The sequence below is a fragment of the Phragmites australis genome, chromosome 13 (genome assembly GCF_958298935.1).
Source record: "Phragmites australis chromosome 13, lpPhrAust1.1, whole genome shotgun sequence".
Taxonomy (NCBI): Eukaryota; Viridiplantae; Streptophyta; class Magnoliopsida; order Poales; family Poaceae; genus Phragmites; species Phragmites australis.
The window spans coordinates 22,861,314-22,916,113 of record NC_084933.1 but is presented as its reverse complement, the minus strand read 5'-3'; the positions used below and the strand labels follow the sequence as shown (position 1 = coordinate 22,916,113).

The 54,800-nt window shown below is 46.2% G+C and overlaps 4 protein-coding genes and 1 pseudogene across 4 annotated transcripts; 3 read left to right on the top strand and 2 right to left on the bottom strand.

Moving 5' to 3' along the window:
* The first annotated feature begins 19,390 nt into the window (after positions 1-19,390).
* On the top strand, positions 19,391-20,537 carry LOC133888646 (putative GEM-like protein 8). The gene is made up of 2 exons (XM_062328961.1): positions 19,391-19,701; positions 19,817-20,537. The coding sequence occupies exons 1-2, from the start codon at positions 19,512-19,514 to the stop codon at positions 20,266-20,268; spliced, it is 642 nt and encodes a 213-aa protein (XP_062184945.1). The 5' UTR covers positions 19,391-19,511; the 3' UTR covers positions 20,269-20,537.
* Positions 20,538-26,467: 5,930 nt separating this feature from the next.
* LOC133888744 (putative GEM-like protein 8) lies at positions 26,468-27,940 on the top strand. Its single transcript, XM_062329090.1, has 3 exons — positions 26,468-26,915; positions 27,038-27,106; positions 27,217-27,940. The coding sequence occupies exons 1-3, from the start codon at positions 26,750-26,752 to the stop codon at positions 27,666-27,668; spliced, it is 687 nt and encodes a 228-aa protein (XP_062185074.1). The 5' UTR covers positions 26,468-26,749; the 3' UTR covers positions 27,669-27,940.
* An 8,058-nt stretch (positions 27,941-35,998) lies between these two features.
* On the top strand, positions 35,999-36,919 carry LOC133889061 (alpha-amylase/subtilisin inhibitor-like). Its single transcript, XM_062329503.1, has one exon. The coding sequence runs from the start codon at positions 36,100-36,102 to the stop codon at positions 36,697-36,699; it is 600 nt and encodes a 199-aa protein (XP_062185487.1). The 5' UTR covers positions 35,999-36,099; the 3' UTR covers positions 36,700-36,919.
* A 697-nt stretch (positions 36,920-37,616) lies between these two features.
* LOC133889539 (cytosolic sulfotransferase 17-like) lies at positions 37,617-38,569 on the bottom strand (annotated as a pseudogene).
* A 3,191-nt stretch (positions 38,570-41,760) lies between these two features.
* Positions 41,761-43,170, bottom strand: LOC133887716 (cytosolic sulfotransferase 16-like). The gene has a single exon (XM_062327684.1). The coding sequence runs from the start codon at positions 42,955-42,957 to the stop codon at positions 41,938-41,940; it is 1,020 nt and encodes a 339-aa protein (XP_062183668.1). The 5' UTR covers positions 42,958-43,170; the 3' UTR covers positions 41,761-41,937.
* Between the last annotated feature and the right edge of the window lie 11,630 nt (positions 43,171-54,800).

The following is a 54,800-nucleotide window of genomic DNA, read 5'->3' as shown; positions in this document are numbered from 1 at the left end:
CCATCGTCTCCATCTCCACCCGTGTCCCTATAGCCACCCCTAGCACCCTAAATGGTGCCGCACACTAGTAAAAAGCCAGATTTTCCCAAGTCCATGTGCACTATGGCAAGGCTGAAGCAGATGTACAACAACCGTCTGCTCCCTCGCTGCCTCTCTTCGGGGTACCACCCAAGGAGGAGGTGCCTGCTTCCCGTGAGGGGGAGATCTTGATGTTTGCCTCTTTCTTTTTGGCCGGCCTCGTGCTGTCCGTTTTTAATTCTTCACCACCGTTATTTTCTTCTATGATATCTACCAGCTCCACCTCAATCCTAATTCCATCATCATGTTGAGCATCTTTGCTCATATGTGCGATAACTTCATTAGGGGCGAGCTATGCCTCGATCTCTTCAGGTATTTTTACACCGCCAGGTTGCTGACTAGGCCGGCCACCGGGAGCTGCGAATTTTGCCTTCACGATGGCATCACGAGCTCATACCTTGAGATGGGCCTTAAGTTGTCGTGGTTAGGCTGGAGGGAAGAATGGTTCTACCTCAGGATGGATGATTCCTTAGACAACATCCGTGTGCTGAATAGACCAACACAGGTCTTCGAGAGCTAGGGGAACTCCCCCGCAACCACTCTGGAGCTGTTGAGTCTCGCAACCCGTGTCAAGAACCTTGCAAACACTGAGCTGACGGGATCAGATGTTGCTCATGACTTCATCAAGTGTCGGTTGTGCCCTTTGCGGAAAAGAGCACATCTGACTATATGTACACCGGCAATGAATATTTCTATGATTGCCTCAGTCAAGCTTTTACTCCTTTCGACTCACTTCTGTGGTCCGCCGGTGTTCAGGTTCGCCTAACGTCTAGAGAAACCATGACTGATCACATCAACTGGTTTTTAGCAGTCTTCGAGGATGTGAGTGGCCTTGAGGATAGGCTATGCGTGACGGAGGGCGACCACTTGCTGGATGTCGGAGCCACCAGCGCTTGCCTTGCCCTGGCTTGTGTCCACAAGCACCTTCCGGATACAGACCTTATCCCAATAGTCTTTGAAGGCTTTGCCGGCACCACGAAGACCATCGAGCTGCTCCATGAACTCGCAGACTCATATCTGCCCGTTGTCCGCTCCCTTCTTTGGTCTGTCCGATTCAATACACTACCATATGTTTTTGGGTCTCGTGTGTATTGAATAGACTATTTAGAATCAACCCCTGGGAGCGGCCCGAGTCGTCGCTTTGTAATGAAAGGATCAGTCTTCATGTAAATTTTTCCTGTGTTCGAGTGGCGAATAGGTTCGGGGGTTCTCGTTAGCAAGGTTTCTAATGCTTATGATGGCCCTTGGCATGACATGCCCTTCGAGGGTGACCAGCACTTGACCTGGTCTAGGATTTATGGCCTCGTGGTCGTCATCCCTCAGACACCCATATCAACATTGCACGAGCCGCAATGTTCCTGTGCTCGAGTGGCGAGTAGGTTCGAGGTGCTCGCTAAAATAGGTTTCTGATGCTTAGGATGGCCCTTAGCATGATGAGCCCTTCGGGGGCGACCAACGCTTGAGTCGATCTATGACTTGTTGCCTCGTGATCATCATCCCTCGGACACCCATAACTTCGACAATGTGTGAGCAACAATTTTGACTCCTACCCCAACAATATGGTCGATCAGGTAGAACAAACTTGTACGTTGCCAAAAAAAAAAACAGATCCTAAAAGTTCTAGCCTCTGATAGTCTGGTCGGCCAAAAAACTGCCGACCAGGTGGTCAAGCCTAAGAATCATGAAAACTTACTATTTGGTGAGACCATACATACCCAAGTTATCCTGCAAAATAGAGTTTGTTTTTTGAATTTTTTTAAAAAACTTACAAGCCATGTTCCACGGTCGTCCGAAAGATCCTGCAAAATAGAAAAACATGCTCATCTTTGAGTAGCCTTACACATAGAACTTGTGTTTCACAAGTTTTTGTAATTTGTGGTTGACCTCTGGCCAAGTCGAGCGTGCTGGGTCATGAAAGGCAAATCACTTTGTAGAACCCCTCTCTCTTGGGGAGGAGCCTGTCGCGACCTGCCCTATTCTGAGACTCGTCCAAGGTCAAGGTCACCTACGACCAGTGCCAGCTTCGGCACCCTATGGTCACGGTAGCGCCTGAGGCTCTGCTGGTACCGGGCTGTCCGAATTTTGAGCACATTCATCAAACTCTTCGCTCATGTTTGTATTGTCCTCACGCCGCGCCTCTTGGTCGTCTCGCGAGTAGTTGGTCATACAAGGAGATGTGTGTCCTCTGATTGGCGAATTGAGTCCCATTTGTTTGTAATTATGCAGTTTGGATGACCAAATCGTACTACCACTGCTTGTGTGAACTTAATCACTGATGTGGTGGCGAATTTCCTAACAGGCTTGGCCTCAATCACCTTAGCGGATTTGCCGATTGCCACGAACAGGAATTCAAGACCGCTCGAGACTTTTAGAAAATGGTCACATGATAACGAGCCCCCAGTCAGTGAAAGGATAAGAGAGTGGTACATTTTGCTATGTTTGGACTAGTAGTTTGGTATGTCGGCCATGGTTGTGTCATGACTTGAACCGTTTCACCGACTTGTAAGCATCCTGGAGGGTCGTAGGCCAATAGAATTCTTACTGAAATGCTTTCCCAACCAGAGTGCGATATAAAGCGTGGCCACCATATATATACCTTCGAGGATGTCGTGGAATGCTATGCTCCCCTTTCCGGGTGATGTATTTCAGTAAAAGGTTGTTGCTCCTTTGGTGGTAGAGACGTCCCTGTACTCAAAAGTATTTGTGGTCCTACCACATGACCTTTTCTACTGACCCATCATCGTCAAGGGTTGCTTGATTCTAAAGGTAGTCTAAGATTTGATCCATACATGTCATACCCGAATAAAGCAGGGCAACCACATGATGGCCACCCGAGATCAATGGCACCGAAGGAGGCATTTCCTCCAAAGGCATTGCCTCTGGTGTTCTGTTTCTAAGCGGAGCATCCCTTTCACGGTGGATGGTCGTGTGAATCTTTTCTCAAAGACTCCGACCGGGACAAGTGCGTAAGAAGAGGCTAGATGGGCAAGCTCATTGGCTAAGAAGTTGTCCTTGCGAGGGATGTGCTATACTTCAAAACCAAAGGAGCATCGCTCTAGCTTTCTCACTTTGGAGAGATATGTCGCCGTCATCTGGTCTAAGCATAGGAAACCCTCCGTACCCGGCTTATAGCTAGTAGCGAGTCCCTCATCGTAAGTGGGCATTTTACCCCACGTAAGGATGTTGCTCGTATTCTAGATAAGAGACCCTCATACTCCGTAACACTGTTTGGTGATATGAAAATATTATGGAAAAGTGTACCTGAAGGTGTCGCTTGCTTGTGGGGTTGAGATTTCTACAACCGCTAGTCCATTCAATGTGCACAGCTTATCGACATGTGCGGTCTTGCGCTTTTTTGTCTCTGGTCACAAAACTGTCACCGCTCGACGACCAGCACCGCTCTCGCGACCTATAGGGGTAGCTGCAAAATAGAGCAACGACTCCTCGTCTGGTCGATGAGTGGTCAGTAGAGGAGGAGAAAAGGGGTTACTTGTTAAGATCCTGGAAGGCTGCCTCCGTTCCTGATATCCACCGGAAGTGGTTGTTCTTTCTATTAGAAACTTAAAGAGCGAAAGATCTTTTTCCTGTCCTCGACATGACCATGCCCAAAAGGCCCTACACCCTATTAGTTTTAAGGTACCCTCTTACCTGTTTGGGGATTTTGCGTGGTTGATGACTCTGCTTGAGGTCACGTACTACTACCGGTGGGTGGCTAAGAAGTATTTACACGATTGGCAGATTTTGTGCATGCGTCATGGTCTCATAGTTGAGCTACCGAGCACGAAGCGACGACATATTGTGAGGGGTGGGGGGGGGGATCCCTCGGCATTTGTGTGGCGTGACAGCCTTGGTGACAGTGCCACCAAGGACGTGTCCTCTGTGGTAGCTCCTCCAGGCAATGCTATGGTGGTTGGGGCTGTGCCAGAGCGTTCCCGTATGCAACGTCGGTCTGGTTCCCTTTTGGGCGCGTGTCCTGGGGATCATCGCCAGCACCCATAACACGGTAGCCTCTGTTGCCCCCATTGCATGAACTGTCACACAAACTTCCCGTTTAGCCTCAGAGCCTTTGGACTCCGATTCGATGTCTCATACCTAGAGCACATCGAGCTCATCTGGGTCGTATCCTATGACGAACACCTCACGGTTATCGGAGTCCTCGAAATAGGACTCAGTGGTTGCCATGGATTCGATCGTGGGTAGTCCAATCTAATATCCAATACTTATCGAAACGTAGAAACGTGCCCTCTACCTAGCGCACCAACTGTCGAGGGTTAGTCTCTGACAATGGTTCTAGGGTGTACGGGTCAATGGACGCGTGAACAACGTCTGTGGTGTGCATGTGTTTGTGACGAACTCAAAAACACAAGGGTTTTCCCGGTTCAAGCCTCCTGAAGGATAATAACCCTATATCATATGTATTTTGTTATTAGTATTTGTGAACTAGTTCTAGATCCTCCCTCCGTGCTAGACCCATTCTCCTCTTCATATCAAGAGAGGAAGAACTTACAAATAGACCGACAAGTAGTCGACCCATCCACTTAAAAACCTTCCACCCTTAGGCTATTACAATAGACGATGCACGTGCCCCTTTTGCGATGATGAAGCTACCGAGCTCATCCCGTCTGTTGCACACCTCCATGCTTACCTCACCCCGATCAGCTAGTTTGCCCCGTCCCATCATTGGTCTTGCACGCACGCCTGTGAAACAGCCTGACATGCTTGCGCACCCATCCCTTAGCGTTTAATACTACAGGACAGGGCATGGGCACCTCTGAGCCGGCCACGATATGTCTCCTGGGGAGGATTACATAGGGAAGGAAAAATATTTGAGTGAAAAGCATTTAATAAGAATGGACTGATGTGGTGGATATCTGTTCTGTGACCAGCGAAGGCTGGTTGCGGGATCTCCTTATGTGGTAAGGATTTTGATCGTGAATGAGCGGACTGGTCACGCGGTGGGACCCTAGTCTCAAAAAAATCTTCTGCCAACTGGTATTACCTGGTATGGGTCCTTAGAATAGGTACCCTCATATTTTATATATCAATAAAGAGTGATACAAAAATTCTATACATTTTTATGAGCAAAATAGAGCTCATTATCAACTTGTTTTAATTGGTTTGATCGAAAAAGCCCGAGCAAACATTTAATTAAAATTCTCCAAAGAAGCCTACTTTTATAAATTCTACCAATTTTCATGTATTAAATAAATTTTAAAATTTTTGAAAAAATTTACTAATATTCTTCTCATGTAATGTACTAATTTATATAAAATATATTTAACCCTATGTTATTTGGTGAAAAAATGAGTCACTTTATAATACTCTATTTATATGTATTTTTATTATTTCATGTAATATTCTCTGAATTCAAACAAATTTAAACATGCACAAATTTGTCTAATGCTTCACAATTAAAGAGTCAGATCATCATAATCAACTCAGCTTATCAAATTTATTCAACCAAACAGAAAACTAACTTATTTTATCCACTTTAATTCTATAAAAAAAACTAACTCATTCCATCCATCCCAACCAAACAGATAAATAGATAATCTAATCTAGAAAAACATAAATGATGCTATCCTATTCAACCTCACCTTAGAAGCCTAACACACCCTCCGTTCCCGACCGTGCTGTCCTGCAGCAGCGCCTTGTGAGGCCCAAACACGGAAATAGCGCACGAGCAAGAATAGTCGGCCATGGAGTACCTGAGAAGTGGGAGCCCTTATGGAGGAGGTATACGGCTGCACTCACGGGCACCCTTCGTCTTCCCGGGCGAGCCCATTCAGCCTGCGAAGATGGAGAAGTACGACAGTGCCGCGCAGCCTGACCGAGCTGCTGGCTCGGCCGGGCGTCAGACCTAACCGCGTGTTTCCCGTGTGGCTCAGGTTTTGGGAAACACTGGGCTGTTACGCTGGTTGCGTCCGGCAAAAGCAACACGACGCTGGGAGCTTGCAGTTACTCGCAGAACATGCTCGGCCTGCCACTGTCCTGAACATGAATGTGCCTCGGCTGGTAGCCGTGCCGAGTGGCCACTCGATGTCTCGATCGGATCAGAAGCGTGTGTAAACTTGGATAAAGTTCAACGGTGCAAAGCCAGGACACCATGAATCTTATCTAATCTTTTTTTATTTCCTGTTCCGAAGATTTATTCAGTCCGTACTTAGTACAGTTGAGAGGTCGATGTTGTTGATCGCATCGATCTCACGGCCGGCCGGCCTAGCAGATGCCCTTGGTCTTCCCACCTGCAAGCGACACGCTTCTTTGCACCGGCACCACGGCTCCCTCTTCATGACCCTGGCCGACGTCTCCTCGCCAGCGCTCTGGTGATTAGAGATGTCTATTTATTCTGATTATTTATTTACCAATCGGTAAATATATGAATATAGTAAGATATAATTAGCATTTAGTATCTACAGGTACTTTTATGGATAGAAAATACTACCCATCTTAAATACAAATAAGGTATACTTATACCTATAAAACTCATATACCAATATAAATACTAAATGCATTCTCAGAATCCAAACTCTAATCTTTAATCCTCCAAACTCTAATATCTTTTCCTCGTCTTATCCATTCTCAGTCTAGTCGTCACACACACACGCCCTTCTCCCCACCACCCCTAGCTCCCCTCTTGATCCCTTTTCCTCGAAGCCCCTACCCACCACCCCCTCCCAATCCCTTCTCCCCGCCGCACCACCCCCAGCCCCCTCCCGATCTCCTCTCCCCACTTCTCCCGCATCGAGGCGGAGGCCCGCGACAAACTCCTGCCCTAGCCCCCATCAGTAGCGCCGAACTTCCCCGCCGAAGATGACTATTGCCCCGACAAGGAGGCGCCGATGTCAGTGCCACAGCCGCCCACCAAGCGCATGTGTGGCCCCCCGGGTTCCCCTGCCTCATCGGCGTGCCTGAGCCATCTTGCCCGCCCCCAACCCTAGCTCATGGCATGCGTGCACGATGGGGCTGGTGGTGAGGTAGGCATGGGTAGTGGAGGCGTAGCTGGTGGCAGTACCCTTGGACGCGTAGCTAACAACAGCATGGGGGCATGACTGGTGAAGGTGCTGGCGGAACAGGAGCGAGTGGAACACTGGTGACTTCGCCACGTGTTGCTCGGACACCGTCGTTGGCCTCTTTTAGGTAGTTATATCGCTCTTAAATCTCAAATCTGCGGCCGCTACCTGCAGGTATTCCTGTGCCCGATGGGTTTGGTCTCGCCTGTTCGCCGTTAGTGCTCATGGGTATACACGCGAGCACGATAAATTTGATGAGTTTGAGTTGGCCCTATCCATACTCGCTGCACCCGATTGTCATCTCTACTGGTGACCCTTATCTTCGGCACGGCTCCACCCTTCGCCTGGTCATCGAGCTCACCCAACACCATCCAAATGTGGGACTGGAACCTCTCGGCCAACGGCCAGGCATGTGCTCCAGGTTCGCCGGCATGATCCACCGGAACTGGCGTAACCCCACCGATAGCTCGAACGCCGCATCAAGTAGGAAGACACAACACGCAAGCAAAAGCAAACTTATTTTGATTTTTGTTAGGCTACCTATACTCGACATGATTTTAACAATTGATCAGAACATATACTAATCAAATCAATACATATATACGATTCGGTTACAAATTTAGAGTATAAATAATTCTCTCTTTTGCTAGCATAATTTTTATCTCTTAAATTTATACGCTTTGTAACTAGATGACACTTTAAAAAACTAAAGAGACTATTTTTAATCAAATATCATCGTGCAAATATTGCAATGAGATTAGCCACACTATTAGCATGAACTACTATACCAGTTAAATAAATGATCGTGTATCATATGTAACGGATCTTGTGTCCATCCTGCTTCTCTAAGAGTGTGTTTGGTTATCCGTGTGAGTTTATTAGAGTTGTAGTATATATCTTGGAAGAGTATAAATAGACTGAGCGGATATAATGACTCTTTAAAAAAAAGTATTTAGTTATCTGTATGGGTGGATGTAAAGATCATATGAAAGTGTTTTGTTGCTTGCATGAGTGAATAAAATTACCATGTAACTGAGACTAACGAGTAAGCTCGTTGTAGCATCGTAGCAGATACTGTATATCTACCGGATTAAGGTCTGTAGAGAAGCTCAATTTAGCTGTATCCATCGGCTAGACATCAACCATATAATTATGTCTACAATACAGGAACAAACAATACATATAAACAGTCAAACAACTATACACACGGGAAGACCCAGGATGTCCATGATACGGACAACACCGAACACGCCCTAATGGGCTGCGGCATGCGGGCCTGTGCCCATAGAATGTTGCCACGAGTAAGAGCGCTGGCCCATCCTACTCCATATCTGATGGTTATCTTTCCATTTTCCTCGCCCAACCTTCCTACTGTAACTTTAGGCCCAAGGAGAAGGGATCGTCTATCGATTGACGTTATGGGCCATGTGATGTTTCCCGACTTCAAATCTTTGTCTCACTCGGATCCCCCTACCTCCAGCGGCCCAACCCTCCATGAGAAACTCCTGGCCATGTATTCCTACTTCCAAGCCTATTTCTCTATCACGTCAGGTGAAAAAAAAAAATGAAGAGGAATATGAAACTGCCAGTCACTCTGCTTCAACGTAAACACTGACTTCATGAGTCGCCTGCAGTTTCACGATTTCTTCCCCAGGGAAGAACCATCACAAAAGCAAAACCGAAGTGACGAAACATCCATCCAAATTCTGCGCGATAGTAGGACTACATGACTTTGTTAGCCGACCCTGGAACGAACTCGGCAGATTCCTGCTAATGGAGCGAAGATTTCCACACTACAGGCGATCCAGCTTTTGTTCTTCCTCCTACTCCCAGCTTCGTGAAGCAAAGCCGGAGGACGTCATAAGTGTCGCCATGCCAGTGCACCCCGAGGCCCATGACCCCCGGCCGAAACAAATTAGATTCATATTATAAATATTGTGGTTTTTAAATATATTATTACAAATTTTATATTTAATTATGTTATTATAAATATTTTAAAATTAGATCTGTACCATTACAAATCTTCTGAAAATTAGATTCATGTCATTATGGATCCTAAAATTTGAATTCATACAATTACAAATCTCTAGAAATCGGATATATTCCTTTACGAGATGTGTCTGATTCGGTAATGACATGGATATAATTTTATAAGGTTTTGTCAGTGTATAGACTAGGATGTTCCCTGTTCTATTGTCCGATGGCGATTCTAGGTGGCAAAAGATTATTTCACGGATCAGGGTCCTATCGCGCGACCGGTCTGTGCTCACGCGACTAGTTTGTGCCTTCACGACCAGGATCCTTAACATAAAAGGAAATTCCACTACCAACTTTTGCTGGTCGCGGGGCAAGTACTCACCAAATCAGTCTATTCTCATTAAGTGCTTTCCACTAAAGTGTCTTTCCTTCTCTAGGCACTCCTCCCTATCGGACAGTTTGTGACCAGAGGTATCATGTCCTATCACGTAGCATTAAATGCTATATGACAGACTCGCAAGCATAGCAGGCTGCTCCATAGGCGCGCGTGCGAGACCACTGATAGGACAGGACAGATCGGCTGACCAGGGTGAGGTGAGTACAGAGGTATCCGACGGATGGGATGGACTCAACAATATCTTTAGGGTAAAAAAGGTCCACTTATAAGTTCTCTCTTTGGTATATAAAGATAAGAACACTCGGTTTGCAAGGGGAGGAAAAAACAGTTTTGAAACACTAATAACCAAATACACGTGACGTAAGGCTATTACACTTTTAGAGGAATAAACTTGGATAACCCTAGTATTCTTGAGTTTATAGTATACACGTTCCGCAAGTATTGTTCACGTGTCCCTCGACCGATATATCCCAGAATCATTATCAAAGATTAACTCTTGACAGATTTGTAATGGTATTTTTACAAATATCGAATTTGTAATGAGATATTTTAATATTATGATATTTATAATAGCATGAATCTAATCAATCCAACAAACTAAGGGAAATACGACTTAGTTGGGAGCTTTCTGATCCCCACTAGCAATTGTATATGTTTTTAACACACGTAAAATCAATTTATTATATAATAATATATGGAAGTTAAATATTAGATGTATAGTATAAAAGATAAATAATAAGGGATTGAATGTATTTTTAGAATATATAAAAATAAATATTAAACATATAGATATGGAAGACAATTAATATCAAATTAAATATATTTTTTAAATAAATATAGAAGATAATTAATATGAGATTAAATTATTTTTAAAAGAAGGAATGAGAAAAATCTTTATACAGTGATTATTTAATCAACTTAGATATATAATAAAGATTATTCAGCTCTATTACACTAGTGTATTTTATACGCGTACGCATTACGCATATATCGTCATTCTAGTCCGTGCACGGATGGTCTTTATGGATTTTAGAACATCTATGAACAGCTCGGCGGACCAATTGGTCTTAATTTTGTTTTTGTGTGGTCCAGTACTCGTTTCTTTGTACTCCAGAGTGTAAGGTCAGCTTTAACGGATATTTTAAAATTTTATTTTTTATAATATTATTATAATATCTCTAACACTATTATAACATTATCTATTTTTTTTTTATCTCTAACAGCTACTCTATTTCTCACATTCTATTACTCTACTCTAATCTCTTTTCTTAGGCTCACGTGTATACTATGTGAATAGTGATATGTATGCTATGGGTACCAATAAATTTGAAGTAGTATATTCTCACTCCGTAACACTATTTTGATACCGTAGTTGTTGGAGGTAAAATTCCAGCGCAATAGTATTTTGCTCTTTTCCTATGGCACTGAAAACCTCTACTGTTGTAGATAGCTAAGGAAGGATATTTTTAGTTGGAGTTTTGCTGTCATGCACTCATGCTGGGTCTTTATTATCCTCGCCCATACTATCTAAGAAGAAAATTGATAAAAGGAAAGGGAAATACTTGCATCTTGAAATTTGTGTTACTGTACTCTAAGTACGAGCTTTGCAATAGACCTCAAGTAATGACGACACTGCAGATTTGAACTTCAAAAGAAAAACAAGAATTGTCGACAAGAAGTTGTTGGCTCATGCTTTCAGCAGAAACTCAAAATTTGCTCTTGACCAGTGCACCAAAGCAACCAGACGTATGAGATTCGTTATGGGCACACATATCAGTAGGAGTATAATATGATCAAATACGAACGGATATTGCTGATTCTGTATCATATCTCATATCTCATATTTTTTGTTAGAATTGAAACAAACACGGATGGTGTGAGAAAAAGATACGAATGCAATAGTCTCAGTCACAATACAGACCGATATAGATTGAATATGTGACAATATGTGATGAGTTGGATGTATATAATATCGATTACGAATATTTATCCGGATATTAAGTAAACGCAATAACTATATATATCACATATGTTATAATTGTTCAACTATTTCACATATTCAAAACTCAACTACATTAGAGATAAAAAGAAATCAGTTATATACTTCAATGAAAGGAGTTATGATAGAGCGAAACTGAAGAAGTTACGAGTGCCCAATATATTGGTTAAAGTTTTGATTAATTATTTGGACATATTAATTACTTTAAATAAAAAATTATCAACTAGATACTTGTAGATCTCATCAGAAGCTACAATTTTTATATAAAAATTATCTCCATCAAACTACATAAGAAAAAGTTATAAATTCTAGAAAACAAGCTGAGATAGTTGTCAGATAGTCATCGGATATATCCGCTTTTAATATTGGATATTCGATATGCAACGGATACTGGCTCATTATATCTAAATCCTATATGGATACAACTATTCAAGATCCCATCTTAGATTTTTTTATATTCTATTAGCATTTATAATGATTTAGATAATTGACTGGGCGAAAAAAATCTAACCCGTTTTCACCTCTACATGTCAGAATCTTTCGATTTGGAAAGTGCATACGAGAAAGTTCTATTGCCATCATATTGCAAGCCACATAAAACAATATCACATACTATATTTTTTTTTGATAAAAGAAGTTTTATTACTTTATCGTTACATCAAGATGATTCACACCTAAGAGTTCATTTTCAACTTTCACATATCACATATGCACACTGCCAAAAAAAAAAAGAGAAAAAACAAAAAAAAAAGAACACAAATGATCCGACTAGTGTCTATGACCGAGCATCAATCCGAAATCTAGATTGCCATCAAAATTAGATAAAAATCTCCTTAACCGTCCACTCAATAAAAGTACATATTGATACCATCATATGTTGATGTTCCTACCGTTGCAATATAGTCCATGCACAGAGCAATTGCGCACATGAATAAATAACCTGAAAAAATTTAATTTTTCTCTTAATAACCTCGCTATTTCTACATAACGACAACAACTTAAAAAAAGCTATTGTCGCTACCATTAATTTTGCTTTCCATTACTTACTAATCTCACCGAATCAGTTTCCAAACATACCGCATGCCAGACACAAGCGTAGATGATCTACCCTCAACAGAAGATCCTACATGGCCACAACTGTCACAGCGTGCACTGCATCTGGAGTCTGGAGACTCTGGACAAGCCAAGAGCAAATCATAGAGTTGGTTAGCTGATTTATCTGTGACACAAACTGCAACAGGGAAACCAAATAAGGTGGGACCTAAACCACCAGCCACAAGGCCGCGTCGACTACGCGCCCTTTGTTTACTTCAATTTGATCTATTATACTATTATTTTAAGAAAAAATAGTTATCATACCCGCTCTTAAAATCACAAACCACATTAATTAGAAAAAATAATCTAAATCACTCATTATTATAAACATCTAACTATCATAACAAAGATCCCATTTCAAATACAATTAATAAATAGCTAAATTTGAAAACCGAAGAATCCATATCAAATACGATTAATAATTAATTAATTTAGAATTAAAAATTATGGAAAATTAGCATTTCAATTTTTGTAAGGTTTAAGAAACAAAATATCTAAAAATGAGTCCAAATAAAATAAAATAAATAATAATTTAAATTAGTGTTAGAATAGAAAAAACAAAGATCCATATCAAATATAGTCTTATAAAAAAATTTATTATGAAAATCTAACACCTAAACAAAAAGTCCTGTAAAATACAATTAATCAATAGCTAAAATTCATAATAAAAGATAATAATTTTCTTTTTCAAAATTCTTAGTAAGATAGCTTAAGATCGTCATATCAAACAGACAACAGTTAAGATAAATCTATTCTAATTTTGATTAGGATGCTTATATTTGGCGTACGATTTTTATAGTTGATCAAAACATGAATTGAACTGATATGTGTATACGATTAGAATATAAGTTTGGAGCATAAATATTTTTTCCACTAACATAATTTTTATTTCTTATTTAATTTTAAGTATTTTGTAACTAAATGATATTAATCTAATTTTTAATCAAAGATTATCTAACAAAATATTACAGCGATGCTAACTACACCATTAGCATAAGCCATTTAGTTTGTTTTAGGCCATAAGCCCCATGCAATCAAGCTTTTGATTGGGAAACGCATAGCATATAAACTTAACAAAAAGCTTTAGCCCCGTAATGCGCGCAAGCCTTTTGAATGATGTGTGCATTTGCCCATCCTCATCTTCCACATGGTAGAGGCCTATCCTTGATTCCGGTCATGTCGTAATCTATACTACCTCTCTGTTCCGTTGCTTTCTGATTGTAAATTTGCAATCTGACGAACCAATGCACAGCACCTTTAGCCCATTACACTGCCCCCTTTCTTTTTTGCCATGCGCCCCGTGAAGCAAAGACACTCCACTATTCAAAACTGGTTTGCCTGATTGCTCCAGAGCCTACCTGAGCTCACTGATTAGGGAAAGAACAGTAGAAGAGCTTGTCGACGTTTAAATCACGAATGGATCGTGTATGTCCTATCCACAATTCCTTATGCATGGTAATATCCAACTGGTAGTAGATGCTTTTATTTGCCCAACTCATCGAGGGATAGTGGATCTTATACAGCGTTTTTATATGCAGAGCACTAGCAGTTACAACCTGAATGATGCATGTGGCGTGTGCAGCCATATTTATCATCGGATAAGCCACACTAACAGTGAAAGCATGTCCATACCTCGATCCGAATCTCCCAAGGAGTACAGTATAATCTGATGCAGTTTTGTGTTCATTTGGGACACTAATAAACTAACACTACGGCACTTTGTGCATTCACGTTTTTCTATATCTGAATCCTTATCTGTTCGACTGTGTACAGAGATAATAATCCGTAGTACGATAGAAACTCCCTCGTCCCTCCCATCTCGTCGCCACCCTTCTCCCTCCTCTCTCCCACCTCGTCGCCGTCACCCTTCTCCCTCCTCCCTTTGATCTTACGTCGCCTGAGCAGGCCACTCGAATCACGTGTGGTTACAAGGACGACGGCAACGGAGCTAAATCGCAGTGTCTGCTGCTTCCTCTGTAGGACCGAAAATAACGACTAGAGAGTGGGTTTATAGGCGTCTCACAATTTTTTTTTTGAAAGTGACGATCTTCTCTTATTTTGTTCACCCAACACATCTCAAAACTAAAAGCGAAGTAAGAATCAGAGAGAAATAAGTTGCTATAGAAACTTCTAAGGAAGACCATGGCTCTCATGGATATACATGAACCTTATATTCTATTGATACTCATTTTATGGATCATCGCCATAAAAGATAGCAACTTGAAGTAAGAAACCTTTGATCCAACAAAAATATTACCTAAAGAAGAGATTCTTCAGGTTAATGATTTAGAGGTAAGAGAATTTAAGATCCACTTGTATATATTTATATGTGAATTTTATACCTCTATCAACAAGAAGAATAACTTCTCAAAATAAGAAAATTTTAGCTCAACAACAAAACAAAAATCATAATCAAAAAGAGAAAAACTCGCAACAAAGTAAGGGAGCCAATAGACAGAAACACAAACATCGAAAGAAATAAACACTTCATTTCTTGCAAAGGGTAACACTCTTTTCAGCAGATTATAAGGTAATTTCTCACAAAAAAGCTCTCATATATTACAAAGGCTAAACTCTCTTCGTTTTCTTTCTTTAAAACCCTAGCATACAAACTCAAGTGGCTAGCTTAACCTACCCTCGCAGCCCTACCCATCTATTTATAGGCCTAGGAAGGTAGCTTAGCCCTTAATTTTTCTTATTCCCAAAATACCCCTCTCCTAATGGCATCATACCTACCACTGAGGTATTTTGATCTATTTTCTCTCCATTCATCGAACAAACATGTCTTCTTCATGAATTAGATTCGCATCGACGCAAGCTTCGTGATGATACCACGTGCACTCCATCCTTCCAAAATTTTAAGACTAAACCGTGGAACCGCTTTGCATACTTCTCAAAGCATGACTCACCACTATTTGCTTACACCTTAAGCAAGCGCTCCAACGTTGATGCGTGTACTCCGTCTTGCGATCTTTACCGCCGGTAAGTCTCTCCCGCTCCTGATCCCTCAGGCCGTCTTGTCACTTGCACTGGCATCCCCTTCGCTTGACTTTATCAATAAGCTGTCTTTATCAACCTTCACACACTTTGCTTGAATTCCATGTACACAGCTAAGATCAACCTCAACTCCGCTCGGCCTCCTCGATCGTTCGGCATCAAACACCCCGCATAGCTCTGATCATCCCGTCGTCGGTCGTCAAGTTACATCCATCACCTGCACAACATAGGACAAGCAAACATGCATCTCCAACACTATTATAGATTAGCTAAAATCAAAATCCTCAATGAATGTTCTGGTGTTTAATGCTACTGAGCGTCGGACCATCCGACATGTTCAACTCCCCAGTTCAACCATTTTGCATCTTCTCTAAAAATATTAGTTTGGCAAGCCTATCATCTCATCGCCAGACCATCCGATGTATGCATCTCCACTAGACAATCTCTTTGTAAAAAATAGTTCGGCGTGTTCTCCGACGTTCACATCCTTCATCACCAGGCCATCCGACTTGTAGTATTCACCTCATACAAGTTCTGCATGCTCTCTAAAAAAATTAGTCTAACGTGTACTGTTGCCCATCGCCGGACCATCCAGCATATACATCAACTTTTGCTTTTGAGTTGAAATGCTCCGGCATGAAGTCCTCCTAAGCGCCAGATCATCTAACACTGTACTTGGTCCACGGGATCTCCCCCGAGTCCTACCAGAGCAGAGGCTCCGGTGCCATTGGCGTGCTGTCTATTGGGGGACATTTTCTGTTGGATGAAGCGTACTTTTAGGTTCTTGTGCTTGTCACCGTTGGCTGTGGCTTCACGGGGCTAGCGCCCTGGTGCTGCTCTACGGTGGCCAGGTGCTGCTCGGTTGCTTTACGGCGGCATGGTGCCGAGCCGTGGTCGGCGTTCTCTGGCTTCCCTCTGGCGGTATGGTTATGCAACAGCACGACCTTGGCGGTCTTTGCATCGCCGACCATTGCGTAGAGGGATGCAACCCTTCGAGATCCACACGGTCATCAGGATGCACGTGGTTTCCTTCTTGACTGTGGCTGGGTTCCTTGTTGCGGCTGCGGGATCTGCGTGGTGTGTTGTGGTTGTGCTGCTCATGGCGGGTGCCCTTTCGACCTCACGATGTTCGCCCTGTCTCGGTCTCTCGGTCGATTGGGCTCCTCCCTTTGTTGATCTGTCCTATATTCCCTCCAGTTCCGGCTCGTAGGGAGTCCAGTTTCCAGTAGTGGCCTTACGAACGGCGTGTGCTCGTTGTGTCAGGCTGCAGCTGTGTGGGTGCTTGCCTCGATGATTGCTGGGTTGTGTGGGCGGTTTGTGGATGCGTGGGGGTCACGGGCTAAAGCCTAGCCTGGCTGGTGGTCTGGTGCCGACAACGACGACAACTTTGGACGTCATTCTCCTCCCTGGAGGCATTGTCGTGGTGACTCTCTCTCTTCATCCTTACAGGAGTCTCTGGATGAAAAACCTGCTCGGGCTTTCGGATGGACGACAGTGGCGTTCTTGTATGTCACGTCCTTCTTGGAGGCGTCGTCTTGGTGGTCCATCTCCGAACCGAGGTGCTCGCTGCTCCGATTGTAGCATTGGTCATGTCGACGACGGCTTTCGTCACACCACCTCTTGACAGAGGCACTCGAGTTGTCGACGGGGATGCTGCTTCTTTATATTTTCGCTTTGTTTTCCAGTGGACAGTTGACACACTAAGAGGAATGTGTGTGGTGGAGTCGGAGTTGCTGTGTTGATGGAGTCTGACAGAGCTCGACAATGATGACATGAGGCATGGCTCCTTTGTGGTGCCAATGTTGGCCGTGACGCATACGTGATGACATCGAGGCAGTGGATGATGTTCTTTGCGGGAGGTCGGAGCTATTTGCCACGGGAGCGGTAAGCTCAGCAACAATGAACTACTTTGGAATTCATCTTTTTTTAGCTGTATTTTGAGTGGTGTGCAACAGTATTGTTTTAGTTGTTCCATCACGTGTTGTTAGGGGTTTTAGCTTTTTTTCCCTTTAATTAACCGTGTAGTTGTAAGATTTTTGAATTTGGTTTTTCTCATATGCTGAATCAACTTTTTCCCTATATGATAAAATTGGTAGAGCTCGTGCTGTATTTTTGAAGAAAAAAAAATCTGTTCAGCATCGCAACCAGAATATTCCACGAGTGGTCCAGTAACATACCCCGATTTCCCGCACTTCTCGTTCTGCCATAACCTTTTCGCCGCAGCACGTCTTTAGCTATGGTCAGTGCAATCCGGATTGAACTTATCCATTTTGACCTTCTGTTCTGACACACCAACCACTAGAATTGATCCGATCTTAACACGCACAACCCAAAAGCGAAGCATAAACAATCTACATTAGACGACCTAGCGATCTTGCATGCATGCCCGATCGCATCGTCCCTGACGACGCAAGCCTCTCAAGCCATACGCGTGCGCATGAATCAGCTCGCACATGGAGCTGTTTGCCCGGTGAGCTCGCAAATTTATGGTAGAAAATGACAGGCAACCAGGCGATCCTGTTTCAGCGCGGCTGGCTCGATCGCCACCAACGATCAACCCGCGATCGATCGGTGCGATCTGCGCTGTCAGCTTGTCAGTCGGTGGATGGTTTCTCGCTCGCCGATGACTCGGCGCGGCGTCGGACGCGGCGCTGACTCAGGGCCGCCGTGGGCGCGAAGGAAAGCGGCCCGGCGAAGGTGAAAAAGGAACCGTGGTGACCGAACTTGTGACGGTGTCTTCCATCACGCGCGGGAAACTTCTTCGTGATGACCCCGTACTTAGTGGGACATACCCCTGCCGCTCAATGGATCCATCTGTTTCCACGTCATCCCCGTCATCAAATGCCGCAATGCATCAATACTATATATTAAAACTTCAAGAATTGAATCGATTCTAGATTAAGCTAATGTAGCTACTGTTTATATAGGTCATATATATATATATATATATATATATATATATATATATATATATATATATATATATATATATGGATACATATATGTATACTTACATATATAATATATATTTTGAAAAATTCAGAAAAATAGCGAAAGGTATAATAATTATAATGATAAATCGGTTGAAATAATCTAAAATACACGGAAAAATATCTAAAACTAAAAAATATGAAACAAATTTTGTTAGGTTTGTATTACTGTCGTTTACATATTAGAATTATGTGCATGCATAAAAATAATACTATTTTATCCATAATTAAATGAATATATTAAATATTAATAAATTTATAAATAAATATTGAGATGCCCAAAATTAGTGAACCTAATTTTTTAGTCTTCTTTTGTTATGTTTTGTGAAAAAAAAAGGGACACGACGTAGGCACGCCAATACACCTAGTTTGATCTGTTCCACCTTTAATTTGGCTGGAATGATGGAAAGTAAACGCCCATTAGTTGTAATCCTGCACTTTTGGAGGCATCAGATGATCACTCTGCAGGCCTGATATTTTGCATCTCGGAATCATGTCGATTTTAAAAACCGGACCATGTCATAAATATTTCAGACCCTGATCGAGCTGCATGCATGCACGTAACAGGTTGGATGAATATACAATATACCATGGTCCATGCTTGCGGGGACGCCACTCATGGCACATGAGCACAGAGGTTGCAGAGAGGGCCCTTGCACATGCAGGGACGGCAGTAGGTAGGGGTCCAACTACACGTAGGAAATTTTTTTTTTATCCTGAACCTTCTTGAGAGATGATTACTGTTCCATTCAAAAGCGAGTTGGATAGCCGCCCAACTTTTGATCGTTGTGAAGGAGAAAAATATTAATCGCTTGACAGGTTCCAAGCTTATAAAAAGACAACCCACGCTACATCAACAAGCCACCCACTGCTCACCAACAACCATCTCAGACAGAGGCCGGAAGCTAAGGCGCGAATTCGGCAAGCAAGAAAAGTCTTCACTTCCTCCTCGCATCAATTAAGAGATGGATAAGGCAGGGCATGAGCATGTGATCGGCATCCCAGTGAGCAACAAGGCGTTCGGCATTGAGGAGCCGGATTACCCTAGCGAAGGGGCTGCCTATCACCACGATGCGAAGAATCCAACCACCGCGGGGCGTGCTGGAAAATTCGGCAGGACCGGAGACAGGGTTGCTCAAGGACTGAAAGAACATGGTATGTTCTTCTCCAATCCATCTTGGATGACACCTATCAGCTTGGTCATAGTTCCTGTTCATGGATTTAGTTCCTGAATTTGAGACTGAACGTATGCTTTCTCGATGATTTGCAGTGACTCTTGGGCCAAAACTGTACGAGACCGTGAAGGGCAAGCTGTCGCTGGGCGCAAGAATCCTGCAGGCAGGCGGCGTGGAGAAGGTTTTCCGACGTTGGTTCTCCGTCGAAAAGGGCGAGAAGCTCCTGAAGGCCTCGCAGTGCTACCTGTCCACCACCGCGGGCCCGATCGCCGGCATGCTCTTCATATCGACGGAGAAGATCGCCTTCCGTAGCGACCGGTCGCTGGCGCTGACCTCTCCCAGGGGCGACACGGTGCGGGTGCCATACAAGGTCGCCATCCCGGTGAGGAGGGTCAAGACGGCGAAGCCGAGCGAGAACAAGCACCGGCCGGAGCAGAAGTACGTGCAGGTCGTGACGGACGACGGCTTCGAGTTCTGGTTCATGGGGTTCGTCAGCTACCAGGTGTCGCTGCAGCAACTGGAGCAGGCGATCGCGCAGTCGCAATGACCTGAAACATTGTGTCGGTCAGTGCGGTCGGGCGTTGTGTTCGTGGTCTGGTTAAGAGGTTGTGCATGCGTAATTACGTAGTAGGCTAAATTTCTTGGTGGATTGCCTGGCGTTTTTGGCATTGGAGCAAGTCCGATATACTCGATAGGAGAAATTTTAAGTAAAGAAATTTGTGATGTTGGGTAATTCTGCTATGGCGCCACGGCAAAAGTGGCTCATAAGCAGTTTACACATGGAATGAAAAAGAAAAAATAGAAATGTTTGTGCAACTCCTAGATTGTGAACTGAACTGTGATCTCACTCTTCTTTTTTCCCGAAACGGTAGGATGGTCCCCTAATAGGAACGGAAATGAGAGAGGGTATTTCAAATTCTGTGGCGACTTAAGATGCCTACCTAGCGACCACCGTGAAGGCCAAGGGCGGCTCGCTTGAGGTGGGGCACAGGGGTGAATCCGTAAAGGCGCTTTCCTCCAGGCTCTCTCCTGAGGCGGAAGATGTGGCCTTCCACCCTCGGTGGGATCCGCAACCTTGACTTTCCCTAATAGAGTTCCTGTCCTAATCGACGGGCAGTTTGTTGTATCGAACCCATGGTGTGGGCGAAGAAACCTTGATTGGCTTGGTCGTGGGGAGGGATCTGGGTGATGGATCTCGGGTGGCGGGTGCATCGACCTCTGGGGAACCCATCATGCTAAGAATCACCCAACCACAGGGAGTGGAAGGGCGGCCTAGGGAGGTAATGCCGATTCATCACCACCTTCACTCACCAACCCTGATTGAGGACAAGATCCTCAAGAGGTCGAGAAAGGGTTCAACCTCGACTCCCGCGAAACCGAAGTGGAAGTTAGAGGAAGAACGCAAGGAACTCGCAAAGGAGATTAAGCAACAAATGTTCCGGGCCTCGCCAATTTCTGAAGATTTTGATGAATTAGAGGATGCAGTGCGGAAATTGGAAGAATCCATGCGAAAAATCCCAAACCAAGCGGGCATGAGGTAGGAACTGGGGGAGAACTGGCCGTCAGTGTCCATGGCGGCACAGATGGCGGTGGAGACGGACATGGAGACGGTGGGAGCCTAGGCTAGTTGGGCTCAGAATTTTTGGACCATGGCCCACAAAATGGGTACGGGCCCCAACAACCCAAACTGTTTGGATATCCTCACTCAGATATTTAAACCCAATCCTTCCGTCTGGCGCGCCTGGGTTTAGGTCTCAAAATCCTCCACCGCTCTAGGGTTAGGGTTCCCGACGACACAGGCGGAGATCAGGCAATTCAGAGCAGGTGCCAAGAAAGCTAGTAAAGGAAAGTCTCCACCGCTACTGAGGCATTCTTTCGCTCAAGTGAAAAAGATACTATAATGGAACATAGTTTGGTACATGACTTAACCATGAAGGTCATTAATAATTCTGTTAAAGAGGTTGAGAATTTGGTTTTGAAAGAAATTCAGACCACAAAGAGTGGTCTAATGACTAAGAAAGGTAGATGTAACCACTCCGAGAAACTAAAATGAAGATCTTACTTTGGAATGCCAGAGGTCTTGAGAATCCAATAAGGAGAAAACAAACCAAACATTATATCTACTAGGAAAAGGTAGACATCATAGGTATTCAAGAAATTGTGAAGAAGGACTTCACAGCCAGTAAACTCAGGGAGGTGGCTGGAAATGAGAACTTGGGTTGTGCTCCCTGCCTAGGGTCATTCTAGAGGCATATTGGTTGGGGTTAAGGAAGACTTGTTGGAGCTTGAGACTTGAGAAATTTACCACTTCTGTATTAAAGTCACAATTAGGATGAGAATCTCTAACCTAAGGTGGGATTTGATCACAGTATATGGCCCTACTCACCATTGCCTCTCCAAAGACTTTATTCAAGAGTTGGAAGATGTTTGTGACAAGGTGTCACTACCCCTGGTGGTTGGGGGTGATTTCAACTTAATTAGAGATGCTCATGATAAAAACAATGAGAACATCGATAAGAACCTAACTGATCTCTTTAATGGTTTTGTTGAATAGTTCCAGTTTAGAGAAGTGAAGAGAGTAGGGCTTAGGTACACTTGGACAAATAAGAGACCAGATCCTGTCATGGTCAGTGCCTGGGAAGAACACATCCCCCTTTGTCTTGCATGAAGCTTGACAAGGGTAGGCTCTGACTATAGCCCTATTTGTCTAGATTCTGGTGAAGCTGAATTTCAAGTGGAGAAATATTTTACCTTTGAGAAGCAATGGTTGCTACATGACAATTTTAAGAAACTTATCTGTGTCAGATGGGATGCTAAAAAGGCTGGTAGATCTGCAAGTGGATCTTCTATGGATAATTGGTACGAAAGCCTATGTGATATTAGACAATTTATAAGAGGTTGGCAAAGGCAGCAAATGGGAGAACAGAGGAAAACTAAGGATGGCCTCCTTGCTGAGCTTTCTCTGATGGATACAAAAGCAAAATTTGAAAGTCTAAACACTAAGGAGTGGGACACACGATTTCAGATGGAAAAGGCCCTGGAAAATATCCTTGCCATGTATGAAATTTACTGGAAACAAAGAAGGTAAAATACTTTGGTCGGAGAAGGGGACTCTAATACTAGATTCTTCTATTTGATGGCCAATGGGAGGAGGAAGAAGAACATGATTCTCACCCTGGAAACTGAACATGGTTAGATAAGCACTCAAGAACATATCATGGAGCACATTTATGCTTTCTACAAACAACTATTTGGACAGAGCTCTAGTGTGAGGAACCGTCTAAATAGTATTTCAATTAATCATTAGAATAATTATTTACTTAATCACAACTACAATGATTAACCAGAATACCATCCAAATAGTCTTGGCACGTGTTTTATGCCTAAGATTGAAACACATGCCTTTTCAACATATAGCATCATAACGAAGCTTAAGAAAGAACTAGTAATTAAATTATATTACAAGTTCTCAAGTATTCGACCATTTACAATAATTTACAACAAAAGATTAGATAAACTATGCAGCGAAAAAGTAACACCTATCAACACCAAAAGCTAGGTAAAGTCATATACCCTTAGTTTCCATCCAAACGCACGCCACACGAGTAGATAGCACTACTCTTGCCCACCGCCAGCATCGGCAGATATGAAGTAGCCGGCTAACCTTTCCTCACCTGTAAACCTAAAAGAGCTACGTGAGTATGAATGTACTTGCAAGACTTAATCCATACTGGGTACATATAATAATCCGACTCAAAGGATAATGCAATTGAGCCATTAGCAAGAAGTAGGTCACAAGATTAAGTAAATTCATATACGTAAGCAACCTTACTACCCATGTATGAGCACCTAGACTTAACCACATATATCTTTCTACCCTGTAACCAACAACAGGAACATAAAGGTAACTGAAACTATAACAGTCATAGCTATGAACGTAACTATCTCAACCATAACCCAACATACACTACATTCCCGAAGTCAGAACTCTACGACTACTACAAATAGACAGAAAGCATGCTCATGACCAAGAGCGCGGCAATTCAAATTGCTTTTACACCTTGCAGGGTGGTACTTCTGGACCCACACGACACGTGACCACCGCTCACACAACCCATCAGCTGTGAGTGATGATTCATGCACCAACAGTTCACATACCCACCCCAAACCTTCGTTTCCATATCGAGTAATGTGGAGACTACCTAGATCCCAAGCATACGATGACTTACTGGACACAATCTTAGGCGCCCCTAACAACATTCTCGCTCACACCTTGACTCATGGGTCAAATGAACACGGTGACTTATAGTACTTGGCTTACTTGTCTCATATTCGGGTATACGGTAAGTACGGAAAGTGTTTAAGTCAACTGCAACAATGATTGGTACTTAACCGATGCAATCAGTCTATAACATCCGAGCTCTTCTCCGAACTACACCGAGGAACCTCCAGTGAAGAAAATACTCCTAACACCACCCACATCTCACATCATCCTCACATCTCATACAACCCATATCATTATCATTGCGTATATTCCTTTGTGACGACGGCTGACAAATATATATATAGAGAGAATCGGCACAATTTTCATATATTTATCTATTTGCCCACACAATAAAAAAGATAAAATTGTAAAAGAAAGCCGCACCTGCGCCCGATTTTGACGGACCATTCACGCAGATGTCGCTTGCCGCGCCCTTGGCCGTAGCCTTGACGAAACGAGCAAGCACACGCGTGTATTCTCGTAGTCCTTTAATCCACACATGCTAAGTGGAGAAAAAGATAATATCTTTTAAATTGGTCTTTCTTCAGCTGCATAGCAATGTGAGACTAAAAGATATACTTCCACCTTCATATAATTGAACCTTTAAAATTTATTTAAAATTACATAAATATAATGAGTCAAACCCATATATTATAAGCAGAACTAAGTGTTACTTCTTTCAAAATTACCAGATCATTCGTGAACGTAGAGGTGGGATATGTTACATGCTTATGCATAATATCGTGATCAAACATTCGAATTTGCTTGTATTAAGGAGAAACGATAGAACAAAAAAAAAAGACAGCCTTTATATCATCATAGTGATGTACATTATTACTTGTCTTTTTCCACTTATATAATGTTTGTTAGTGACATTTTGGAGAGGCGAATGTGAGTTCAGAGAGTGTTTGTGGTAGGATTTGGCATTTAACTCAATAAGCCACGGTCCCTTGTTTGGTAAGACAGATAGGAAGTTGCGAGGTTTTATGAAAAAGAAAGGATTGATGAAAGATCCTTCGATCAGCCAGATGACTTGATCTACATTTTCCTAGTGAAAGCCTGAAGAAAACATCAAATAGTACAACATTTTCTTCCTGAAAAGGGTGTTCTCGGTTCTCACCATGCCCAAGGATTGGGATCAAGCCTATGTTGCAAGCCGCGCGCTCGGGTTTGTCTAACTGGTTAATGTTAACTAGATCACTATCTAGTTATCACTCTTCTTTCTGTAATTTTTCTTATTTAGAATTGTCCCTTTTGGGAAGAAATTGGTTTTTTGGAACTTTCCGTTTTTTGAATTTTAATTTTTCAGAATGGTCGGCCTGAAAACGATTTCGCTTCAGGACTCCTTTCTTTCCTCCTCCGACGTCTCCATCTCTCCATCGACAGTATTGCACAGCGCAGATACGCCGATCGTGACGCCGAAACGAGAGGAGCCCCACCCCAAATCTACTTCCGATTCTGGAGCAGGTAGCTGCGGGGCTTTCCATCTGACAACACAGCAACGCACAGTGCACAGACAACCCACCCCCCTCCCCCCATGCATACGCACAGCATTCACAGAAAAGCAGCCGACCTCCATCGCAACGCCCTTCCGGCTGCCGGCTTAGTTGTAGGAGACAGGGACGGCATGTCGCCCATTCCACAGTGCCGCTGCGCTGCGCCACAACCGAATGGACACGAAAGCAGGCACGCGCGCAGACGGTTACAACGTTTGGTGAGGCGGTCGCGGTTCGTCCGACTCGGCGCTGCGTGGGCTGTGACCAATACGTCTGGATTCCCCCGGGGGTGGGGGGCGAATGGAGACTTCGACAGGGAGGGAAGCTTGGAGCAGGACCCTGATCTGCCCAACTATTCTCGGATTCTTTTTCTCTCGAAAGCTGGATATCTACATCCGCTACACAAGTGGGGACTTAAAATCGTGGCCTCAGCGCTAGGAATCGTAATGGGTTCCGTTCCCTGTAATTCGCAGAGATTTCTCTATTAGCGGATGGGTATGAAAAAATTTAATGACACCAATATAGAGACTTAGATCGGAAAGTGCTCCTGCTACGATATTTAACACATATTGTATTAACTATCCTCATATGTATCAATAAATTATTTATTTATACTACAAATATATTATTAATATATAAAAATAATCTATTATAATTCAATCTTAATCCTCGTTAGAAATCCGATCTCCACGTAATTCTTAATAGAGACATCCCTACTCAACCCGTCGGGCCCCTTGCTCCTGCTGACACCGCGCCTTCCTTTTCCCTGTGATCCGGTGCAAGAATGTGCAGGCACATGGGGCGCTTCTCGGAAAGCGGCCGGGAGCCCCACCGGACGTGGCCGTCTCGGTCTCTCCATCCCATAGAGAAATCTGGAATCATTGCCTTCGAACAATGAATATACTGCGCCTGGTCTTCACATGGAAGCTAGCTCCATTTCTAGGCGGCCGAGTGGACGACGCGGCCACACACAAATCGAGCAGCTGCAGCCAGTAGGCGGAAGAGGGGGTCTACGCCTACTTTTCGCGAACGTGGACTGCGCCTTTCTGAGCCGCTGGTGACTCGGCCGGCCCGGCTGCTGACTCCGCAAATCCACTGCCTTTGCAAAAGGATCCACCAGCGGGAAGCCTATAAATGGCGCCCTCGGCTGCTGCACTCTGGTACCAATCCGCAATTCCTTACTCGCTAAGGCATCAGCGCAACGCACGCAACACCGGATCAGTCTGCTCTTCCGTTGAGCTTGTAGTCGATCAGCTAGCTTAGCAGCCATGAGGAAGTCGAGCAGCGGCCATGTCATCGGAGTCCCGGTGACCTCCAAGGCGTATGGCATAGAGGAGGTGTCCAGGGATCCGTCGTTTAGGAAGGTCGATGGTGATCACCTTGCTGTCTCGTTGACGCACCCCAGCCCGTACGCGTCTTTCGGCTATAAGCACAGTAAGTATTGATCATGATCATACCAATATACCACCATGAGATTTCTATTTCAAGACATGCGTTTTTGCTGCTAGACACTTGATAATTTACTGATGTGTTTATGATTGTGTGTATTTCTGCAGGTAGCAAGGGTCAGGTGATCCACTGGGTGAGCAAGCTGAGCAGAAGGGCCCAAGGCTTCAGAGAGCATGGTGAGTTAACGTTCGTGCATCTCTTCAAATTTCAAGGGCTTTCGATCGATCCAGATTCAATAGCCAGGACGTGAACTAGTGGCCTAACGTACTTTGTGGTCACGTTGCAGTGAGCTTGGGGCCGAAGCTGTCGGAGACTGTCAAGGGGAAGCTGAGCTTGGGGGCGCGGATCCTGCAGGCCGGCGGGATAGAGCGCGTGTTCCGGCAGGCGTTCTCCGCCGAGAAGAGCGAGCGGCTGGTGAAGGCGCTGCAGTGTTACCTCTACACCACCGGCGGCCCCATCGCCGGGATGCTCTTCGTGTCCACCAAGAAGGTCGCCTTCCGCAGCGACCGGCCCGTCACGGTCACCTCGCCCAAGGGCGACACGGTGCGGGTGACCTACAAGGTGGTGGTCCCGCTCAAGAGGATCCACAAGGTGCGGCCGAGCGAGAACGTCGACAAGCCGGAGGAGAAGTACATCCACGTCGCCACGGTGGACGGGTTCGAGTTCTGGTTCATGGGGTTCGTGAGCTACCAGAGGTCGTGCAAGTACATGCAGCAAGTCATCTCTGACCTGCAATGACTGCACGGCCGGGACCTTGGTTGATGAGAGGTCCGGTGTTTGTTGCCCTGTCGGCACGATGAGAAGAGAGGTTATGGGCTGCTTCGCCACCTTTTGTTGCGAAGTAGTCCTAGCTACTATTGCTCCATCTAATTTCGGATCGGAGCAATTGATTTCCTTCCGCGTACGATTTGGATTAACTTATGTTGCTCCAAGTGGTTGCCTTTTAGCATGGACCGAGAAATTGACCATTGTGCATGTTGTGGAATGGAAGAGTTTTTCGTGTTCATCTTTGTTCAGTTGTTCTATTGGGTCTTTCTGATAATCTTTCCCTCTAGCAAGTAATTGGGTCTTTCTGATAATCTTTCCCTGTAGCAAATAGCAAGTAGTAAGTGTCACAAGACATCGACGCGACGACGCACTATGCAAAATAAACTGTGACTGCTAACTGTCTTTCAAATGTACTTAAAACTGAAAATATGGACACGGCTATAGAATATAGGTGCATGTTACATCCATTCCAAGTACAGAACATCAGAACGTCACTGACATACGAAGTTTTTTTTACTTGAGGGACACTACTATCATTTTATTGAGAATTTCTCTAGAATTACCAAGTCTATGACTAAACTCTTGCAGAAGAGTGTGAAGTTTATATGGTCCGATGCTTGTGAGAGAGCTTTCCAAACCTTGAAGATTCTTTTCACTACCGTGCTCGTCTTTGCTCAACTAGTTGTGGATAAGAATTTTGACGTTTATTGCGATGTTTCCCGTATAGACCTCGGTTGTGTTCTCATGTAAGAGGGCTGAGTCATCACCTATGCTTCTTGCCAATTAAAGTGTCATATAGAAAATTATCCTACTCATGATTTAGTGCTTGTAGCTGTTGTGCATACTCTAAAAATCTGGCGCCACTACGTCCTTCAAAATATTTGCAGTACCTATGCCGATGACAAGAGTCTCAAGTATCTTATGGTCAAATGAGATGGTTTGAATTGATCGAGGACTATGAATTGGAGGTTCATTACCATCCTGGCAAAGCAAATTTCGTTACCGATGCTTTGAGCCAAAAGGTTCGATGCAATTATCTTATGATCAAGCCCAAGAATACCACACTTTGTGATGATTTTTGAAGGCTTGAACTTAAGATGGTCTCGAAAAGATTTATTGCAAATCTGGATATCAAATCCACCCTCATCGACCAAATCAAGGAAGCACACAAGGAAGATGCCGGCGTGAAGAAAATTCATGACAAGATTGAGAAAGGGCAAGCTAGATGCTTTTCTGTAGATGATCAAGACACTTTGTGGTTCGGAAAATGTCTAGTAGTTCCTAAGGTTCCTGAGCTAAGAAAGAAAAATTTAGATGAAACTCATGATTCTTTGTTATCCATTCACCCGGGGAGTACCAAAATATACCAAGACCTCAAGCGGAGATTTTGGTGGACCCGCATGAAGCGTGAGATCATTCGTTATGTCACCGAGTGTGATGTTTATCGGAGAGTCAAAGTCGAACATCGTAAGCTGGCTGGTATGCTCCAACCCTTACCTATTTCCTCTTGAAAGTGAGAGAAAATCGGTATGGGTTTCATTATCGTGCTGCCTAAGACCTCTCGAAGGTATGACTCAATTTGGGTCATTATGGACCGGTTAACCAAATCTGCTCATTTTCTTCCCGTAAAAACCACGTATTCTTCCAAGCAATACGCAGAGCTATACCTCACTAGAATAGTTTTTCTCCATGGTATTCCTACGAAAATAGTCTTCGATCGTGGATCCATCTTTGTCTCCCATTTCTGGAAGAGCCTTCACGAAGCTATGGGATCTTAGCTGTTTCATAGCACTGTCTACCATCCTCAGACCGATGGTCAAACAGAGAGAGTGAATCAAATACTTGAAGATATGTTGCGAGCTTGTGCTCTCACGTATGAAAAGCAATGAGATATTTGTTTGCCATTTGCCGAATTCTCCTACAATAATTGTTTCCAATCGAGCATCAAGGTGTCCCCGTTTGAAGCGCTTTATGGAAGGAGGTAAATTGGTTTGAGTCCGGTAAAAGGGTTTTTCTATGTCTGGATTTGGTCAAAGAAGCAGAAAAGTATGTCCTGATCATTCGTAAGAACCTTCTCACTGCTCAATCTCGTCATAAAATCTATGTTGATCGCTGTCAACGTGAGCTTGTTTTCAAAATTAGAGATTTCATCTATCTTAAGGTCTCTCCCCTCAGAGGAACGCAATGTTTCCAAATAAAAGGAAAGCTGGCACCACGTTATGTTTGTCCTTTCTAAATTATTGCCTAGCGTGGCGAGGTGGCCTATCAATTGGAGCTACCTCCATCTCTCTCCGTCGTGCACAATATCTTCCATGTCTCGTAATTGAAGAAGTGTCTTCACATTCCAATCGAAGTTGTGACAGTGGATGACCAACACCTTTATCTCAACCATTCTTATTGCGAGAATCCTATTCACATTCTTGATGAAGCCGAACGGAAGACACGACACAATTCATTTAAGTTTCTCAAGGTTCAATGGAGCAATCATACCGATGATGAAGCAACATGGGAACATAAAGATCGACTTCATGCTGATTATCCTGAGTTTTTCTCCAACATATGAGTGTTGCATTAGTTTCTAATTCCCATAGCATGGTTTGTCGTGAAATCATGAAGTTTCTTGATTCACCATACTCTCCCCTAAAGTCATCCGGATCTCGGGAGGACATTCTTTTGAGGGGGAGGTTTGTCACGTCCCAATGCATTAATCATGTTATTAAGCCTAATCATGCATCATTAAGTATTATAAGCATCATGTTTAATTGTTGAGAATTGTGGATTGTGTGTTATTTCATATGGTACTTGTTAATTGCTTTTCTTTTTGAAAATAACGGATGATAGAATTGTCGTTAGTTGAGTCTCGCTTGGAAGTTATAATCATTGCACATGTTTTTATAATAGTTTAGCAACAGTTTTAGCTTGTCTCTCTAGCTCATGGGACCCATCTTGGGCTGACCCCACCTTTCCTCTCCTTCCCCACCAGTAGCCCCACCTCCCTCTCTCACCCTCACTCACTCTCACCCTCACTCCAACTGGCCAACACAGCAGCAGGGCTGCTGCTCCTTCTCCCTCCCTCAAACATCTCCTTTCTTCACTAAAATTCCACTCAAGAACAAGGATTTGAGGTTTGCATGTTATACCATTGCATTACTCTCCTCTTTAGCTTCCCATCCATCTATCTCTTGTTCGCATGCATGAATATTTGAAGGTTTGGCAACTCAAATTTGTCACCTTTCCTCACTGAACTTTCAGTAGCGGGGTTTTCTCTTCTCAGAGTATTTCCCTTCGTTTTATTTTGCACTTAAGGTCTCTAACTACAACAAGAACCTTGGGTGAGTTTTCCTAGGTTTCTTTGGTGGGAATGCATGTTTTAGGATGGATGAATTCGAGTTTAGGGGCTGCAAATCGGGTGCTGCAACGCACCTTATGTTCTTAATGAAATGGATATGGTAGGAGGAGAATAGATGAGATAGCTAGTGAATCTAGTGTGTACAGTGAGTAAATTAGGTTTAGAACTAAAGCCTTAGTGACATTTCATGTTTATGTGGTTTAGATTTTAACATGCAAGTTGAATCGATCGATGAATCGTCAAATCGAGTTTTCATGTTGTTTAGTGTGTAAAATAAGTTTAGAATCCTTACATTGGTCCTTAGACATGTTTAGGTAGGATAGGTTGTTACATGCACGTTGAATCAACCGAGGAATTTGCCGCGTAGTTCTAGTCTGCCAGAACCCGAACTATCTGGGTACCGACCGGAGGTTCTGGGTAACTCGTTTTAAAAATTAACCGAGCACCTCGCTCGTAGTGAAACTCGGAATATTCTGGCAACCTGGATGTTCCGGGTACAACCCAAATGTTCCATGTTAAATCATTTAGGATTAACCTAGAACCCCACTGGGACCCTCACCTGGAGGTTCCAGCCCAACCCGGAAGGTCCAAACCCGGAGGGTCTGGCTAGACCCGAATTATCCGGATGCTTGACATAACTTCCAATGTAGTTTTTTTTCATAAACTTTCGTTGTTCCTTCATATGTCTTGCATTATTAGCTTGATGTTATGATGCATCCACTACTTTTATGCATCATTTAGCATATTTCGTTGCATCTCTTTTATACTCATCATTGCACGCATTCTTGTTTAGTGAACGAAGGACCGGAGGGTGATGTGGGCATGATTGAGGGCGATCCGAATTTCATTACTGTGAATTGTGATCAAGTTGAGCACTAAGGCAAGCATTTAAGCATACTCATCTTATTACTTTGGATCATATGTTATGACAATTTGATAAATTATGGTATATATGTCTTGCATGATGGCTAGTTAAATATCGGGTTTTGGGATTAGATCCTAATTGTTTCATTACCCTTCCTTGGTATTGTTATCTCTTAATCCATTGTAACCCTGGGTATAGCACTCAATGATCTAACTTAAAATGAATATGTCATTTTTAGTAATGCTTAGGTCATCGGTAGAAGTCGAGTGGTGGTTCGACCATCATTCGCGAGCTTAGGACTTACTCTTATTCCACAAATACAATGATGATGATGGGATGTGTAAGTCAGTGAGGATGATATGAGATTCTGGCGGGCAATAGGGATGACTCGAGATGGGAGTCTCGGATGCTATAGGCTCGCTTGAATCGATTAATGACAGTTCGTTGTTGTAGTTGGTTTTAGCACTTACCTTACTTACCACATATCTATGTAATGGTAGATAAGTCGAATACATTTCGTAGCTGTGACCTTTTGACTTGTGGGCTTATGGTGTCGTAGGTATAATAGGCTTGTAGAGGTAACATCGTAAAAGTGTTGTGTGCATAATATGCTTGTAGAGGTATTTAGTTTACTCTAGAAATAGTTTTAGTTACCTCCACACCTTTTGGCGTAACTAGTGTACTCTGGGAGTAGTACTAGTGGACCTCCGCGCCTATAGGTGCATGTTCAAACGGTCGGGGCTCAATTAAAAAGGTTGACACGGGTACCCCTTGCGTGCACTTTAGCAGGTGACACAAGTCGAATGGTCCTCATATCGTGTGAGTAAAGATGTATTCCCTGGAGGGTGTAAGATCAATTCGAATTACCGCGCTCTCAGTTATGAGCATGCTTCCGTCCATTTACATCAATCATAGAGTTTCATTATTAGGATGTTGTGATGGAATGTTGGAACATAGTTGGTAATATTGATGAAAAGTTGATATGGTACAAGTTACAGTTAAGTTATGTTAATGATCTTAGGATTAAAGGGTATTTTAGTTAGGTGTAGATGTTTACACTTGAGTTCAAATAGCTTTTGCATATGAAGTTACTTAACCTTTTGTGGCTAAGTTCTAGCTAATTACACATATGCATCCTCCTTGGAGTCAGGCTATTTATAAGTACCCATTATAGATTAAGTATTGCGAGTACCTTCATACTCACGTTCTTTGTTTGCTTTTCAGGTGAGGAAGATTTAGTTTTTGATTACTTTACGCCTATTGATGTTGGTGACAGGCAAGAGTAGTGTCATCCTATTCGTATGTTGTTATTTTAATGCAGGTATAAATACAACAAGATAAGTGCTACCTAATTCCCGACATTGACTAGCTAATATGTTGATCAACAATTCACCAAAATATATGATAAATATGATAGATATTTACCTTGATGCTCCGCTTCATATACACGAACAACCACGAGAAAACACTTCAAGAAAAGCCGTCACTCTCCATAACATCGTTCGCTAAAAGAATGAAAATACATCGTAATAAGCATACAATGCATGATCAGGAACAAAATACAATGTAATATATTATGAAAATATTTTTTCTAGTTAACACAAGTCATAATAAGACTAGAAAAATTGGTTTCACCAATTTTAGAATTGCGATGAATTAACTATGAATTAATTAAGCTTTAACCTAATTAAATAATATTAGAAATATAATTAACTATTTAATGGCTGTGGATATTTTTACTAGGTGGAGAAGGTTATTGTGAAACCAACAAAATTAGTTTCATAGTTTTTGGAGCTATAGAGAATTTATTATGAATTTTACAATTTTCAGAAACAGTAAACTACAGTAAAACGGTTTTGTCTGAGTTACCGCAGTCAGACCGCCAAAAGGGGCGGTTAGGCCGCTGGGAGTGACGATCAAACCATGGGAAAGCGCAATCAGACTCTTGGGAAGAGTGTCAATTTGGTTCCCGATGGTCAGACTAGTCGGAGGGGTGGTCTGACTCCTGGGACGGCGGTTAGAGCGCTTGGTGTGCCTGCCGCCACCCATTCCGATGATGCCTTCTGTCAAGGCCGGTATCTAAACACTCTACGTAACTAAGAGGATCCATTTTAAGTGGTTTGAGCGTCATTCATGGGGACAAAAGCTTGGACCCCAGGATCGACGTCCATGGCTCGATGGAGCTTGGTTCTATGGCTATGGGGAGTGGGTGGAACTCAGGGAAAATAAGGGGAAAGGGGTTATGAAGCTTCGTCTTGGTGTGGGGAAGCTTTCTTGAGGGTTGACCGGCTCTGGAGAAGCTCTGAGGTGGAGATCGGCTTCGGGGTGCTTCGATCGATCTAGAGGTGGAAGAAGAGCTCCGGGCTTGCTCCGGTGAAGGGTGGCTTGGGGATGAGCTTGGGACGATGTTGGGAACTCATGGGCCACCCCTTCCTTCGATCTTCGGCCTCCGTAGAGCTTGAGGTCGAAGAAATGGTGGGGATCTCCCTTTCTCTCTCTCTTTTCTCTCTCTCGGTGAAGAAGAATGAACGAGGGAGAGGATAAGAGCGTCAGTGGAAAGGCTTTTAAGTGGTTCTGCGCTCTGGCAGTCAGAGCGCGGCTAGCGCCGGTCAGACCACGAGTAGGGTCCGTGTGCTGAAAGGCTTCGTTCTTTTTCCCATTTCTTCCTATTCTTTTCCTTATCCTTCCTAAATGACTATGGGCTATCTAAACTATTCCAAAACACTTCCCACACATATACATATGGTGGAAACACATATGGATCGATCACGTAACGATTTTGAAATGTGATTAACTACTAGTAATTACACTAAGCATGGTGTTATGATGCGCGTGCATGCTTAATGATGGATTATGGTTTCCGAGGTGTGACTCTCTCTCTCTCTCTCATATCCACGGTGCTGAGCAGGTCAGCAGCCACTGCACGGCTACGTCCCCCTCCCCCCTGCTAGGTGACCACGCTCCGCCACACACCGCCTCAAGCGGGCAATGCCCTACCCTCAGCCGGCTGTCGCTGCGGCGCCTCACCTCCGGTCGGCTGATACCGCCACCGCATGGCTACGCCTTGTCTCCAGTTGGCTATCGCCGCCGCACCTCTTCCAGTCAACCGCCGCCGCCGCACAGCCACAGCTCACCTCAAGCCGACCGTCGCCGCACGATTACGCCCTGAGTCAGTCGTCGTCCGGCGACCCATAGATCTTGGATACCCATCAGATATAGGCACAAATTTGCTTCGCTCATACATAACTTGACCTGTTGCCATCTCTAATGCCGCGAAGCCAAAACCACGTGCGTTCTTGCTGCCGCGGTAACGGCGCCGCCCTGATTTTTTCCCCCTAAAAAGCACATGGAAGAACACGCCTATTCCAAATCGGCCAAGCGGTCGGTGATGCAAACAGGCTGAGTCCATCTAGCTTCCTGTATGCGGCGGCGTACGCGACCTTGATCGGCGTCGACCCGTGTCCTGATCGATCACAACCTCTTGCAGCGTAGACATGGCCGGATGACCCAAAATAGGTTGGTTGGGACGCAATCCGGATCAGGGATCATGCTACTGCGCCCGTATGATCTTATCACGAATACACGTGGTTCTGAGCTGTGACACGATTGTGTCCCGCGTTCTGCCGATAGTGGTACTTCTCGCAAGTCCACTCTACTTGCAGTACTAGCATTGGATTGTTGTTTTTTAACATTTGGATTAAAGGGGAACGTATCAATGGACTAGGAGTGCGAGGCGAGTTAAGTTTTTTCCTTTATTCAGGGTGCACCATTTCCAGAGCATGCAATGGATACTCCGCACTCCACACTAGCAGTTCAGCTCTACAGTCAGCACTGAACAGATAGATGCCGCGTCGTTTTCAGAAAGGCGCGCAAATGAATGCAACGCATAATGCTCGTTCTTGGAAACGTCGGCAACCAGGCTTCCGTGGTTCGATATGTACGTTTCCCAGCGGCGGATTGGTAGTTGTGTATAGATCGGCACCGTATGCATGCGCGGTGTGACTTGACTGACTACTGACTAGTGCAGTGCACGGACGACAAGGAAATGACTTCACGTCACGTAGAAATCCATACAGGAGAGAAGGCTGGCGACTCCACTCCAGAGCACTATAAATACCGACCCGAGGTACTAGTGAAGCCTCCAACACACTCCAACACAAATCGAAGCAAAGTCAACGGATTCGACCATGGACAGCCATCTCCTCCTGCTCTCCCTCCTAGCGATCTTCCTCTCGTGCAACGGCGCCGCTCCGCCGCCGGTGTACGACACGGACGGCCTTGAGCTGAGCGCCGACGCGAGCTACTACGTCCTCCCGGCCGTCCGCGGCCACGGCGGCGGGCTCACGATGGCGCCCCACGTGCTCCGCTGCCCGCTCTTCGTGGCGCAGGAGACCAACGAGCTCCGCAAGGGTTTCCCCGTGCGCTTCACGCCCGAGCAGCAGCAGGGTGGCGACCGCACCGTGCGCGTCTCCACCGATGTCCGCATCCACTTCGCCGCCGTGACGACGTGCGTGCAGACCACCGAGTGGCACGTCTCCGGGGACGACGAGCCGACGTCGGGGCGCCAGCAAGTAGTCACGGGCCCGATCCTGGCCCCGAGCCCGGGCGGGCGGGAGAAGGTGTTCCGCGTCGAGAGCTACGGCAGGGCGAAGGCGCACACGTACAAGCTGGTGTCGTGCAGGGGCTCGTGCCAGGACCTGGGCGTGTTCAGAGACGACAGGGGCTCGTGGCTCGGCGCGAGCGATCGGGCTCATGTGGTCGTGTTCAAGAAGGCGCCACCCGTTTAAAGACGTTACAGGCGTGACGCCGTGTTTGCAGCGTGCGTGTGCCGCTGTGCGCACCGAATAATGTGGGTGATTAGCTGTGGGAGAACTTTGGGCTTCTAGGTGACTGGCCCAGGCCCAGCACTGCAGTACGCATCCAGATGTATTAAAGTAATAAATGACGCTTGCCCTTGGTCCAAATCTAAACTACTGGTAAAGCGTTATAACTTGAATACTTGATCTAGGCCCTTTCATAGAAAAATAAAAAAATTGGCATAGGCCCAGATTAAAGTTTGGGCCCTAGACATGATTTATACGTTTTTCACAGCTAATTTTACTATAGGACCTCAAAAGGACTTGAATGTATTTTGTATTTCTGTCAGGGGTTCCCTTGCAAGGAGCTGGATGTAAAATTACCTTAAAATATATAATAATCCTGCCCGTTTCTCTCAGGAAAATGACCTTGAAATCTAGGCAAATGACATGAATAATTCTGAGCTATTTCGAGAATAGAGCAAGAACAATTAGATCCCATCGCTCTCCCTTGCAGTAGGTTACTAAGAGGTGCACTAAACGCAAACGAAGAACACATCAACTTTTGCTCCGCGCCGCCCCCACGCACTGTGCCGCCCGAGTGGTCCAGATGCCACTGCCGCCGCCGCTCAGGTAGGGAACGGGAGTGAGTTTCGCTGGCTACACGGGTGGGGAGGCAAGAGATAAGGTGATAGAAAAAAAAAATTCAAAAATGGCTAGGTATTTGGGGGAGTTAGGGTTAGCGTTGGAATGGGCTTGGGCTGCTCAATTGGGATCGGGCTGAAATTTTTTAACTGAAATGGGCCAATTTTGGTCTCGGTCAAAATTAATTTCGCTGATTTTTTTTTACTTGTCCATCGCCATTTTGATCAATTTGTTGTGAAGCCATTTGTTCCACTAACAGCGTGTCAGCGTCGATAGTACTGGGTGCTCCTTAGCTTGGCGCTGAGACCGGAACCCTTGATTTCGTCTAAAAAGAGACTGGAACCCTTGAACTTGAACTCTGTGATAGCATTGATGTGCCATGCCGTTTTCGACGACAAATGGTTCGCCCAATCTCCCACCTCGCCGCACTAGAAGAACGAGTTGTTCTCCTCCGCGCCAACCACAGACTCCATCTTCCCACCCTTAGTCGCCTCCACTCATGTTCTCTAATGAGCACAGTCTCATGATGGCATCCACCATGCCGTCCTCCTCAAAGATGGGTCTTCGTACATGCGCTGTCGGGTCCCTCCACATCTCCTCATACCTGACGAAGAGCACCCCACCTCGAGGAGTGCCAAGTGAGCGTGCCAGTATCCGGGTACATGGTCTCAATAGGGCCCAAACGCCGACATGCCATCTCAGAACATCTCGACGGCAATCTCTACCGAGACAGGTTGAAGCCCTTCCTTGACCCTAACAAGCTGAGCTTGTTTGCAAAGAACTAGAGAGAGATCATTGTGTCCTTGGGGTCACGATGTTGTCATTTAAATGAATTTTACTGTTGAATATTTCTTTCTTGGGCCAACCGAATGGTTCTTCTCCTTTTGGTCCATGCTGAAACTAGCCCAGGCCCGTGAGCTGCCCTTTCTATGTGTTGGTGTTGCTCCTAGGGTTGGCCGTGGAGGATTAGGGACCAGTTGGTCCTGGCCTCAGGCAATTGCGACGGCAGCTTGGCAACTGTGCCCAGGTATTCCATGTGCGTGCACATATCCGTGGGACCGCTTGGCTCCTCATTGTCCACCAGATGGAGCTTGGACCGTGCGGATTGGCTAGAGCGGCACGAAGGATCGAGGAGGCCGAACCGATTGCGGTTGTGGCAGCCATTCTCGACATGTGTGCTTGAGGTGAGGGCTTCTATATCTTCCTTGGCTCTCATCTCGGTTGGCAAGAGAGAAAAGTGACATCTCTCTCTCTCTCTGATTTGGTGGCCTTCTCTCTAGTGTGTGGTTGAGCACTGGAAACCCCCTGCTTGGCTTGGTGAATCGCTAGAGGGAATTGGTGGTGGTGGTAGCAAGAGTTGTGATGCCAAGGCTCGCCCCACGTGCTTACACAATGTAGTTGGCTTTGTATCTCCGATCTTCTTCACTTCGCTGGTAATGATGGGTGCTAGGTTTTCTGGGATAAAGGCAGGAGTGTCGTGCCTAGCCTCTATCATCAACGCTTTTGAGCTTGTTTTTCTGTGAGTTTTCCTCTTCCTTGTGCTGGACAGTAAGGTTGCCTGCATATTATGCTCTGTGATGAGTAGTTGTGCTGAGGTTGGGCTTTTTATTAAGTGCAATAGTATATAGACATGTGTTTGGTAGCCCTGGAAACTTGAGTTGGTGATATTGCTCGATATGTTCTTGTGTACTGAGGAACATCTATAGTTGAATATCCAACATGCTACTTGTTTGATCCCTGGCTGAATATTGCTGTGATTCAGAGGCAACTTGCTCTTTTGTTTCTGAATACTTTTGCTAAGTTCGCTCTTTTAGCTACTGTCAGTATGTGCTTTGGCTACTTCTGTTCAGTTTTGTGCAATCTGTTTAGTCGCAACAATATTATCCATGAAGATACTTTGATTTTTGTCCAGGCTCTACATACTAATTGATAACTTAGATAATTGCCCAATCAATGATGTGTACAATAGGACAATTAGGGGGCAGAACATCCATAATTCTGGGGTCAATTGTTGTTTATCTGAGAGTATTGTTATTCTTACTTAGTTCTTGCTGTCAATTTTTTGGAGTACAGATGATGTTAGTCATTGTCATTTATGATTTACAGTCCTTCTACTTCAATATCACGTGTAATGAAAACTCTATGTTTTGCTCTTGCAATTATACTTGTGGAATGATATTCATGCTTTTTTATTGCACTTTATACTACACGTGGCACTTGTACACGATCTTGCACCCTGTCATGATGACGGTCCTCGACAACGACACGAACAGGACGTGCGTGGCGAAGAGCCTTGGATCAGGGAGCTTCTTGAGATCGGGGATCTTATTGTTTGTCCAAACTTCACCGAGAACTATTTATTGAAGTGTCTATTTCACTACCAACACAAGACATCCGTATTCTTACCCTACAACTTTGAGTACGTGTTGGTGTGCCAGGGCATTCTCCTTTTATGGGTAACTCAATCATAGTACTAATTTGCTATGGTGACATATTTCTGCAGTTTTTATTAGATCCTCCTTGTCATCCATGTAGTCTTTTAGCAAGATCATTGTCTTGGACTCACAAAAGGAGAGATAAGAAAACTTACCAAGACCTAATCGACATTCAAAATCAGTAAACTTGATCATTTAATCTTCTCATCGACTGCATCTAAATTTAATTGGTATTCATATTCACGTACATGGCGTACACAAGATACTGCAAAAAGAGTGTTGTCTATTATCCATACAGGAAGCAGTATGATGTAAAAATTGACTTTTTGGTACACGGGGAATGTTTATATCTTGCATTTCCTGCTAAATAAAAAGGTTAAATTCATTCCACTAACAACCACCTGATAACAATCTATGCGGGTTTTATGCTCTTACTTTTATGCACGTATTCAACAGAGACGGAGATGCTGTCTGGTTCCATGATGTTGAGGTATGAAATTGCATATCGATACTTTTTTCAATTTTTATATGTCTTTAAGGATTAATTCTTCCGATTCTTCAAACGCAACGCTTCAAACAACGCACAAGTGTGTTACTTCCTACGGAAATACATACCATTCAAGAACAGATGGTCGGGTTGTTCATCGAACATGTTATCAACCCAAACGGCGAGTTTCATAAACTGATTATGTCATCGATGAGTGAGAGACCTTCAGATGATATCATACCTTCTAGCATAGAGTATGCGATGAGTAGGAAGTCTACCAGAGGGTTTGACAATATACATATTGTCAAATGACACCATATTAATGAATAACACTAATTACTGTGAATAACATGATTTACTATGTATTAATGAAGGTATCTTTATTATTGATTTACATTTAATATGTGTATTATTGTATGCATGCATTGAGAGGGAGGATAGAGAGGAGAGGGGGGAGGAGATATTGAGAGGGAGAGAGAGACCGAGTAGGCAGAAAGGGAGGACACAGAGGAGAGAGAGGGAGCCAAAAGAGAGACAAAACACTACCGACTAAAGCCATCAGCCAGTAGTGATAACTTCATTCACTATCGGTCCCTCGAGACAGCAGTGATAGTTAAGGATTATCACTGTCTATTGCTCACTGCTGGCTTCAAACCAAAACAGATAGTAAAAAAAGGTTTGAGTCGGCAATGAAGAAGGTTTCTATAATAGTGCCACTACACCCACATGCCTTTGCTGTTTCCATTCATAAGTGAACCACCACCCAGTTGATTTGAACCATTTGATCTTCTGGTTGTAATAGAGTTGTATAAATATGTTATATGTATACCGGTACTCTTTAAAACATTTGGAAAAAAAAGGAAAAGAAGAGTGTTATTCGGGTAAACCATACCGTGCAGGAGATGCGGATCACCTCCCAATCAATTGCCATGGTGATGAAGTGACGCTAATTGGGACATGAGAATATTATATTACCAACGTTTTGCACCAAACGAATAGTTTATTCGCCGAATCTCCTAACCAGATTTGCCCTATGAAAAGTTTGAGGGTAGATTTGTCAAAAATGCAATTCTACACTTTGATTTGGCCACACCAACATTTGATTTATGTATTTTGATTAGATCTAAAAAAATTATGTATCTGTGCACTTAAATTTTTTTCAAAAGAATACATGCACCTATAAAACGTTATGCCGAAATATGTTCAATGTGTATTTCTATGAAAGCAAACTACTTTCCAACTTAGTTTCCATCAACATTAAATTCCGATTCAACTTAAAATCCAACAATTTAATTGAAAATCTGAAGAAATTTCAATTGAATTTTACCTAGGAAATTCTGAGCGTTCCATCCGAAAATTTGCATTTCAACTGAGAAATTTGTTCTTTCACCAGGAAAATTCATTCACCTTGGATAAATGTTTGAGTTGAGTGCTGCATCTATTACAATTTCAGTTCTTTAGATGGATAAAGTGGCATGCCATCGTAATGGAAATTCCTGTCTCGCATTGCAATGCTACATAAACAAGACGTACAGGGCTCGCTCCAGACAAGCGGTATCGGGCAATAGTTGCATACACACAAGGTATAACCGGACACCCTTACGAAGGTAGTAGAACAAGAAACTTCACATACTACACGGTGATAGTATTGTTGCACCCTAGTTAGACGCTGAGACCGGAATCCTTGAACTTGGCCTCGGTAATGGTGTCGATGCGCGCCGCCGTCTCCGGGGACAGATGGTTCGCCCAGTCCCCCACCACGCCGCGCCGAAAGAACGCAGTATTTGCCACCGTTCCGACCGCAAGCTCTGTCTTGCCGCCCTTGGTCGCTTCTAGTCCGTTCATGTGCTCGAACGAGCACAGTTTCACGATGGCTTCCACTGCGCCATCCTCCTCCTCCCCAACACCGAATGGGTGGCCCATGAACTCCGCCAACCTCCGGACGTGCGCCGCAGGGTCCCTCTGCATCTCCTCGTACCTGAAGAAGAGCACCTGCTTGGGGCGCGCCAAGTGCGCACGCCAGTACCCGAGTACGTGGTCCCAGTACGGCCCGAACGGAGACAAGCCGTTGCAAAAAATCTCGGCGGCGGTCTCCACCGAGAGAGGCTCCAGCCCGTCCCTCGCCCTGAACTTGTTTGCAAAGTCCCACTGCGAGATCAAGTGGTCCTTGGGGTCCCGGCACACGTACACGATCTTGCACCCTGTCGCGATCACGGTCCTCGGCAGCGACACGAACGGGACGTGCGTGGCGAAGAGCCTTGGATCAGGGAGCTTGTTGAGATCGGGGATCTTATTGTGTGCGTAGAGCTGGTACTCGAAGAACTTGATGCACTCATGGGGCCCGAAGGAGTTGAACGGGTGGTCGGCGGCGTCCGCGGGCTGCTCGCTCCGGTGCACGGTGGCGTACAGAAGTGCTTTGATCCACGTGGTGCCGGACTTGGGCACGGTGGCGACGACGATGTCCGAGGGGCGCGCGGTGAAGCACACGTCGGCGACCATGGAGCCAACCATGGGCATGAAGCTGGAGTGCCAACCTTGGTCATGGCGGTAGAGCTGGTTATTGGACAAGCCTTTCGAGCTCGGCAAGGAGGAGACCAAGCTGGCGAAATACTGGTAGAGTTCTGGGTTGGTTTCGGCTTGTTTCTCGGCTTGCAAGGGAAAGGATTGCATAGAGGAAGACATGGCGTCTCAGATATCGAGTTTGGGCATGGGAATTCACAGCAATAGCATCTTTATAATTGGCACATACGGAACGGAGTCAACGAACTCCACCGTCGCTATCCACACGATGAACATGGCTGATGCCGTCCACATTGAACAGAGATGCAACTAGCTGATTGAGATTGCAAATCGTATGACACTGTCACATGTCTCACTTATTGTAGTTAACGGTACATATCGCCTCCCATTTTTTATAAAGTTTGGTCAACTCTACAAATTCAGCCAATAGTCCGGTAGATCTTTGTCGATTTGCCTGTGCTGGACGCACTCTACTATCCGTACCTATACGGTGAGGTCGATGTACAAACGGCTGGATCTTGACAGCACTGATAGATCAGTGGAAGAGATTATGGAAACTAGCATAGAGGAGGATCAGGATCAGATCGGAGTTATCATTGGGGACTGCATGAAATCATCAATATTCTAGTCTTCCGATGTCCTGTGGGTGAATTCGTTTGGAGAGCTGTTGCTATCTCTTCTGGTGTCGCCACGCCACCTAACCCAGTTCCTTGATGGATTTCTTCTGTTGAGCTCAGGACCAGCTGCCAGGCAGTGGATTGGTTTTGCGGCTTGCACTGGATTGGTTTTGCGGTTTGCAGCTTCCGATAGAGCTTACACTTACACTGGATTGGTTTTGCGGCTTGCAGCTAGACAATTTGGACAAGTCTAAATGAAATAGGCTTTAATTTCTGCAAGAATTATCTGCTCTCATTTACAAGATGCGCTCTTTTTTCCGACTATTGGGCAGGATTGCAAGAGGGCACCGCGCAACGGATATGCATGCAAATCCAGCAGGGAGCAAGGATCGTTCAGGAGCACCTGCCTCGCGCTACTTCAGCTCCGCCTGCTACAACTTTAGTTCGTCGTTTTCAATCAGTAGCTATGGCTTGTGCTATTTTGTTCAATCTTTCAATGTAATAGCTTAATTTCAGTACTCCCTGTCGTGGGAGGTTCTACCTTCAGTTTGTGATCAGCTCCTTGAGCTCTGTTTCTTGCGTGTGTGCCAGGATGTGCGAGCCTTGTAATGCCGTTGTACCTTTTTGTGGATCTTTAATGGAGACACGGGGTTTTGCATGGTCAGAAATATATAAAAGACTACCCCAACACTAATCTTAGCGCAACCCAGCACCCAGCTGTTGGATAGACATTTTCGTTCAAGGTGTTAATCCCATATCAGTAGACTGTTGATGTCGACAAACTCATCAGTGAGATTTGCCTGTTAAATGTTACACTAAAACCTCAGAGAGTAGTTTTGGATAAATTGCATGCACACAGATACACTGCTTTTCTCCAACATATGAGTGTTGCATTAGTTTCTAATTCCCATAATAGGTTTGTCATGAATCATAAAGTTTCTTGATTCACCATACTCTCCCCTAAAGTTACCTGAATCTCGGGAGAAGATTCTTTTAAGGGGTAGTTTTGTCACGTCCTAATGCATTAATCATGTTATTAAGCCTAATCATAAATCATTAAGTATCATAAGCATCATGTTTAATTTTTGAGAATTGTGGATTATGTGTTATTTCATATGGTACTTGTTAATTGCTTTTCTTTTTAAAAATAACGGATGATAGAATTGTCGTTAGTTAAGTCTCGCATTATTAGCTTGATGTTATGATGCATCCACTACTTTTATGCATCATTTAGCATATTTCATTGCATCTCGTTTATACTCATCATTGCATGCGTTCTTGTTTAGTGAACGAAGGACCGGAGGGTGACGTGGGCGTGATTGAGGGCGATCCGAATTTCATTGCTGTGAATTGTGATCAAGCTGGGCACCAATGCAAGCATATAAACATACTCATCCTATTACTTTGGATCATATGTTGTGACAAATTGATAAATTATGCTATATATATATGTCTTGCATGATGGCTAGTTAAATATCGGGTTTTGGGAGTAGATCCTAATTGTTTCATTACCCTTCCTTGGTATTGTTATATCTTGATCCATTGTAACCCTAGGTATAGCACTCAATGATCTAACTTAAAATGAATATGTCATGCTTAGTAAGGCTTAGGTCATTGGTAGAAGTCAAGCAGTGGTTCGACCATCGTTCGCAAGCTTAGGACTTAATCTTATTTCACAAATACAATGACGATGATGGGATGTGTAAGTCAGTGAGGATGATATGAGATCCTGGCGAGCAATAGGGATGACTCGAGATGGGAGTCTTAGATGCTATAGGGTCGCTTGAATCGATTAAGGACTGTCCGTTGTTGTAGTTAGCTTTAGCACTCACCTTACTTACCATATGTCGATATAATGGTAGATAAGTCGAGTACCTTTTGGCTTGTGGGCTTATAATATCGTGGGCATAATAGGCTTGTAGAGGTAACATCGTAAAGGTGTTGTGTGCATAATAGGCTTGTAGACCTCCACACCTTTAGGCGTAACTAGTGTACTCTGGGAGTAGCACTAGTGGACCTCTGCACCTATAGGTGCATGTTCAAATGGTCAGGGCTCAATTAAGAAGGTTGACACAGGTACCCCTTGCGTGCACTTTAGTAGGTAACACAAGCCGAATGGTCCTCATATCGTGTGAGTAAAGATGTATCTCCAGCAAGGTGTAAGATCAATTCGAATTGTCGTTCTCTCAGTTATGAGCATGCTTCTGTCCATTTATATCAATCGTAGAGTTTCGTTATTAGGATGTTGTGATGGAATGTTGGAACATAGCTGGTGATGTTGATAAAGAGTTGATATGGTACAAATTACAGTTAAGTTATGTTAATGATCTCGGGATACAAGGGTGTTTTAGTTAAGTGTAGATGCTTACACTTGAGTCTAAATAACTTTTGCATATGAAGTTACTTAACCTTTTGTGGCTAAGTTCTGGCTAATTACCCACATGTATTCTCCTTGAAGTCGGGATATTTATAAGTACTCATTATAGATTAAGTATTGTGAGCACCTTCATACTCACGTTCTTTGTTTGCATTTCAGGTGAGGAAGATTTAGTTTTTGACTGCTTTACGCCTGTTGATGTTGGTGACGGGCAAGAGTAGTGTCATCCTACTCGGGTGTTGTTATTTTAAGGTAGGTATAAATACAACAAGATAGGTGGTACCCGATTCCCGATATTGACTAGCTAAACATGCATATATGACACAACAATATCTAACATGTTGATCAACAATTGACCAAAATATAGGATAAATATGATAGATGCTTGCCTTAATGCTCTACTTCATAGACACGAACAACCACCAGAAAACACTTCAAGAAAAGCCATCACCCTCCAGAACATCGTTCGCTAAAAGAATGAAAATGCATCGCAATAAGCATACAATGCATGATCAGGAACAAAATACAATGTAATATATTATGAAAATATTTTTCCTAGTTAACACAAGTCATAAGAAGACTAGAAAAATTAGTTTCACCAATTTTAGAATTACGATGAATTAACTATGAATTAATTAAGATTTAACCTAATTAAATAATATTAGAATATAATTAATATAATAGAAGCCTTTCTTTGGGATCGAAACTCCACTGTGTTTGTCTTTATATTGTTTGCTTTTTGCGTGATGTCCCGAGAGGCACTAGCCGGACAGAGCCCGACCTTCTTCCCCCGAGAGTTAGGTTGCCCCGACCACTTACGAGTAGTGGGACCACCCGAGCGTCCAGACCCCGAGCCCTCGCGAGTCCGCAGCTGCTAAGTAAGAGACACACAGACACGAACTTCCTTGCTCCGGAGATAAGTCCATCCGACACGGTGCACGCCACGACCAGTGAACACTTTCCACCCTGCGACCACCCAAACAAGCAGACCGGAGACACGTGCGGGCGGAAACGCGACCAAGAGTCCCCACGGTTTGGTGGTGTCCGGGGTAGAACTGATCAGACTGAGCACCGACAGCCCGCCCCTGGTGTCTAGGCGGTCCCGACCACTCTTTGTTCAAGCGGTAGGATTACCGGAGAAGCCCAGAGGCTCGGTAGTGCTCGGGGTACTGCCAAGCCGGCCGAACACCACGGCCACCATAAAAGACCTAGGTCAGCCGTCACCGCCTGTATGGTACACCGACCACTGTCTGTTTTTGTAATTCCGGAAAAGCAAAACATGTGGGCGGGGTTTTACGTGCAAGGAGACCATCTCGCCGAACAGATTAGCATGCGAGGGTCCCGAGGATAACTCGGGAACAATAGTTTATACACACATGTATGAAAGGAAATTCATATAACTTTAGTTACTCGCCGGACAACTGTCAGCCTTCCAGCCGACCAGTCCAGGAAAGGGTAGAAGTCCTGAGCTCGGGGCGCTCGGGAACGTGGGTTCCTTGGTGCAGAGCGCCTAAGTCCACAGGACATCCTTTTAGCACGTGAGCACGGGAAAACCGGTGACAGAACCAAGGGCTAGGCGGTCCCGACCACTCATGCTCGAGCGGTAGGATTACCTAAGGACCCCGAGCAGCGCCCTGGGTACTAAGGCCCTTGCGGTCGGGCTGCTTGGTTTTTTATTATTGATCTGTCAACTTAAGAAATAGGAAAAGACTCTTTGCTTGGTACGCTCTGTTAGTGAGGTACTCATTATAGACTGCTCTCGTTTTTGACTTGAGATCTCTCGAATACTCGGACCGGCGAAGTGTATAGACAGAGGCATAACCAAGAGGTCCAATGGTTCGATGGTGCCCAGGGCAGAACTGACCAGGCCGAGCACCGACAGCCTACCCGTGGGGCCTAGGCGGTCCCGACCACTCTTTGCTCAAGCGGTAGGATTACCCGAGAACCCCAGAGGCTCGGAAGTGCTCGGGGTACTACCATGCAACTGGACACCACAGCCTACCACAACGGACTTAAGTCTGCAGCTACTGTCTTCGTGCATACCGATCGGGGTCCGTTTTTATCAACAGGAAAAATGAGAGAGCGTGTTTTCTCGCACAAATCGAGCATCTCACCAAATAGATTAAACATATGGATAAGAGTGTATATTGACAATTTGCACAGAAGTGGTAACTTACATGGTTTGTGGCAGCTTCTGGCCAACTTGGGCAGGGGGACCCCTTGGCCCGGTTGGCCCGAGCACAAACATGCCGTTTTATGGATAAAATTTGCACAGATGCTCGATATTCCACGCGTTTGGGAGTGGCTGCCCGTCCTCTGTGGCTAGTCGAAACGAGCCTTGTCGCGGGACACCGGTCACGATGAAGGGGCCTTCCCACATAGGGGACAGTTTATTCTTTCCTTCGCGCGTTTGGGCGCATCGGAGAACTAGATCCCCAACCTCGAGTGACCGGGCCCGGATGTGGCGCTGATGATATCGCCGCAGGCTTTGCTGGTATCTGGCTGCTTGGACGATGGCTCGTCGCCGACGCTCCTCCAAGTGATCGACATCGTCGCGCCTTCGCTGTTCCTGTTCGCCTTCTGAATAGGCATTCACCCGAGAGGAGCCGAGAGTGAGCTCGGAGGGGAGGACCGCATCGGCGCCATACACGAGGAAGAACGGAGTCTCCCAGGTGGCGCGGCTTGGCGTGGTCCGGTTGGTCTATAACACAGCAGGCAGCTCGTCGATCCACCCTTTCACATGCTTTGCCAGCACGTCGTAGGTCCGGGTTTTGAGCCCCTTCAGTATCTCGGCATTTGCACACTCGACCTACCAATTGCTCTGAGGATGAGCGGCAGAGGCGAAGTAGAGCTTGACGCCGAGGTCCTTGCAGTAGTCCCTGAACAGGGCACTTGTGAACTGGGTGCCATTGTCGGTAATGATCCTGTTCGGGACACTGAAGCGACTTGTGATACCGCGGATGAATTGGATCGTCGTGTTCTTGGTAACCTTGATGACTGGGATCGCCTCCGGCCACTTGGTGAACTTGTCGATAGCGACGTAAAGGTACTCATAGCCCCTGATTGCTCGGGGGAATGGACCCAGGATGTCCAGCCCCCAGACCGCGAAGGGCTATGACAGGGGGATGGTATGAAGAGCCTGAGCTGGTTGGTGAATCTGCTTTGCATGGAACTGGCACGCCCTGCAGCGCCGAACCAACTCGGAAGCGTCCTGAAGGGCAGTAGGCCAGTAGAAGCCTTACCGAAAGGCCTTCCCGACCAGCGTGCGGAACGATGCATGGCCACCGCACTCACCCTCGTGGATCTCAGTGAGGAGCTCACTGCTTTCTGCCCGGGTGATGCATTTTAGGAGGACACCGTCCGTACCGCACCAGTAGAGATCCCCATCTACTATACCATAGCGTTTGGACTACCGTGCAATCCTCTCCACAGAGGCATTATCCCCGGGAAGGATGTTTTCTTTCAAGTACCCTCGGATCTCGTCGATCCACGAGGCATCTTGAGAACTACCGGCAAGCGCAGCGCACTCACCGGGCGGCGGCACCCTGACAGGACCTCCCACAGAGGGTGCTGCCTGGGTTCCCTCAACTAGGCTCGAGGGTTCCCCTTCATCCTGGTCGGTAGGCAGGATGGATGGCCGTGTGAGCCTTTCTTCAAAGGCTCCGGTTGGGACGAGCACCCGGGCAGAGGCCCGGCGGGAGAGGTCATCGGCCAGAGCATTGTCGCGGTGAGGTATGTGCCGCAGCTCCAGGCCATAGAAGTGCCTCTCCAGCCTCCTGACTTCCGCCACGTACGCCGCCATCTGAGGATCCGCGCACTGGTATTCCTTGGATACTTGGTTGACCACCAGCTGGGAGTCTCCTTGAACAAAAGCCGCCAGATCCCGAGACCCACCGCTGCACAGAGGCCAGCGATGAGGCCATCATATTCCGCCATGTTGTTGGTTGCTCGGAAATGCAGCTGCATCACGTACTGGAGTACTTCACCCGTTGGGGAGGTGAGCACCACTCCAGCCCTCGCGCCTTTCAGCATGAGGGAGCCGTCAAAGTGCATGACCTAGTACCCGGGCCCGTCCTACCCGGGGTATGCGAAAATCTCTTCATTGTCGATCTCGGGTACTAGCGTCCACTCTGCCACAAAGTCAGACAGAGCCTGGTTCTTGATTGCCTGGCGACTGACGAAGTGCAGATCGAATTCTGCGAGCTCGATCGCCCACTTGACGATACGCCCAGTGCCTTCTCAATTCTGGAGGATCGGCTCCAGTGGGTATGTGGTTACCACCGAGACCTTACGCGCTTGGAAGTAGTGGCGCAGCTTCCTGGAAGCGACAAGCACAGCATAAAGCATCTTCTGAGCTTGAGGGTATCTTGTCTTCGTGTCTCAGAGGACTTCACTGACGAAGTACACCGGTCGCTGTAAATGGCGGGCCCGGACTGAGGTCTTGCCCGGGGACTTGTCACAGCCCCCGAGCTCGGCATAGTGGTCGGGGTCGGCCGGGCTCTCGGGCTCAACTCCCTGGTCGGGAGGAGCCGGGGTCTCAGGCTCGACTCCTTGGTCGGGAGGAGCCACGAGACCCGAAGGCTGCTCAGGGCGGCTGGGAGCTTGAACCCAGCATCTTGCCCCGAGCACTCATCACGCTCCACCATCAGTACCATGCTCACGACCTGAGGGGTGGCCGAGACGTAGAGCAGTAAAGGCTCACCCTCGGAGGGGGCCACAAGTATGGGCGGTGAGGTGAGATACTTCTTTAAGTCCTAGAAGGCCTGCTCGGCCTCCGGTGTCCAGTCAAAATGACCGGTTTTCTTCAGCAATTTGAAGAGGGGGAGCCCTCGCTCCTCGAGCTGGGAGATGAAGCGCCTCAGGGCTGCCATGCAGCCAGCGAGATGCTGGACCTTCTTGAGTCGAGCCGGGGGACGCATCTGCTCAATGGCCCGGATCTTCTCCGGATTGGCCTCGATTCCTCGGCTGGAAACCAAGAAATCGAGGAGCTTGTCCGCGGGTACACCGAAGACGCACTTCTCGGGGTTGAGCTTCAGGCGGGTAGTGCGGAGGCTATTGAAAGTCTCAGCTAAGTCTTCCAGTAGGGTGGCGCGGTCTCAGGACTTGACCACGGGGTCGTCGACATAAGCTTCGATGTTGCGGCCAACCTGCGAATCAAGGGTAATGCGCACGGCCTGGTGGAATGACGATCCAGCGTTGCGCAAACCAAAAGGCATCGACACATAGCAATAAGTCCCCACCGGGGTAGTAGTAAAAGATGTTTTTTTTCTTGTTCTGTTTAGCCATGCGGATTTGGTAATAACTCAAATTTGCATCTAAAAAACACAAAAGATCGCATCCTGCAGTGGAATCTACAATTTGATCTATGCGGGGTAAAGGAAAAGGATCTTTTGGACAAGCCTTGTTTAGGTCGGTGTAGTCGACACACATCCGCAGCTTGCCATTGGCCTTTGGGACGATGACTGGGTTTGCCAGCCACTCTGGGTGGAGGACCTCTCGGATGAAGCCGGTATCGAGGAGCTTGCTGACTTACTCCCGGATGAACTCCTGGCGCTCGGGCGCCTGCCGCCGGACCTTCTGCCTCACCGGTCATGCGTCGGGGCGCACAACAAGGTGTTGCTCGATCACCTCCCTAGGGATCCCGGGCATATCAGACGGCTGCTAAGTAAACACGTCGACGTTAGCCCAGAGGAAGGCGACGACCGTTGTCGGTGAATCAGGAACTGGGGGTCCCCGAATCCCGAGGCCAGGTCAGCAATCCGCCACGTGGTGCCATCCCGCGGAGTTTCCCCCGCGAGGTAAAAAAGATTAAGTCCCAGGAGAGGGCGCTCAGGGCCACGGTCAGTGGCCCCTGAGTACCAAAGTTCCCCGATGATCTATGAAATCTAAGTGCCGCGAAGAAAGTGCTCGGGAAGGTGTACGGTGACCCCCGAGCACCCGAGTACCCCGACGATCAGGAAAGCTAAGTACCGGGAGAAGTGTGCCCGGGGCCGCGAGCGGTGGCCCCCTGGGCACCCAAGTATCCCGAAGACCCGCTGAAGGAAGTTCCGGGAGAGAGTGCTCGGGACTGCGTGCAGCAGCTCCCGAGCACTCGGTCCCCCGAGGATCCGTGCAAGTGTGCCCGGGAGAGAGTGCTCGGGGAGGTGAACAGTACCCCCGAGCACTCGGTTCCCCGAGGATCAAGAAAGGGCATTCTCGGGAGAGAGTGCTCGGGGAAGTGAACAGTATCCCCGAGCACTCGGTTCCCCGACGATTTAGAGAGCCCCCTGACAGTGACCCCCGCAGGGGCCTATTGATGAGGTGTCAGCCCGTCAAAGGCCCAAGGCCGCATTTAAAGAGCACGCGTGGCCTGTCACCTTCAATTGCTCCCGCCACGCTAGGTGTCAGTTCCTGTCACATTCTGGCAGAAGGGCGTGGGGTCATTGAATGCATGGGTTCCATCCCGTGCCCTCCAGCCTGTCTCGGGTTAACGTCGTAAGGGCCGAGGCGTTCCGTCTGTCATGCTGCTGTGGCAGGAGAACAAGACAGGGCAAGCACGCCGGGCCGCTCTGCGGCTGCCCTGTGGGCCCTCTCCACAGCGCCCGTTGCCAGTGCATTTATGGTGACGGATGACTGGGCGTGGGACGCATTTTCCACCCCCGATCACTTTGCACAGAGTGATGATGATGCCCTTTCCATTTATGGTGTCTTGGAACTCGTGCCCCCCCTCCCGTTCGGGGCACGCTACTGCCGGCAGGTATTTAAAGCCGCCGGCAGCATAGACAAAAAAAAGAGAAAAAAAGGAGAGAAGAGTTGAAGGGAAGTCAAGAAGAGAAAGGAAGTAGGAAAGAGAAGAGAGGAGAAGATCGACAGCACCTAAAGCCAACAGATACGCACAAATCGAAGAACAAGGAGCCTCAGGCTCTAAGATAGACAAACATTCTTGTAACTAGCAATATCCTTGAGGGACTTCCTCAGGGCATTTATAGTATCCACACAGGAGTAGGGTGTTACGCCCCCGTGCGGTCCGAACCTGTCTAAACGCCAGTGCATTTACTTCGTTCCGCACTAGGTCACTCCACCCCGCCGACCATCGCATTCATACCTATTTATTTCTCCGATGAACATATTCAGGATCATCCCCCGGCCGAATCTCTAAAAAGGGGTCCCTCAGGATCCTTGCGACATGAGTTAATCCTCCGACAAGCGTGCCTTCCTATTTGTCGCCCAGGTCACCGCCGATCCGGATGACGTGGGACGAGTCTTCGCCCACCACGACCTCCTTCGTGGGGATGGAGGCGTCGGCGGCGAGTCGGGGTTTGGATGAAGAGGGTCCTGGGCCCCTTGGATGTCCTTCGACCTTGGCTCGAGTAGAGACCAAGGGCGAGTAGAGCTGCTCGGCGTAGGAGACAGCGATGACGGTCTCGGTGGGCACAGAGATGGGGCCTGCGGGGCCCGGTATCTTGACCGTGAGGTAGGTATAGTGTGTCACCACCATGAACCGAGCGAGCGCCGGGCGCCCGAGGATGGCGTTGTAGGGTAGGGGGACCTTTGCGACGTCGAAGACGACGTTCTTCGTCTGGAAGTTGTCCCGGCTCCCGAATGTGACGGGCAGCTCGACCTGCCCGAGGGGCAATGTATACCCCGGTGTCACCCCGTAGAAGGGGAGCAATGGATTTAGGTGCCTGGAAGGCACTTGCAGCTTCTTGAAGGTCTCCTGGGACAGGAGGTTTAGGCCTGCACCCCTATCGATCAGCACTCTGCTGACCTTCACATTGCAGATGGTTGGGGACACTACTAGAGGTAGTCGCCCCACATCTGCAGTACTCGCGGGGTGGTCTGCTAGACTGAACGTGATCGGGGTCTCCGACCACTTCAGAGGCCTCGTGGCCGCATTGCCCGGGGTAGCCGAGCACACCTCGCGCCGCATTGTCTTGACACACCGACGAGAAGAGGGCATGTACGTGTCCCCGTCGATGAAGGCGACGGTGTGCTCAGGCTCTTGGAACCCGAGCTCTTGGTTCTCGAGGGCGGCTTTGTCGTCGCCACCCCTGCGGCGCTCCTCGCGCTCCTTCCGGCGTCGCTCGATGAGTCCTTTAACCGACCGGCACTCAGTGAGGTCGTGCCAATCAGTTTGGTGGATCTCACACCACTTTCCCGGTTTGCGGGAGCGGGCTTCCTGTCGACAGCCACCTGGCGTGCCGACCTGCAGGGAGGGCCCTCTGCCGACACGACAGGGGCAGTGTCGCGCCTCCTTCTCCTTTTCTTTTCCCGCCTGTCAGAGCGGGAAGGACCTGCCTTGTCGACAGCGAGTTGCTCAGGGCGCAGGACATGCCACGCCTGAGCCTCCGCCGCCTTGGCGCACTTGTCAGCCAACGCGAAAAGCTCCGCGGTGGTTTCGACCTCATGCGTACCTAGCTTTTCAAGCATCCGCTCGTCGCGGACGCCTTGCCGGAATGCGATGATTATGGCATGAGGCTACATGGAAGTAATTGGCCATAACCTTTTCATTGCCGCCTGCTGCTTGGACGGCGGTAGTGTAGATCTGGAGGAACTCGACGGGGTCGATGGACCCATTGTACTTCTCCGGTAGTTCTGACCAGAACTTCGTGGGCCAGTTGACCCGACGGAGCTCGCCGGTGAATGCGCGACAGCCAGTGCCATACCCCGCGGCGCGAGCAGCGCCCTTGGGGGGCGAACGCTGGAGCCCCGGGGAACCCCGGCGGTCACGGGCCAACATAGAGGAAGCCTGATCCTCTGCTTCGGCCTCGTGCCGGGACTCCCGGTGACGCTCAAGGGTGATGCGCGCATCCTCGACGGCCCTCCGCTCATTGAGGTGTAAGCGAAGGTCCTGAGCTCCTATTGTGACTAGGGGGCGGCACTCCGCCTGGAGCCCCCCCGGCCGGTTCTGCCGCCACCCGAGGATGGACCGGTCTTGGTTGGGTCGCGGTGGGAGGTGGCACGGGAGCTTTTGGTCAGCACCTGCCGATGAGCTGTGCCCATCAGGATAGCCACCTCCTGCAGCCAACGGC

Excerpts from the sequence above, each read along its gene's own strand:
- LOC133888646 (XM_062328961.1), top strand. The coding sequence starts at position 19,512 with ATGGATAAGGCAGGGCATGAGCATGTGATCGGCATCCCAGTGAGCAAC. Across the intron at positions 19,702-19,816 it reads TCAAGGACTGAAAGAACATG|TGACTCTTGGGCCAAAACTG; the intron begins GTATGTTCTTCT and ends GATGATTTGCAG.
- LOC133888744 (XM_062329090.1), top strand. The coding sequence starts at position 26,750 with ATGAGGAAGTCGAGCAGCGGCCATGTCATCGGAGTCCCGGTGACCTCC. Across the intron at positions 26,916-27,037 it reads GTCTTTCGGCTATAAGCACA|GTAGCAAGGGTCAGGTGATC; the intron begins GTAAGTATTGAT and ends GTATTTCTGCAG. Across the intron at positions 27,107-27,216 it reads CCAAGGCTTCAGAGAGCATG|TGAGCTTGGGGCCGAAGCTG; the intron begins GTGAGTTAACGT and ends GTCACGTTGCAG.
- LOC133889061 (XM_062329503.1), top strand. The coding sequence starts at position 36,100 with ATGGACAGCCATCTCCTCCTGCTCTCCCTCCTAGCGATCTTCCTCTCG.
- LOC133887716 (XM_062327684.1), bottom strand. The coding sequence starts at position 42,957 with ATGTCTTCCTCTATGCAATCCTTTCCCTTGCAAGCCGAGAAACAAGCC.